At 42.3% G+C, this 71685-nt stretch overlaps 2 protein-coding genes across 3 annotated transcripts; both read left to right on the top strand.

Annotated features, from left to right (window-relative positions):
- The first annotated feature begins 3282 nt into the window (after positions 1 to 3282).
- Positions 3283 to 7688, top strand: CKS2 (CDC28 protein kinase regulatory subunit 2). The gene is made up of 3 exons (XM_077816373.1): positions 3283 to 3416; positions 5380 to 5507; positions 7343 to 7688. Exons 1-3 carry the CDS (start codon positions 3358 to 3360, stop codon positions 7393 to 7395), a joined length of 240 nt encoding a protein of 79 aa, XP_077672499.1. The 5' UTR covers positions 3283 to 3357; the 3' UTR covers positions 7396 to 7688.
- A 4588-nt stretch (positions 7689 to 12276) lies between these two features.
- On the top strand, positions 12277 to 66997 carry SECISBP2 (SECIS binding protein 2). 2 transcript variants are annotated; one of them, XM_077817427.1, is made up of 18 exons: positions 12277 to 12398; positions 15397 to 15533; positions 17960 to 18221; positions 22794 to 22920; positions 23368 to 23603; positions 25895 to 25976; positions 28787 to 28950; positions 29735 to 29884; positions 34666 to 34770; positions 36192 to 36323; positions 38417 to 38549; positions 45923 to 46092; positions 47745 to 47883; positions 56785 to 56944; positions 59902 to 60122; positions 62249 to 62403; positions 63377 to 63581; positions 65266 to 66997. In XM_077817427.1, exons 1-18 carry the CDS (start codon positions 12363 to 12365, stop codon positions 65373 to 65375), a joined length of 2724 nt encoding a protein of 907 aa, XP_077673553.1. In that variant the 5' UTR covers positions 12277 to 12362; the 3' UTR covers positions 65376 to 66997. The 2 variants fall into 2 exon arrangements, with proteins under 2 accessions (XP_077673553.1, XP_077673552.1); XM_077817426.1 differs by having other exon boundaries at positions 28784 to 28950.
- Positions 66998 to 71685: the final 4688 nt, after the last annotated feature.

Genomic DNA, 71685 nt, shown 5'->3' with positions numbered 1-71685 from the left:
TGATTAGTCTGGAAAATAGAGAGTCTCGGTTCAGTTTATCTACCACTTCTTGGGGTTTGTACTTATAGAGATGCTGAGCTAACACTTGCTTAGCAGCCCCAATATCTTCCTTGTTCCCTTGGATCATATACTCTCTTGGTCGATAAACTGATCTTTTATAAGACTCTGTTTTTTCTTGGATTCTATTACCTTTATTACCCTTAATTTGGTTGGTACCATTGTTAAACGCAGAAACGTGTTTTTTGGTTGGTATAGTATGGGCATTGGACATTTGCTGGAGCTCATAGATTTCTTTAACCTGAGATTCCAGCTCCTGGTTTCCTACATGTTGTACATTTATAGGACTCAAGGCTAGCCTAATCCCTGGTCTGAGTCCCTGCAAATAAATACCTCTTAACTCTGCTGTATCATATGTTGTAACACCATTTATTGTTCTGCCCATTCCCGCAAGCCAAAATAATAACTTTTTTCTCAAAAAATACCTTTCAGGTTTTTCCCCATCTTGCTGTTGATCTGCATATGCCAAGCCCGTTACATTCTCTTGGGGGTTGAACATTCTAAAGACACCCCTATATACTTCAGTTTGGTTGTTATGCATATTCATAATGACATCAACTGGGACATTTGCAAAATCTTCCATTGACATACATTGCCTTAGCAATGCAATGAAATCATCGTGGGTTACAGTTGGAATAACAGAGATTCTAGGTAAGTACTCTAATGTAGTTTCCCGCATACACTTCCCTAGTTGCTTTCCCAGGGTTTGGGTTTGTTCTCGTGTTAACACCCTGTTCTCTTCCTTTACTATAGGAGCCTGATTTAATCCTGGATATCGAGTCACCAACATGATGATTGGAGCCATAGGTGTTACGGGCGAACCATCATAAGTAGCATGGCTAAAATAATCTGGGGCAGTGGTGAGACTAGGATACATACTACTGTGATAGTCCTGGTTAACCATTTTGTTGTTATTATATGTACACTGGGGTTGATTCTTTTCCTCCACCTCCATTGTACTTTCATTGTCTGATGAGTCCGCATCCGTGCAATCCTCCTTGGTTTCAAAAGCCGCTAGAGGATTGCACTTCTGTGCCCCCCAAAATCCTTTGTCTAATCTGAGTTCCTTTTGAAGGTTAAAAATCTTAAACTGGCATACAATGTGATTTTGTTTTGAGGTGAGCTTCTCCCAAACCTCTATCAATGACTGTCTCACCACAGCCTGAACCTCTTTCAGTTCTACCTCCCCCTTTTCGGCTGCCCTCTCTGCTGCAGTAGTCCTTTAAAATGTTTCTCCAATTTGCATTTCTAACATGGAGACTTGGAGGGTTAAGGAAGTGGTTTGGGCCTTTTCGGCATTTAAGTCCAAAAGGCATTGTTGGGCTTGTATATCACATTCCCGTTTCCCTTTCTAAGCAGAGAACTTTTTCCTTTAATTGCTCAACTTGATTTTGTAATTCTCGGCCGGTTAAAGCCAGATCGTAAATTAAGGCGCTTCATTTTTCCTTTTTCTTAGGTTGTGGTTTGCCAATGTTATCTCTTTCCCATAATATGCTGAACATGGACAAGGCCTCCACCCCAGAAATAACTCCCAGTTTCCAGGGGTTACTTCCTTTACCAAATAGTTCCACACCATGATCCAGATTAAATTTATTTTCCTCTGACTGCCATCTGTGAAGACTGAATACGTGGTTCATGACAGCTCCTAGGGAGTCCTACCACACTCCGCTATAAAAGGTTGCAGAAAAATGTTTTTGGATGGAAAACCTTAATGCCAAAATTATGCGGGATCTCTACGCTGGTGGTTGACTCACCGAGAGCCACCGTTAGCCGTGAGGATATCTCCTTCACCGGCCCCAGCTTCGAGACTATCCCTCGCCTATCACAGCACGGTATTCCCATTCAGGAAAAGACAACACAAGTGCCTAATTAATCAGCCCCTGGACATTGCTGGGCAGCCAGTGCACTGTGTGCTGGGGTAGTTGAGCACTTACTAACCCCTATTGCCTACTTAAGGAAAGAAGGGGAGGGTTAAAACTAATGGGTTCTTCCCACAGACCAGCAGTATTTATGTGCCAGTTTCCTCCTACTGCTTCGGAGTTCGCACCACGACAGTGGATTTCAGAGTATGGGCTCCAACCTGAGCAAGGACATCTACACTGCTATTTTTGCAGTGTAGGCGTACCCCAGGTCTCCACCACTATTGTAATCTGAGGTAAGAACAGACAGCAGAGTAGTCTACAGTGCAATGTTAAGTGCAAATTTAGGAAAACTTGAGTTAGCAAAGGGGATTTATTAACGTAAGGCTTGAGCAGCTACATTTATTTGTAACCCCAGGTTAGGAATTGTTGAACCCTGATTCCCACCTGCAGATCCAGCCTATCCACTGCATTAAACAGGTCCAAGTCCAGCCACCCATATCCCAGACTTCCTAGTGCTCTCCCAAAATGTGTCACTCTGGCCTTTTGTTCATGGTGCAGTGTGGAGAAATTTGACTGTCCAGCAGACAAAGCCAGGCTGCCCATGGGATACTTCTAGGGTACTCCCAGAGAGAGCACAAGTCCAATGAGGCTATGTCTACACTGTAAAACGATAGGGCTTGAACCCTGATTCCTGGCTTGACTCAGGCTTCAACCCTCGACTCCCATAGGGTCCTAGGTGCCAGCTCCAGGTTAGTGTGATTGGGGAGCAGGGGAAGGAGTTAGGCTTGAGCCTGTCTGAAGCCTGTGCCTACACTACAACATAAGCACACCCAGACCGCCTCTCACTGCTAGCTGCAGCAGGTAAGTAGCGCTGTGGGGGGGCGCTGCGGGGGACACGCCTCAGCAGAGGGTAGGAGACGAGCAGGATCGGCCCCTATGTCGGGAGGAGCGGGGCAGCTCAGCAGCCTGTCAGCTTCATCCGCACATGAAGCTAAAGGAAGTCTACAAACTGCTGGAACCCGCCCCGTTCCGTAACCGCTGGCAACCGCAACCCATCCCGCCCCTAACCGTCCCACTGCAGCTCACGAGGCAAGCGCATGTCTGGAGAAGACCAAACGGCCTGAGCGAGCGCACGCGCTGACTCCAACTCCCTCCCAACCTCTGCGCGCGCAGCGTACTTTAACCGTCCCACTCATATACCATGCCCTTCGCTCTCATGGCCTCTAAATGGTTGGTCGGGAGAAAGTGAAGGGTACGGGTGATGTAATTGTCTGACGTATGTGATAGCGCGCTCTGTGATTGGCTGGCACTGCCCGCCAATAAACGTTGAATTGTTGGATTCAAATTGAGTGGAAAGCTGAAGGGGTCAGTTAATCAGCGGGCGCTGCCTCAGGTTGAGGAACGCGAGCTGGGTGCTGCTGGTGTAGCTGCCTCCGCCATGGCCCACAAGCAGATCTACTACTCCGACAAATACTTTGACGAGCACTACGAGTATCGGTGCGTGGGTTGCTTCGCGCTGTCCTCCACCCCCTTCCGTGCCGCGGGGCGTGAGCTGGCTGGCCGGCCGCGCGTAGGGGCGTCCGGGGAGCAGGCGCGCGGCGCAGCGCTCTCTGGGGTGGGGGGTGTAAATGCTTTGCCCCGCTGCTCCCTTCTGGGGGTGTGGGAGGGATCACTGGCTCTTCTGGGGCTGCTAGGGGGCTCAGGTCAGAATATGGCGCTCTAATATCGGGACCCGACTCAGGCTCTCTCCGCCCGTCTCGAGCGCAGCCGCCGCCAAGTCCGCCCCGGGAAATGAGGGGAGGGCTGCTCCTTCCGCAGGGGTTGGGGGAACAATGGGCCCTGCGCGAGGAGAGGGGAGCCTGGGGCGGTCGGGCTGTGCGCGCTGAAGGGGCTCGTGAGCCAGTGACTAAGTCGCGGGCGCTGCTCGGAGCGCTCGGCGCCGTCTCCCAGGGAAGCCAGGTTTCCTGGAGTTGATCTCGGGAGAGTTGCTGTGAGCTCACTGTCCCCGAAATTCACTGGGGACACTCTAGCGGCCATTGTTGAGCACTGGCGGGCTCGCAGGTCCCCTTACCCGCTCGGAGCAGACATTGGTGGGACTGGGTTTTACTACCTGTAAACAATCCTGATCTCTGGAATGGGGTGACAACAATGGCAACTGCCTGTTGGCCACATCAGGGGAGGCGCCTTTGGCTCCCTCCAGAACCTGACTCTGCTTTCGCTAGTTCAGAGTGAGGCAATTCCTGCTCTAGTCACTTTATAGACGCTCAGTGAGACCACGTGGCCTGGGCAGATGTGCACTTAGCCTTTTGGGGTGTAGCTGTTCTGCAATGCAAGGGAGTCTTGGGAGGTTAACTTGAAATGTATTAACACACACTACCCTGAACAAATCTTAGTAGTAAAGATGCCATGCTTTCTGTGGGAAGTTTTGCTCCGGGTATATTGCTGACTCCTTATGCAGGTTAATGACATTGAGTGCAAGGCTATGGGATAGATGACCTCTTGCTTACCCCACTTGAGTGTTTTGTTCATTCAAGCCTGAAACAATGCTGTGTGACCAGTTTGCATAATAGGGAAGCAGAATACACTGGTCTGAGAGGGAAGAGGTAAACAGACTCCGCAGTGCCCTATGAAATACGCTACAGTACCTCTGTTTTGTGACTTTATTAAATGTTACTCTCCTGAAGATAGGTTTGTGATCTGCATGTACAGTTTGGTATTCAAGGGCAGAGGTGAGATTATGTTGGTCAGCAGTTGACTTGGCTGTGATAAGTGGTTTTAAGAAACATTCTTATACCACCAGTCCTGATTCACTTATCTGATCAAGTAGATAGGAGTTTCCTTTGTCTCTTAAACAGTGTGGCAATAACCAAATGCCAGGAGCACTCTTTGCTTTGACTAGGCAGGCATTCTCTCCTGGCTCAAATATATTTCAGATGAAGTAGGGAATGGAGTGCATGATTATACCTTCCCTTACACGGCTGAAGGGTTAACATCTACAGTACTGGCTCTTGGATTTCAAGATTTAGCATACCACCTCTTTTTTTAAGCTTAAAAGTGTTTTAATATGAATACTTAAATCTGCATGAATTAAAACTATTGAATCTTTAAATAGCCCGTATATTGCCATTGGTACATCAACATGTAGAACAGTTGGTCTCTCTCCCAGGAAACTTGAGAACAGATGGTGGGCATCCTTCTAGCAGCTAACAGAAATAGATCGGGAGGGGCACAATATCTTAGGAAAAGTGCACTGGGCTTCCACTGGTGGTCAGGATATTGCCAAGTTGCCTGATATCCTCCATCTGGAGGATATAGTTTTTCTGGTGTCTGGCAGACTGTCCTGCTTAAGACACTTCTCTAGGAAAGGCAGTAAGGGTTATAGCCTATAAATACAGGTGTTCTCAAAAAGAAAACTGATCTGTACTGTAGGATAACTTTAGTACTATTATATCTTCAACAGACATGTGATGTTACCCAGAGAGCTTTCAAAGCAAGTACCAAAAACCCATCTAATGTCTGAAGAGGAATGGAGAAGACTTGGTGTCCAGCAAAGTCTTGGCTGGGTCCATTACATGATCCATGAGCCAGGTAAATAGAATGACTGTTCTATTGCTATAATGGCACTTTTAACTGACTATGCAGGTACTTGTTGGGATTAAAAGGACACCCTGAATCTTCTCCTATTAGCAATACCCAACGTTACAGGAATCAAAAGATTGTCATAACTCTGTAGTTGCTTGGGAAAACTAACAGCAGTGGAGAAGCATTGGGGTCATTTTTGTGGGGGGAGAATGGGAAGGGGTGGAGGGTGTGGCTTCAAATTTCCCTAACACTTACTTTTTAGATCCAGGGCAGGATTTCTCTGGGTCTAACTAGTGGGCATCTCATGTCTAGTTTGTAGCTGTCAAACTTTTCAAGCCCTGAACTAGAAAACTAACAAGTTGGTATCTGTGCTAGATTAAAGCTTAGACACTAAGGGCTACTCTACACTGGCAACGCTCAAGTACTGCCGTGGCAGCGCTTTAATGTGCCTTGTGTGGTTGTGGCATGCTCTTTTTTTTAAAAAAAAAAAAAAAAAAAAAAAACACCTCAACGAGGAGCCGTAGGTCCCAGCACTGGGGCATTGTTTACACTGGCACTTTACAGCGCTGCAACTTGCTGTGCTCAGGGGGGTGTTTTTCACACCCTTGAGCAAGAAAGTTGCAGCGCTGTTAATTGCCAGTGTAGACAAGCCCTTAGATATAGGTAATTGTATAACTTGGTCTTCGTGAACCAAAATAAAACTGTCGTCCAAGTGGCTATATTATAGCTGATTTGCTAGAAACAACAAAAGTTAAAGATTAGAAGATCTTAACTGTAATATTATAATCTTTGTATCAAAGTACAAGTGACTCAATTTCAGACCCTACTTTGGTACTTATCATGAGTGTTTAAAACTAGTACAAACCTGACTGACAGTTATGTTAACTGTCAGTGGACAAACTGCAGGTGATCTCAGTGGTCTTCCAAGTTCGCTGTTTGGAAGAACCAGCAAGCAAATTCAACCAAAGGTAGATTCAAATTTTCTGCAAGCATGGCCTTTGCTTCCAATGACTTACTGTATTTTACTCTCCTGCTAAAGGATGTGCATGCACCACTTGGCCTGAAGGTCTTGTTAATTGATTCAACTTCCTTGTTTAAACTAGACCTGCCTAGAAATCGGTCTAGTTAAATCAATGTACCCACTTGTGGAGACACTCTTGAGCCAGTTTAAAACCGACAAGCCAGCTCTCTACTAGAAAAGGTTGGCTGTATAGCCAACCTGTAGTGTTGATAATGGAGCATAAAGGTGCTCTTGCTAGTATAAGCCAATATAAACTGCATCTACATAGGAAGGTTTGGTATGGAAATGTTGCGAAAAATCAAACTCTACTGACTTTACGGTACTAGCAATAGTCTTCTGTTAAACTGGTACAAATTCCTTACCGAAACATGATCATATGCTTATGCATTACAGTTACACATAGATATAATTTCACACTAAAATGTACTGATCAGTCATTTCCAAGTATTTGAAACTTGAGCATTCATGGAAATACTTAACTATTATAGTAATTCCCATCTTAATTTTGAGTGGCCTCTCTTGGCACCAAGGGTAAAAAGCACCTAATTGGCTTAAAAGCACCTTAATTCTTAAAAGCACCTAATTGGCTTAAGATCCTAAGTCACTCAGGTGCTTCTAAAAGTTTTACCCCATATAGAAGGGCAAGCTTGAAGGCACTAATAGGAATGGTCATTTTTCTTACGCTCAGTGGGGAGACTTAACGTTTTGTCTATTAAATGTAGTAATTGAGTACTAAGCTGCTGTACACAAATGTGCAGGACTGGCAATGATAAATATTGCAGGATAACATTGAAATTTGCGTTCAATCTTATTTCCACAGAACCACACATCCTTCTCTTTAGAAGACCTCTTCCGAAAGACCAACAAAAATGAACTTTTTTTTTTCTGGAAATCTTCTATTAAATCTTCTGGAACTTTATGTATATGAGTGTATATATGTTGGTAGTATTCAGTGAATACTTGAAAAAAATGTACAAAACATACATCCGTATCTGTGCATGAGCTGTATTATTCACAGCAACAGAGCTCAGTCAAATGCAATTCCAAGTAGGCTGCTATGGTGTCTAAAGATTAATAAAAACATATCCCTTTACTGTAATATAAATGCCTATTTGACTTTTTATTAAATTACTTTTGTTTAATAAAGTGTTCATGTTGCATGTCTATGTCCTGACTATAGACTTTCACTTATTACATGTATTTTTTTCTTTAGAAACTTGAGTAACTCAGTATTGAAACAATGTACAGCATTGTAATTACATATGTTTGACTAGTTCAAAGCCCATGGCTGCCTGACTCTTCACAAGGGGTCTAAAGAAATAAACACTCTCTCTTAATTCTAGATATTTACTTTTGTGAAGTCTTTCCGATCCGCTAACACATAAGATTTCTTAGAATCAACTACGTAGAATTTAGGAGTTAAAGCTAAACTAGTGGAGGAGGAGGTACCTGTCCAAAACTGATCATGAAATCACTGCATAGGTGGAAAAAAACCACAACCGTGGCTTCACAGGGACATAGTTCTCTATGACATAATGCCTGTCTCTGGGAAGACACAGTTGCTGGCTGACTACTCTGAATCAAGAATCTCTTCACAAAACAGGCTAATATAGGCTCTGCTGCCCCACAACAGAATGTGCCCCATCACTTTGCTGCGCTTAGGCTATTTGAGCCACCTCTCAAATCACTTTAGTATGATGAAGCTAGTCAGAAGATCACACTAAAACCAGCTGGAGAATGCAGTTGGCTGTCCTGGCTTTAAGATTATAAATATGCCTTGTGCTGCGTGAGTTTGCATTCAGTGAATAGCAAAAATTCCAGGCTATTCAGGTATTAGCTGTATCTGTCTGTCTTCTGACCACTCATTCCCTTCTGAAGAACTTCCTGCTATAATTTTATATCTAGGCCATCTCAAACCCAAGCCTGGCAATACACTTTCACAGCGTGTAGTGTAAATCCAAATCAAAGTTGCTACGGTAAGCTTACCCCGGCTATCTTAGCGGGGTGTATCAGCTCAGGCATCTGTATTTGTGGATTTCTCGGCAACGTGCAGGTATTTGACTCTCTACTATGCCATTATACATGAGTCAAAAGTAAACGACTGCTAACTGGGCCTTCTCCCTAAAGGTCTCTTGACGTTAGTGCTTCCCTTTAGAAAGGCATAATTTGTCAAAAAGCTAAGTATATGAGCAAGCCATGCTGTTTACTGGAGGTGTAAGAGGGGAAAATATATTAGCTGACAATAGTCTAGCTCATGAATCATGGTTAATACTTAATCACAGTGCAATAAGCTGTAGCCTGAGAATACATCCTTGAAAGGTGAATAGGATAGAGTAAGGGCTGTTCCACTGCAGTCAGTATATTCAGAACTGTATGTAGATTAAAAGCATTAGATTGTAGAATGGTATAGGTTGATAAGGCCATCAGGGCTAGAATCGTCTTATTGTTAGTACTTTGTAGAGCTGAATCTCAAAAATCATTAATGTAACTTCCTAATTATGTTGTAGCTGTGTTTAGTCCCAGGACAAAAGAGACAAGGTGGGTGAGGTAATATTTTGGGATCAACTTCTGTTGGCAAGAGAGACAAGTTTTTGAGCTTACACTGAGCTCTTCGCTTCTAAATTAGTCACCTTAATTGTCTTAAAGTTCTATCCTTGCACTGGTTAATAGACATACCAAGTGCCTGTGGCTATATCAGATTTAACTTGGGGCTGGCTGTCTTTAGTAAATTACATGTTGGTATTTTATGTTCATGTTATACAAGCACATTGCTTTCTGATATGCTAAGCATGATGAAAGTTTAAACAATGAGATCCTTCTAAGAGTGAAAATGTCATCCTTGTTTTTTATTTTTCATATAAGTTAACTGATTTAGCTCAATGTAAATCAGACATTGGAAATATATTTGACATGTTACAAACATTGAGAATGGGCTCTCTACTAGTGCAGTTCTTCTATATCATTACTTCAGATTATTAAAAGATTTTGTGGAAGAAATAGAAATTTTGTTTATGATCATAAACACACAGTTGCACACAACTGTCATAAAAATGGAACAGCCTCGGTAAAAAATGTGCTTGTGCATGCTTCTCACAATGGTGATGATAAACTCTCCTTGTTTCCTTGATGGAGTCATGTATCTGACCCACATGGCTTGCAGTGGAGGGCTGCAAAGACAACACATTCAGAGAACAGCAGCTATGAGTAAGTAATTTTTCCAAAACATATCTTTAGATGAGTGACGACTAACTTTTAAAGGAAATAAAGAGACAAATTGGATGAGGTAAAATCTTTTATTGGACCACTTCTGTTGGTGAGAGAGAGAGAAGCTTTCAAGCCACACCAAGCTCTACTTCAGATCTGGGAGAGGTACCTGAAGAAAAGCTCCATGTAGCTTGAAATCTCACCAACAGAAGTTGATCCAATAAAAGATTTTATTTCATCAACCTTGTCTCTAATATTCTGGAATCAAAATAGCTCTAACTACATGCCATAAAGGACATTTGCATGAAAAGTTTATGGGATGCCCTCACAATGTTTTGTTGCTGGTGCAAAATCATACACTTGTATCAATTTTTGAGTCTTTGCATTGTTATTGCTGAAATACAGGACAAAGAGGGTCCTGTATTGACTTGATGTGGAACTTTAGGCACTGCAATGTTTATCACCACTCAGTCATCAAGTTTTTTTAAGAGAGAAGACACCACACATATCAACTGGCAAGTACTTTGTTCAAGACTGCTCAGAAATATCATATGCGAAGGGGAGTACTGGGCACAAACTTCCATTCAAGAAATTGAATTTTGCATTGCTGATGTACTCATAGCACCACATTGATCCCTCTAAGACTTGCTTTCTTGATGGCCAAAGCTCTGTGGTTGGGAGTGGTGGTGTAAAGTACCCCCCCCCACACACACACACACTTTTTAAAATTATTATTTTAAATAGGAAGGAGGGAAGAAATTGAGAGGCCTTCAGTTGCCCCTACTCTAAGAAGTTCTCATTCTCTTTCTCACTATGTGTAAGAGCAGCCTTAGATGTTGTGTGCATGTGCCTATTAGCTGGCTCTAGATGCCTTGTTTTATTATTACTGCGCTGCTGTAGTACTGGGGAAACAAACAAGCAAATATAAATAGAAATGGTGAAAATGGAAAGAAATGTGCCTGATTAATTTGTGCAGTGATTGATGGGAATAAAGTGTTCTCAGATGGTTGTAACAATCTTGGGGTTAAATAACAAACGAGTGAATGAAAAAGGCATACAACTTTAATAAAATTGGAGAGTATCTGTGGTGAACTGAGGCATACAACTATGCCGTGTTACCAACCCTTGCCTCCAGGGCACATCACCAAATGCCTAGGTTCATAATGTTAGGGGGCTTATTCCTTTGCCCACTTACTTCCCTGGTCCCTCTCGCATGAACAGAGAGCAACAATACCCAAAGTCCAAAAGTGCAAACAATTTGATGTTTATTGGGGTGAACTTCCAGCAAGCATGATCCCAGTTTCCTTCCTTAGTATCCACCTTCCCAGCTCTGACACCACAGAGCCTTACCTGTCCCTGTTCCCATTCCCCGCCCCTTAGCAAAACATGATTCCAATTTTCCCATTCCCATTTCTGCCCCTTAGCAAAACATGATTCCAATTCCCTGTTCCCATTTCCCCCCTTTACTTCCTGATTGACTGCAGACTATATAGTAAAACTTGAGTTCTGCTTAGCTATACCTTAACCAATCATTTTCCTGAAATTTAACTAACCAATCCTAACATATTGTAACATGATTATTTAACCAATTATATCCCACTACCTTAATTAGTTTACACCCAGCAAAATTAATTATACAGCAGACAAACAATCACAGAACCAGAGAGAGATTATACAGACAAACAATAGGGAAATGGGGACTACAATGATAGAACAACACAGAAATGAAGATTTCACAACTACATCTATAAAGACATAAGGGTTTCCCAGCTGTGTCTATTGATAAGTGAGTTCTTGCCTGACAGGATGCTATCAAACTAAGTTTCCTTTTACATCTTCTAGGTGCTTCCCTTTCTCTGGAGGTGATAGGCATTATCGGGACAGGATTGTACCTAACAGCCCAATAGCACCTTATTTCAACTTGACTAGTTTGGAATGTGAGGATGTGACCGTTTGCTTCTCAGCTTATGGCTGCCTCTGCTGCTTAGCTAAAGGCCTTAGCCTAAGAACAGGGCCTCAGACTGTCACCGTAAGAGAAGGCCCTTACACTGACAGTCAGTGATTTTGATTCTTTCTTTTATACCTCTATAACTAGCGAAGTGATAACAATACACTTAAATTCTTACAGTATAGGCGTTTACAGACAGGCCTGAATATCTATATCCTAACACATAATACTATCCCACATAAGGGAGCATTTCTAAATTATAATAGTCTACAAAATACCACTATTGTGTTTACTTGGCCATGAACTGCAAGAGCCAGATAAGAAGGAAAACCCTGGAAAACTGACAAAAATACCATAATTCCAAATGGATTATTTTCACAAAATAACACAAGCAGCTCTCCGTGAGGCACACGCACAGGAGCGCGCCACCCAGAGGCTTCAGGGAGTACCACCCAGTCTTGCGCACCGCCTCCAAACTCTCGGGTGGCAGGTTGGGCAGTGCGGTCACGTGACCAGACCAACAGGCTCCTCGTCAGTCCCTCGCTGCTGCCGTTGATTGGAAGGTGACGTAGAACCAGCTGCGCCGCGGCCCTTCTGACGCCCCTGGCGGGCGTCATCGGTCAGTCAGACTCGGGAGCTGGTTAAGGGGCGAAGCGGCGCGTGGTGCTGTTGCCCTTCCCGACCAGCCATGGCCACGGAGCGGGAGCCGGGCACGGCCAGCGAGGTAAGGGCGGGAAGGCGGCTCTGCGCCGCGCAGCCCCCCCAGCCGTTACATAAGCGGGGGCCTGGTTGCACCGCTGGCCCCGAGGCGCCCTATGCCGTTCCCGAGTTCCTGACAGCGGCGTCGGGGGAGCCCCGAGAGAGTCACTTACCATCCCCGCGGAGCAGCCGCCCGGACCTGCCCCCGGGGGTCCGTGTCCTGCACGGGGAGCCGGGTGGAAACCTCCCCCGGCGCTGGACTGCCCTGCGGACTCGTGCGCTCTGCAGCTCTGCCCTGGGGGGGAAGCAGCGGCGGCCTCAGCCTTGGCCCTGCGTGGGACGGGTTAAGGGGCTCCGAACTGGCCTTTGAGTCCAGTGACTTTCTTTTTAAAGGGACCATCAACTTGAAATGATACTTCTGGTCTGAAAATACTTTACCTGCTGTTGCTGCAAGTACTCCGCCGGTATTACTGCAGCTGAAAGGGAGCCGGGTCAGGGAGATACCTTGTCTTTAATTTTTTCTTGTGCTTTTAACAGTTGTTTAGCCTTGATCTTACAATCAGATCCGTGCAGGTGAGCTCTGTGTGTGTGCAGAGCCATGTCCAGGTGTAGGGATTTGCTTATATATGGCTCTGATTGCAGTGGGAGAGGCAGGTCCTTTGCCTGTGATAAGTTTCACACTTTCCTTGTGAAGTCTTAGAACTTGTCTATATGGGAAAGTTATACTGGTGTAAGCTAAAGTGTGCATATAGATCTACTGGTATAACCTCCTGTGTGAACAATCTTATTCTGGTGTAAAGAAATGGCTCTTTTCTGCGTAGCTGGTGTTGCTTGGGAATGGGTTTAATTGATTCTGCAAACACTCAAGCATGTATGACAGGTTTCAGAGTAGCAGCTGTGTTGAAATTTTACTCCCGATTAGTCCCAGTAGTGTTTGTCCCTGATTCTGCAGCTGGATCCATGCAACTGTTGACCTCTATGGCTCTCTGCATAGGCGTTGGGGTCTGCCTCCTCAGATCCAGTTGCAGGATTGAGATGTCAATCCTGCAAAAACTTAAATAAGTGCATAAGCCTTTACAGAATCAAGACTCTGTTGTTTGTGTGAGGCTTTCACGCAACATCAAGGAAGAAAGAAACTTTTATGAAAAGGAATATATGTTTATGAAACCACAAATAGTAGGAGAGTCAGGAGCTTATGTAGTAACTGAAACATCTTATTAATTTTTAAAGATGGTGTTTGTTCTAATTATCCCAAAGATTAAAAACCTTTTGTGAGTATTTTGTGCAGCATAGGAGACTAAATTGTACGTGCTGATCTATATGTGAAATATACTTTTCTCCCAAAGCTCTGAAATAGTTATTTTTGTCAGATACTTCTGGAGGAGAGAAGCAAGTAATTCAAAGAAGTATATACAATATTAGAGCATACTTAAAGGAAACTGCTTTAGAATGCTTCAAGTTCTTTGACTAAAATCAGTCTTTTTACCATTACAGCGTTATGAGCAGGAAATGTATTTGAATAAGCATTCAGTGAATATATTGCACCAGTACCTTAAGAACCAAAATCTCATGTTAAGAGACTAAACACACTGTAGGTGTGGTGAAGTGTGTGAGAGAGAGAGAGAATAAGAGAATATGTATGAAAGGAACCCATTACTTTTAAGAGTCAGCTATGCTATGGGATAGTCTTCTATTACATTCATTCTGTGAATAATGCCCCCTAGGTTGTGTGTCAAATATAAAATGTACATATATAATCAATATGGCACTAGATTCATAGAGATCTCCCAGTCAGACTGAGATGTTCTTAAAATTAATGATCAACCCAAATTAAAAGTATTTTTATGGTTGGTATTATTTATGCCTTATTCATTTGTCTGGTAACTAAGCTTTAACTCCAAAAATAACTTGGATTTGTTTTTATACTCGTGTGTACATATTTCATGTCCTGTTTCTCACCAATGCAATCTATATTTTGTATTTAAATGGCCAGGATACATTTGACAACAGTTGAAGTGGACACACTTCCTGACAAACCCATGAAGCCAAGAATCCATATTATCTGTTGGGTTGTAAAAGCCTTAATCCTCAAATTTCCAGGTGCACACTTAACCACAAGAGGGTGCTCATGTGCATTCTAAACACTGAAATTACTGTCAGTGAAATATTTATATAAACAAATCTCCATGTGCCCTTGCATGGATACAGCAGTTCATGAAGTTGACTGTTTTACTGCTTTAACAATGAGAACTAATAAAGCAAGTTATGCCACTGTCTTAGTTATGAAGACCTATATAATCAGCTTTAAAATGACTTACTGCATGTATTAGAATGAATAGAATTATGAAATAGTACTTTGTCCAAGCACAAACTATGAAGTGCAAGCAACAAGTAACATCAATAAATACATTCTGGTTTTAACTTTGGAGCCTCCTTTACATTCAGAAGGCCTCTTGAAGGCAGTAGTAGTCCAGCATGTGGAACACCTCCAAAATTGGGCATGTCAATATGAATATATTAGTGCTGTGACAATCTCATTAAAAAGATATAGAATTTAATGTTTGATCCATATTTTTTAAAAAGTATGCTTATAGTCAGTCACAATTACTGTACCTTTGGAGACAGCTTTTACAATGATGCTAATAATCTGCTGAGATGATTAGTCACTTAATCAGTATAATCTGAAAATGGAATATTCTTATTTTTGCATCTCACATGTTAAGCAGGATCCTAGCATTTTTGTAATGTAGCTTTCTTTTGTGTATTTTCTGTTAAATGTAGGCATTATGTGGAAATCACTTTCCAAAGCAATCAAATCTTTGCTGTTTGTTGTTTTCCCCTTCACTTTCCTTCTGAGAATTTTGTTGTTTCACAGCTATTAGTATTATTATTAGAACAAGTGAACAAACTAGCTCTTTCTTGTGCAGTTTTGCTCTCCCAGAGAAAAGGTTGGTTCCCCTCCACCCCACTTACTTTTGGTTCATCTCAAAATGCATGTATCCAAAAAACATTTTGTTTCTCAGGGCTTCAAGTTCTCAGCAGATGTCAAACCGTTTGTCCCAAAATATGCGACAGTCACTGTGGCATGGTCAGAACCCTCAGAAGCATGCGTCTTTCCTACTACATACTACCCATGTGTTCAGGAACAGTCTGTGGATAAGTATGTATTTTTCTGAATCTCATATGGGTAATTTTAACCTTCTAGTGCCTTGACTTTGACTACTTTTTCAAAATTGCAGTAGGAGCCTCTAATGCTTTAATTCTTCTAACTGTAGTAGTGCTTGCCCAGTGGTTTAGACTTCTACGTTGCTCTCTGAGTGATAGATTTGGTACCTAGGTTGTTGATCCCAAAGACCTGGTATTGTGGAGTCACTAGAGAAGGACAAGGAAGAGTCGTGTTGCTCTGCAGTGCCTAATCTAGGTGATTCAGATGTGGTGTTTGGCTCTGGAAGGAATCACATTCAGTCCTGGGGTAGAAGAATGATAGCTATTGTTTCTCCCATCCATATAATAGTCTATGTATAGAAGGGGAAGGGAGGACCCTTGAGAATGGGGAAGGGGGAGCCTCTCCAAATGCCTTCATTCTAGATATAAGGAATCTTCACGGTCCTTCCTTGGTGCTCTCCCCCCCCCACCCAAAAAAAACCAAACAAACAAAAAAACAACTTATTTTAAAAGGTAAATCTAGTAAGAATAAGATACACTTGCAAAAAACCCCCAAACAAATCTATTTTCAATGTAGCAGTTTTCAGGATTTCCAAAAGTAGATTTTACTAAATGGATTGTTAATGCTGTATATTAGGATAAGAAAAAAACAACAATTAGAAGGGTTGGGTTTGATATTCAGTAAGTGTCCTAACTTTTTTATTAGTTTCTCAGAATGGTAAGCATTGGTTTCATTTTAGGCATAATTGCAGTGTCCTGCAACTCATTTATTGCCTTAAAAAAACCCCCAAAGATTGTGTTCTCTTTTTTTTTTATGCCTTAACTGACTTTTCCCACGGGCGATCTCAGAATTGTGACAACATTTTCTTTGTATGCAGCCTGTATTTTGGATTGTTCTGATCCATTTAATGATGAGCTGAATTGAAGTCTAATTTATGACAGAATATAATTAAAGACATAGTGAGAAGCACCAATATTGTGATTAAGGTTGCATTGTTGGGGACTTAAGTCAGAAAATGAAGGTTAATGGTTGATACACTATTGTGCATATTTCTCCATATAAATTAGGATAGGCTGAAGTCAAAACAACTCTTACTACCAGAGAAAGAGCATTTCTTCTTTTGTATTGCATATCTGAAGTATCTGCTTATTACAGAATTGAACAGATATATGAAAATAGGAAAACATCAAGCTTATAAACTCTGGCCACACTAAACTGTTTTTTAAAATTGGATATGCATAAGCTAACATTTGTTTGCTCAAATTGAGACTGTCACCGCTAGCTGTTCACTTTACATCTGTAAATGTAATTTCTGTGGGAAATGTCTTCATTTTCAGAGGCCCGCTTAGAATTTGGCATGATCTGGGTGGTGGAGCCCTTACTGATATCAATTTAGAAAATGTTTCCTTTTCCTCTTTTTTTTTTTTTTTAAACTTTCAGATACGTTGAATTTGCGGAAGTTGTATTTAAGGCTTCCTTTAGCCACTAAGCACAACCCAAATATCTACCATCTAAGCCAGTAGTTCCCAAACTTGTTCCGCCACTTGGGCAGGGAAAGCCCCTGCCGGGCCGAGCCAGTTTGTTTACCTGCCGCGTCCACAGGTTCGGCCGATCGCAGCTCCCAGTGGCCGCGGTTTGCTGCTCCAGGCCCATGGGAGCTGCTGGAAGTGGCGCGGGCTGAGAGACAAACTGGCTGCCGCTTCCAGCAGCTCCCATTGCCCTGGAGCAGCAAACCGCGGCCACTGGGAGCCGTGATTGGCCGAACCTGCGGATGCGGCAGGTAAACAAACCAGCTCGGCCCAGCAGGGGCTTTCCTTGCACAAGTGGCGGAACAAGTTTGGGAACCACTGATCTAAGCACCTTTTACTATAGTGTTTTATTGGGATAAATTCTGTCCTACAGCGTACTATATTTATACTCCTGTTTTTAAACTGTATTTTAAAACAAGTTTCAGTACTTCATATTCCTTTTATTGTAGCGAAGTGCATTCACACACATCTCTTAGTTGTATTACACTTTCAGTCCTCTCTGTCTTTTAGTTTAAACTCACTCTTTACCACAAGGAAGTCTGGCAAAATAATAAAGAACTTTCCATCGACTGTTAAAGCTGAAATAGGGAAGTATAACTTTAAGTAAAGCAGAATAGTTTTGAAACTCAGTAACAAATAATTTATAGGTAGAATCATTGTGGTTTTTGAATTTTAAATAACCATTATGAAAGTTTAACTGTAAAAAGGAGAGAAACATTAATATTTTAATCATGTTTGAGGAAAAACTTGAATTTTATAGTTAAAACACTTATCTAGAAAGCAGTGAGTAAATACTTAATTGAAATTATGGACAATGCTTTTCTTGCAAAATATTATGCCTGCCTTGATATTGAACAAAATCTTCAACTAAGGAATGGTGTATTTATTTAGGCCACAGATGTGTGCAGAAGATGTGTCCTGGAATGGCGCTTCATCTCTTTCTCAATATATATCTGGTAGCGTTATGGGATATACTCCACTTGGTGAATACTCCAGCTCGCTGTCTTCATCCGATGCTGCACCAAATATGTACTCACTAGCCAGTGCACGGTGTAATTATAACAACTCTCAACACTACAGTCATTCCAGGATAGTTAATGAATGTGCCGAACAAATTTGTCCAGTTAGACAAGAGACTAGAAAGACTTCTAAGGTAGGTGAATAACTTCTTCTGTGAGCTTTAAAATGAATAATCACTATTTGTTCACTATTGCTACTACAGCAGCATTTAGAGAGGTTTCAGAGTAACAGCCGTGTTAGTCTGTATTCACAAAAAGAAAAGGAGTACTTGTGGCACCTTAGAGACTAACCAATTTATTTGAGCATGAGCTTTCGTGAGCTACAGCTCACTTCATTGGATGCATACCGTGGAAACTGCAGCAGACATTATATACACACAGAGATCATGAAACAATACCTCCTCCCACCCCACTGTCCTGCTGGTAATAGCTTATCTAAAGTGATCATCAAGTTGGGCCATTTCCAGCACAAATCCAGGTTTTCTCACCCTCCACCCCCCCACACACAAACTCACTCTCCTGCTGGTAATAGCCCATCCAAAGTGACAACTCTCTTCACAATGTGCATGATAATCAAGGTGGGCCATTTCCTGCACAAATCCAGGTTCTCTCAACCTCCCCTTTTTTTTTCCGGACACACACAAACTCACTCTCCTGCTGGCAATAGCTCATCCAAACTGACCACTCTCCAAGTTTAAATCCAAGTTTAACCAGAACGTCTGGGGGGGGAGGGTTAGGAAAAAACAAGGGGAAATAGGCTATGCAGTTTCCACGGTATGCATCCGATGAAGTGAGATGTAGCTCACGAAAGCTCATGTTCAAATAAATTGGTTAGTCTCTAAGGTGCCACAAGTACTCCTTTAGCATTTAGAGAGATGTTATTAGCAGTAATATAGACTAGATTTAGATTTTTGTAGCAGCAAGATTTTTTTTTTACAGAATCGAAGACCAGTAGAAGTATTTCTATGAAACTCTTACAATTCAAGTATGCACAATATTTTAAAATTCCACATCTTTTATTTGTCAAAATAATACAATATAATCAAGCCAGTTTCAATTAGTTTGTTAATTTATTTCAAAATACCTGTCGTCAAGTACATCTAACAATACAGACCCCAAAAAGGATTCAGGAAATGTTTTCTGACAAATAGATTCCTTACTAGGCATACTGATACAGAACTGTGAGTAATAGTTCATTTAAACTGTGATACAGAAATGTATTTCCTGCACCCCTCAGAAGTAGTACAAAAGCTTGGGGGAGTCAGGGTAACGGAGGAGCTGAGTTGCTGGGAAAGAGGCAGGAAGTGAACCTGGAGCCTCGTTGGGTGGGAGAAGTATGGAACAGGTTTTTTTTTTTTTTTTTGGTGGGTTTTGGGAGGGCGGGGGATTGTTAGGGAGCCTCCCCCATGCAGACCCTGGCTGACCCCTAGCCTCTCCCATTCAGTCAGGTACATCTGCCCTGTCCCAGTACCTCCATTTAGCCAGGCATATCTGCATATGGCCCCTCACCCCCACTCACATTCAGCTCCTAGTTCAATGTTGTTACCCCACTAGCTTCCGTGTCTCAACCCCAGTCTGTTCCCACCACTGGCCTTTCTGAATCCCAGTCTGAGTGAGCCTCCCAGCAGCCCTGTGTGCCCTGCTCTGTTCACCCTCCCCCATGCCTCATGCCTGATTACCTGGCTCTGTGGGCAGGGTGCTGTGAGGAAGGCAGCCTCTGGCCTATGAGCCAGTTGCTCTCTCTTCTGGCACCACATCAGACCCTGGTGGGTGAAAGGTTTAATTATAGTGCAACCCCTTTCATGGCTTCCCTTAGCCTCCTTGTCAGAATCAGTTCTTCTGCGGGAGGAAAAATCTGTGGTGGACATTAATTCTGCACTTGCGCGGTGATGCAGAATTCCCCAAGGAGTAATATATATTTGAACAAATAAACACGTCTCTGAACTGAGTTGTCAGTTCTCCCAGTATTTTTGTGAGTTGCCACTTCTTTTGTGGCATTAAAATTGTCCTCTTACCATATCGCCAGAAATTCTTGGTGGGTATCTCAAGGTTTCTGACTGAGGTTAAAGAGATACTGCAGTTCTTGCTGCATCCATCAAAGGCCACAGGTAGGAGACTAAATAGCGGGGTTTGGATTTCCGTTCCAGCTGCTACCAGCATAGGCTGCTGCTCTCTTTTTTTGACCTGCAAAACGAATCTCTATTTCCTTACTTGTGCTCACTTTAACTAGAGCTAAGCAAATAATTGATTTTTCTGGTTTGGAGGCCAAACCAAAAAATCTGAAATGTTTTTCAACTGAGATTGAAATTTTTCTCACCCAAAAACTTGAAAAAATTTAGTTTCAGAAAATACCACCACACCGTGTTTCCAAAAAGAAACTTGCTTCCCAGCACTGGCAGTTGCTAAGTGAAATTAGCATTCTTTTCAATTTCAGCTACTGCAGCGGAGCAATAGCAGTGGTGACAATGATAAGAATGTCATTTTCTCTCAGCAGCTGCTGGTGCTCCCTGGCTCCCAAACAGCCCCACCATGCATATTGCCTAGGGCTTCCAGATTCCCAGCCCTGCTTGGACAGTCCGCATGGCACCACTGCCATAGACCCTGGGATGCTGACCCCGGGCATCTAGGCTTCTGGGTCTGAGGCAGCGAAGCTGGAAGCCCTAAGATCCCTGGCTTGAGTTGGAGTTCTCAGGCCTGCAGACTCGCTGCTGCAGAGCCAGGAGCCGAGTCCCAGGTCAAGATTCGGCTCCCATGGTAGGGTGGGCATTTGACCAGTCCAAAAATAACTCATCAAATATTTAAAGCAGTAATTTATTGGAACAGTAACGAAAAGAGTAAGACTTTATGGTCTCCAGTAGGCCTAGACTTAGCCTTAGAGTCTTATCCCTAATTGCAAAAAACAAGTTACTTAAATGAGTTGTTTTAACTCGGAAAAATGCAAAACACAATGAAATCAAGTTCTAAAAAATGAAAGAATGGCACCAGATGCTAGGCCGCTGCCTACATCAAGGCATCCCTGGAATATTACCATGGTTAATAAAAGCAGGTCAACTGACCAGCTTGCTAAGCCTGTCCCATAGTTTCCAGGCTCTCTGATGCAGAGCTAAGAGCCTAGAAGTCATGCAAACCCTGGCTCAGCTGGGTCTTCCAGGGCTGCCCTGGAGCTGCAGACTCTGGAAGCTCAAGCCACGACTCCAGGGGGTTGCGGACAGTTTTCTGCAGAGCTGCTGTGGACCCTGAAATGCTGACTCTAGATTCGGGGAAATGATTCAGACCAGAAAATCGACATTTTTCTGACCAACTCTCACTGTAACAAGCATGGGACATGTAATCTGTGAGACAAGTGGAGAAACAGGTGAGCAAGGATAGGAAAGTGGGGGACCAAGAGGTGTAAAGGTGATCCAAAGAGTGTGTATGGTTCCCTTTCCCTGCAGGAAGTCAACCCTGCTGCACACTCTTAAGAATTGGCAAGGGAAATATGGAAGGGAGAAGAAGGTGGACTGCAGCAGTATCAAGAGTCTGGGGGACAGAGATTGGCAGGAGTCAGAGGTAGTGCTTTGGTAGAAGGAGAGCTGAGCAGAGCCACTCTCCATGGATGGTGAAAAAGGTGTTGAACAGGGGACTATGTCCTTGAGTGGAGCAGGACAGGGCAATGGCCAGCTGAAGTAGAGCGAGGTACCCATTGGAGGGAAGGGCCTACAGAAGGGAAGGCATAGAGGAGGGAGCTGAGATTAGTGTTTGGAGAAGGATGCCCCCATCAATGAAAGAAAAATGGAGGCAGTCTTCCAGTCTATGGAGATTTTTTATTTGTGTATTTTAAGATGAATTTCCTGAAATCCTGAGAAAGGAAGGCAAGTCCCCAAAAAAGTTTACACATGTTTTAAAAAACCAAAGAAAAACTGCCACAAAACAGCATGATGTTAAGCCATTCTCTTGATGATTTTGGTCTGTTGTGATTTTTGAACTTGTTAGGTTAGCAATTTTGCAGGCAGCATGCAACTCAGACTGCCTGTCCTGAAATTGCATCCACATAGCTTTCAGAGTAACAGCCGTGTTAGTCTGTATTCGCAAAAAGAAAAGGAGTACTTGTGGCACCTTAGAGACTAACCAATTTATTTGAGCATGAGCTTCCACAGTATGCATCCGATGAAGTGAGCTGTAGCTCACGAAAGCTCATGCTCAAATAAATTGGTTAGTCTCTAAGGTGCCACAAGTACTCCTTTTCTTTTTGCATCCACATAGCTGGCCTCTTGCGCCAGTGCTGAGCCCTGCTGACTCCAGTAAAACCCTGTCTTTGTGCGGTAGCCCACCCATATAGATACACTTGCAGGATCAGAGCCTAAGTATGCATTAGCATGAAGTGTAATGAGAACCTCAAGGTCCAATTGATTACAAATAAGTGGACTAATGTAGTTTTGTTGTCCAAACTGTGAGACATGCAAAAACTAAATAGCAGAAATAACAAAATGTAAATCAGATTTAATAATCTAAGAAGTTCCTCTGATTTTTATTGGTCCTCAAACTGTGTTGGTTATTTTAGTACTAATTTAAAGTCCAAACTCTTAGGGTTATTCTAGTTAAGTATAACTTAAGTTATGGTAATGGAAATATAGTGATCTGACCAAGTGTAACTAAAAAATCTTCTGGAAAGGTTTTCATTTATTCAATTGTTTCTTATTCAATTGCCAATTCATTGTTTCTTACAGAGGAGATCAAAAGGCGATGAGCAGAAATTGGACAATAAAAGGCTTGATGGAAGTGAGTCATCAGACAGAACAGCAAATAGAAGTTCACTTCGTACTTCTGTGTACGGCAGAGATGCTTTGAAACCAGGTACAGGTGCTAATATGTGGCTTAGTTAAAATATATGCAGTAGAAATTATAATTGTTAATTATTTAGTAGTTTCTAGTTTAGTGTGACTATATGTTTCTGAATCTTGAGGTGCCAAGTCAAGGGGTATGGGGAGAATACTTCTTCGAGTGACTCCCTTTTTGAGAGAGGACCATGAATAACCTTATTTGCTGACTCCACAACATAAGGTAGATTGATATGAAGAACTTCCTAGGCAAGCAACTTCTCCTAGGTTCACTGTTAAATTATTCTTTCTGCATCTTTATTATAATGATTAGTGTACCAATATCTTCAAAATGAGATATCGTTGACCTAAAGCTATTCTATTACAATCAGTGTGCTTGGATATCATGACATTTGAGGTGACATAAAAATCTGGGTATAATTTAGTGATAGTTCGTTTCTTTGACTTTACATGTTTTAATTAGACAGGTCTCATAAAGCCATGAACTGGAAATCAAAACAGATTCCAAAAACCGAGTCTCTTCCAAAACCTGCTTTTGAAGTTACCCTTTCGGATTTCCCTAAGTTGCAGAGTCTGGGAAACAATGATGTAGTGGACCTACAAAAACATAAATGGGGACCGTTATGCTCAACTGAAGGCAATACTGCACTCCTGAGACAACCAGTGAGAACACAGACTTCTGCTTTGGTGACCACAGAGGTTAGTTGATGTTTGTACTTTGGAGCCTTGTAAAGTATTTCATAAAATGACTTGTTTAGTGATTCATTAAACCACTTGTGTCATCAGTAGGGTGATTAAGTAACAAACAGCTTGTAGGGGGAAAAGATAGGGCGGGGCAGGCTGCAGACTGTCACTGTAATAAAGTAGGAGACAATTGCTTGAGAGTAGACTAGGAATTTAAACTATTACTCCTGGGGGAATTCTGCACCTAAAAATTCTGTGCACAATATTTTAAAATTCTGCATGTTTTATTTGTCAAAATAACACAATATAATCACTCCAGTTTCAATTATTTTGGTAACTTATTTCAAAATAGTTGCCAACAAGTATGTTAACACCCACAAAACAAAAGAGATCCCCCGGAGTAGAGTTACAGAAACCCCTACAACTACCCAGCTCCAGTTGAGGGGTACTGGAAGGGGCTGTGTGGGGCCCCCAGGGTTTTTGTGAAATCTGCAGTGAAAGTGTTCTTAACATGAACAACATGTGCTGGGTCATCATCCAAGACTGTTATAGCATGAAATATATGGCAGAATGTGGGTAAAACGGAGTAGGGGACGTATAATTAATAATTATAATAAAATCATGAGTGGTATAGAGAAAATAAATAAGGAAGTGTTATTTACTCGTCCTCATAATGCAAGAACAAGGGGCCGCCAAATGAAATTAATAGGTAACAGTTTAAAAACAAACACAAAGTATTTTTTCACGCAATGCACTGTCAACCTCTGGAACTCCTTGCCAGAGGGTGTTTTGAAGGCCAGTACTATAACAGGGTTCAAAAGGGAACTAGATAAATCCATGGAAGATAGGTCCATCGATGGCTATTAGTCAGGATGGGCAGGAATGGTGTCCCTAGCCTCTGTTTACCAGAAGCTGGGACTGGGTTACAAGGCATGGATCACTTGATGATAACTTGTCTGTTCATTCCGTTTGTGGCACCTGCCATTGGCCACTGTTAGAGGACAGGATACTGGGCTTGATGGACCTTTGGTCTGACCCAGTATGGCCATTCTTACGTTCTTATGTAATTCTCCCCCAAGGAGTTCGGTCACAAATTTAATTAATGCATTATTTTTTTAACGAGCGTTATCAGTATGGAAGCACGTCCTCTAGAATGGTGTCCGAAGCATGAAGGGGCATATGAATATTTAGCATATCTGCACGTAAATACCTTGCAATGCCACTACAAAAGTGCCATGCAAATGCCTGTTCTCACTTTCTGGTGACGTTGTAAATAAGAAGCGGGCAGCATTCTCTCCACTGTAAACAAACTTGTTTGTCTTAATGATTGGCTGAACAAGAAGTAGGACTGAGTTGACTTGTAAAACTTCAGTGCCTACATTGTTTTGTTTTTGACTGCAGTTATGTAACAGAAAAAAATCTACATTTGTAAGTTACACTTTCATGACAAAGATTGCACTACAGTACTTGTATGAGATGAATTGAAAAATACTATTTCTTTTGTTTATCATTTTTACACTGAAAATATTTTTAATAAAAAATAATATACACTTTGATTTCAGTTACAACACAGAATACAATATATGAAAATGTAAAAAAAAATCCAAAATATTTATTTAATAAATTTAAATTGGTATTCTGTTTAACAGTGCAATTAAAAGTGTGATTAATCATGATTAATTTTTGAATCGCAACTGATTTTTTTAGTTAAGCTCATGAGTTAACAGCCATTAATTGACAGTCCTACTTATTAGCAACTGATGGATAACAGCAACCCCTCAGGTGCCAGCAAAAAGTTGCTAATAAGTTGAATCTATCATAGTAAGATGCTTCAGTAGCCCATCCCCTCCTTGTTCCCTCCAGCTACTTTCTTACTGGGGGGGGGGGAATAAGGCAACAACCACCACCTCTGTGCAAGGCATTGCCTGTCGATTAATGACTAACTGGCATCAGCTTCAGCCAGTCATTAATTACCAGGAAATGCTCTGCATCTCATTTTTATTGCTAAAGTAAAGTAAGTCTGTGTTCTGATTTGCATTTCGTTCACATAATTGCTGGAGCCTGAGAGCAGGAGTGTCATGGAACCTTTTATGCCAGATCTCCACTGGCAGGAGGTATTCTCAGGGTGCCATTTCTACCCCCTTTTAAAGATGCTTTTTACTAATTGAATGGTATAAAAGGGTCTTGGTATAGTTGCAGAATATAATCGGGCCCAGTGATTCTGTTCCAGATGAGTCTAAAAAGTTATGTACATTTGGGAGTCTTGTGTATTTAAGAATACAAAACAATATGTTGTTGCTTTGTAGAATGAAGCTTCCGTGGAAAAGAAAGCTGTATCAAAAATTTATACAGAAGCAGGTTCAGTTTCCTCTTCACTTGATACTAGAGGTAAGTGCTGGAGAAACCCCAAAATATCTGCCACTTATTGGGTTTGAATTGACTCTGCATCTCAATATAAAAGTTACAGTAGTGCTGAATGCTTCTTGAGAATAAAATAAATGTGCACATTTAAAAATAAAAACCTACAATGTGAAAACTAACCAGTGAGAGATAATGAAGCAAACTTGAAACCAATTTCTCCTTCACTGAAGTGTCTGTGTGGCTTGAGGGGACACTTAACTTGAGTAATTGTTTTAATTGCTATGTAAATATCTTGACTTATCACAAACTACTTCCAAAATATATGTAAATAATGGATTTCTAATGCAGCGAGAGTTCTTAGTTTGTAGCAGATCTCTAGGTTTAAAGTTAAAAATTCACTTTTTAAAAGCAAAAATGGCAAAAGGAAAATTGTTCTTAGCAAACCACTTTGCATTGAAAATGCATTCATTTTTCTTTTAGGGCTTAGGTCTCCTCAGATTTTATGTATAAGCTTATCTTGTAGGGTGAAGAATATTTTATGGTAATGTATCAGTTTTTATGTTTCAAAACTATATCCATTTGTATTGCAGCATAAATATCTGCTCTCTCAATTAACCGCAAGTGGTTAACTGGTGTATATAGAATTCACAAGCTAATTGTCCCATTTTTGTCTGTGATGTCATGGACGTTTAAAGAGTAGTGCTGATGTACTTATTCCTGTGCTGCTGCTTTTTTTTTTTTTTAATTAAGAGAAATTATCAGGTATTGAAGTATTTGAAGTCTAGTGATCTTCGACTTCTGATGTTAAGAGTACTCCAAGTTTAGAGCTTTGCTTTCTATTAAAAAAAAGATCAGTAGCAAATTACAAGTACCCTTAACAACATTTAGTAAACCTTGATAAGCAAACTTGTTTTGAGTGGTTGACTACCTGGTTGTTAGTAGCTGTCTTCTTTCACTGGCTGGCTGAGTCCTTGCCATTACAAGTATATTTCCTGCTGTTTTGCAGATAAAATGGATCCAATTCAGACTTCACTGTCTGTTTCTGTGGCTGCAGGGCAGTGTCTTGAGAGGAGAAATGCAAGGTCTTCGCTGCTTGAATTTGGGACAGTTTCTCTCTCTTCCCTTCTTCCCCCCCCCCCGATGGCAGAAGTGTTGTGAATACTTTTTTGTCATGAGCTGTGCTCTGGACTCGTGTTCCTTGCTGGCTGAAGGCCAGGATGAAAAATCTGGCTCAATTTATTGGCAGAGGTCATCAGTGCCTACTTTAGGGAGACTAGAATGCTAGCTTCTGGTAAAGAAATAGCCAACTATCAGCAGTATCATCCAGTATTGTGGCAAGACAGTTCTGAATGTATGGCTGCCTCAGATCTCCTTGATGCAATCTCAGTACAGACTTGAGCACAGGAACTGGTAGCACTACTAGATGAACTCCTCATGTCTATGCTGATATTAAATCTATCTCTGCCTTTGATCCATTGATTGTGAGGTGTTGATGCCTTGTCTCTGAACCCCAGCAGGAGTAGATGGGTAATTTTGTTCTTAGGGTCCATGTTGTCTCTCCTCTATTGAATAGGTAAGTGTTGCCTATTATGGAAGGCAGTTGAAGGGTTTGAGTTGCTCTCGCCCAGCCCAGCCAGTGCTGTCAAGATATCTGGTCAAATGTCTTGGTATAGTAGGGTAGACAAGGGAGGTAAGATGGTAATGTTTATTGGACCAATTTCTGTTGGTGAGAGAGAGAAGCTTTCGAACCACACAGAGCTGTGTGGCTTGAAAGCTTGGACTTGTCTACGCTTACATTTTATAGCGCTCTAACTTGCTGGCTCAGGGGTATGCAAAATCACCCCCCTGAGTGCAGCAAGTGTGAGCGCTTTCAAGCGCTAGTGTAGAGAGGCTTCAAGCACTGGCAGCCGCACTCCCAGCTCTCAGAGCTAATCTCCTTATGGAGGTGGATTACCAGGAGCGCTTGCAGTTGCGTGCGACCACACTCTCACTTCAAAGTGCTGCTGCGGGAGCCTTCCCGCAACAGCGCTTCGAAGTTTCCAGCGTAGCCATGCCCCTTGTCTCTCTCACCAACAGAAGTTGGTCCAATAAAGGATATTGCCTCACCCACCTTATCTCTCTAATATCCTGGGACTGACACAACTACATCAGTACTGTATACAACATTGATATGGTTGGGACATGGATAAGAGCTAGCTGGCTGAAGTTCAGCCCAGATAAGACTGAGGTAGTATTGGTAGTTTGAGTGAGTGGGAGAAGGGAGCTGCTGGCAGGAGGTTCTTAGTGTGAGGATTCCTACTTCTCTTTGACTCTCAGGGCACTCTTGAACCTTATTTCTTTATCAGGGCTATTGTGGGGTAAGGGGTGATGAGGTGGTATTTAAAACAGAGTTATGTTGGGGTGTTCGGTTTCTCATTTTGGCTTTATGGTGGCTGTTTATAGATTTTTTTTTTTTTTTTTTTTTTTAATCGAACACTTGAGCCTAGAATAGTTCAGAGGGGGGGTCCTCTTGCATTTAACTGCAGTTTTCCCAAAACTTAATTTTCAGTTCTCTTTTGCAAATAAAAATTAATGTCAAAGCCCACGATCTGCATAACAACAAAGTAGTATGCATGCCCAGTGGAGGAAAAATGTAGTAAGGAAACACTTTGCTCTCTAGCTGCCAAGTAACTAATTTGAACAGCAGTCAAAGAAACTAAATTAAAAACATTCAGAATACCTTGTCACTAACTGTAGACATGGTAGTATTTGATTAATTCCTAAACCTTTTAAATATTAAGCATCTTGTGAAATAATTTACCTTTAAATAGCTCTGAATAATTTTTTCTTTCCAGCAGCCCTTCCTCCGACATCTGCACCTTACTCCACGCAGTCACATTTATCACAGGCCACCATACTATCGCAGGCTCCAAAGAGAGTTGTTTCCTCACCAGCCTCTGAACTTATTTCCAATAACCATTCTTGCAGCAAAGAAAAACCAGATGTTCAGGCAAATAGTAAGGTATTCAGAGAATTGTCTGTTACACTCCATTAATCTAACAGTGGTTCTCAAACTGTGGGTCAGGAACCCAAAGTGGGTTGTAACCCTGTTTTAATGAGGTTGCCAGGGCTGGCATTAGACTTTCCGGGGGCCGGGGCTGAAGCCTGAGCTCCAATGACTGGGGCTAAAGCCCTTTAGGCTTTGACTTTGGCCACCCCCACCTGGGACAGTGAGGCTCAGGCTTTGACTTTGGTACCCCTGCCCAGAACGGCGGAGCTCAGGTGGGCTCAGGCTTCAGTCTGTCGTCTTGGTTCAGCGAAGTTTGAGAACCCCAACATCATCCATTGACACATTAATGGCTTTTTTTTATAGTATCTGTAAACCAAATGCCTCTTTGCTAAGGTAGTTTAGGTGTAATTTTACACTGTTTGTTAGAAGTGTTGTCCATAATTTTAAATTACACTTCTTCCACATCTTGCTGTCTTCAAAAGTTAAAGTTGAAACATGTCCTCTTTTAGGAGAAATGTTTTCTGCCCAAATCACTTTATCCAAGGTATGCTGTGATAATTGTGCAGTACGTTTACAGCAATATGTTTTCTGCTGTGCTCTAACTGCTGCTGGGTCTTAAATGATGATCAAACTCTGCCCATATGCTATCACAATGTAGATTGGTTAGGGCATACTTTGTTGTACATGTTTGATCAGTTGCATAAGTTTGGTGTTTTTTTTTAAAATATTTTTACTTGTATTCTGATACTAGTCGTCTGTAAATTGTTGATTTACTCCACTCGTGGTCTTTCAATAGACAAAAACAAGAAATGATGCTCGTGAAACCGAGCCTGAAGAAGGATCAGAAAAGAAGAAGAAAAAAAAGAAAAAGAAACCTAAATCAAATCCTGAAGTGGAAAAACCTCAAAATGACAGCTTTATAGTACAGGAACCACCGAGGATTGAGGTACAGTCGAAAGTTTTGGTAATGTGTGCACATTAAGGGGTTGGTATATGATTTCTAATTTGTAGAAACCTGGATTCAGGTCTGTGGTGTAGACTGATTCTGTATGTATATTTAAGAAGGTAATTTTCTCCCTAGTCCCAAAGTACAGTTGTGACCAGAATCCCAAGGGATCCAGCTGAGGTCACTCAATTAAGGTGAACTGCAAAGAATGGGGCAGACAATCCCCAAAGCTGGTGGATATTCCAATACTTATATTTACCAAGCCAGCACAAAACAGCTTCCATAATAACTTCACTGGTTACCCAGAAACCAACAACACAGTTTCCTTAAAGTAACCCAGCCTCAGGCCTCCACCGAGGCACCCATGTTAGATATGATGAGGATTAACAAATCTTATTTATCATACAAAAAAAGGTCCTACCAGTCCCAAAGGATCGGACATATTACTTCCCAAGTCAATGAATCTTCCAGATCTTACTTAAATACACGATAAGAATTACAGCCAATTCTTATTAACTAAACTAAAATCTTTTTAAAAAAAAGAAAAGGGAGAGAGGATTGGTTAAAAGATCAGTATACATACAGACATGAGTCAATCTTGAGATTCAGATTCATAGCAGAGATGGTGAGCTTGTAGATGCAAAGACTTCTTTCAGAAGTAGTCCATAGGTTATAGTCTTCAGGGTGGTCCAGTCAGAACTGGGATCTCAGCCCTTGTGGCTTAGGGTTCCCCTGCATGAAACCTCAAGCAGATCTGAGATAAACAGGATCAGGACCCAAGGGTATTTTGATACAGTTTTCTAGCAGCCACTTGACCATACAGTCCTGGGTAAACAATAGGCTTTTGATGTAACCTTCTGTTTCCTAAGCACCACCAGTAATTAGTTACACAAATTAACATAGACTGCCTAATGGATAAAGTGCTGTATCACAAACTTCAAAGAGACATATAGACATTATTTCACCCAAGATTCATCTAAATGTTAATACTCCCTTTTGATATCTGAATTAATAGTTCTAGTCACAGATGGCTAAACAGATCGTTCCTATGTAAAGTTTGAGTGCACACAGACAATTAGTATCACTTCTAACGTCTAACAATATAGGTTTGCATTTCAAAGTTCTAGCCAATCTAACATCGAATGGTCCTAATTACCATTTCTAATATGACAGGTTTCAGAGTAACAGCCGTGTTAGTCTGTATTCGCAGAAAGAAAAGGAGTACTTGTGGCACCTTAGAGACTAACGAATTTATTTGAGCATGAGCTTTCGTGAGCTACAGCTCACTGATGAAGTGAGCTGTAGCTCACGAAAGCTCATGCTCAAATAAATTCGTTAGTCTCTAAGGTGCCACAAGTACTCCTTTCATTTCTAATATGTCTCTATAGGTTGGCTCTGGGTTGGTTAGCCTGCAAGCTATTTAACCCTTTCTGGCTGCATTACACTTTGTATAAGATTCGTTGCAATTATATAACAGTGGTAGCAATGATGATTTGCATAGTTATATTTTAAGTAGACAATGTCACAACAGTATATTACAAAACCCTAACTGAGAAGTTAGGCAAATCAGACTCTGTATGTGACAATGGAGATCAGAGGGGAAAACAGGGTGTGGTAACATGACACTTGCACATGTTAAGTCCCACTGAATTCCACACCAGTTCTAGTAGATTCCTCTGCAGGATTTGCAGCCATAATGTGCATCATGACTACAAGCAACTAAAACCTTCAACTTGGGATTTCTTTTTCGTAGCAAAGGAAGCAATTAAAATCTGCTTCTTATTGCTTTGCTACACTGTACAGCTAACAATGTGTCATGTGCAGAGCCTTCCTTACCCATATGCAAAGTACACAGCTGCGTAGGGTACCAGGAAATTTGGGGCTCAAAATTTCCTGGTGCCCTGGGTAGCTGCATGCTGCTCCGGCTCTTCCCCAAGCCCCCGCCCCTGCTCTGCCCCAGCCCCGCCCGCACTCCCCTGAGGACTCTAGAAGCAGTCGGGCCTGCACTCACCGGTAAGTAGAGCTACCTGGCCCCAGCCTGCTCTGCTCCCGTGGCTCCCAGCTGCACCACCGGTGAGTGCTGAGGGACGGTTCCCCCCTCCCCCCAAGGCTGGGAGCCAGGGGAGCAGAGCAGGCTGGGGTTGGGTCACTCCACTTCCTGCAGGAAGTGGCCAGCCCTGCTGCTCCCCCCTGCGTAGGCCTGGGATCGGGGCTCCCCCGCGGAGGCCTGGGGCCCCACACAGCCCCCCCGTGAGGTGGCTGCATAGGGCACCAAAATAGCTAGGGACAGCCCTAGTCATGTGCTTCAGATTAAGTATTATGTTGGAGTGGGGGAAGATCCAGTTGATTTGTCCAATATAATTATTCAGGAGAAAATCAGGTATTCTGCTAGGTAAAGATTACACATGTACATTTTTGTGTATTACATGTTTAAAAAAAAAAAAAAACAGAGCCTTTTAATGGTAAGTAGTAACTCTGAACATTTTTCCCTAAAATTACGGAATTGTTCCTGTGTTTGTGCATTGGACAGCACTTTGTATGTTAATTTTTGTTTCTCTAGTAAATGAAGCAGTTTCCATTTGTTTGTGTGGCTCTTTTCTCCTACAGCAGTGGGGAGAGAGGCTTTTTCAAAAATGTGTGGTAAAACGTTGAACTGACTGGGACTTGGAGGGCAGGACATGTGTAGGACCTCAGATTACCCTATTTTTTTGACATTGTCTAGATTTTAAATTGGTTTCCCTTTTAAGATTTTCATATTAACCTTAACTCTTCCACCTTACCCACATATAACCCAATTTGGTCTTCAGATTCATGTAACTCCTGCTGAAATTGATCAATATGAAGGCATAAGTACTCCTATCTTTATATAAATGGTATATGTTTACAACAGACCTATTTCAAAATGTGTGTAATTTGGGCAATTTAAGGTTACTGTGAGAGTATTAATGTAAATTTGTTTTTCCTGCCTCCAGAAAAGAATAGTTCTAATCAGCATTATTTTTACTCTAAATTCCTATTGTAATTTAGCTATTGCACAAATAAAACTGAGAAGTAGTTTTCATAGATAACATTCAGTTTTACTTAGTGTAAGTTGCATTTTAAAGTACATTTTGATTGAAAACTGTTTTTTTAATATATTCAAAAATTCCATTAAGCATAGTGTTATGGTGCTAATTGGCTGAGCAAAGAAGTCTTTCACTTGGCTCGGAGATGTCAGTCTGTTCATTACAGATATTTGAACACCACATCCTGTCAGTTTCAAAACTTGATGTTCTAAGCATCAGTGGGCAAAACTCCAATTGATCTGGGTAAAAATTGAAAAAATCTGAAGGGGGAAATAGGGGATTCATGGAGCTCCTTGAATCTTGTAGCAGCTTCAGCTACCTCTGTAATGGTCTTTAGATTGAAGAACTAGTTGATGGCAGCCATTAACACTTTCCAGTGTATCTATATCACCCATCTCAGATCTGCCTATCCTCCAAGTACAGTTTAAAATTGTTGACATCCTGAATTACTTACCTCCCAGTCAGAGGAAAAAAAGAAAAGAAATGAGAATGTGGGGAGAGGGAATAGGGAGGAATGAGTAGGCAGGCCATTTGTCCTGCTTTTTGAAGGTTTGTTCCTATCTGATACAAAATTAGACGTGGCTTCCAGTGGAAGTGGAGACATGCCATTCCCAGAAGTACTGAAATGTCGTATTCTGGGAATATGTGAGTGGCCTTTTTAGGAATGAGGGCACATACAGAGGGGACCGCAGGGGTGGGGTGGGTGGGGAAAGCATGGAAAATGGTATGGGAAAGGGAACATGGGGGAGAGAGATGCCTACCATGTGGCAGAGTGGGGAAATGAGCAGGGACAAAACTCCTGGCATGGGAGGAGGAGGACAAATGGAACACAGAGCTCCTGGCATGTGGCAGCAGGAAATGGGGAGGGCACATAGAGCCCATGGCATGGAGAGAATGGAGGGCCATGCTATCTTTGGCCTGAGGTGGAGGGTGGGGTGGCTGCAAGGAGTCCCTGAAATTGTGGGAGATTGGAGCATGGCATACAAGGAGCTTGTGCGGAGAATGAAGGAAGTCAAGGAGCCTGTAATGTGCTTTTTTTTAATGCCCTCGGCCTACAGAAGCAACAAGAGCGTGGCCTTCTAGTTCGTTTAATATTGTATACTGCATACATGCATTCTCTGTGCTGTTGTTTCGCTGTAAACGTACATGGTCAGTTGTATCAAAACGTGCATATACTGATTTCTTTGAGTTCACAATTCCATAGTCCAAAACTTGTGGCACTCTGCTATTTTGTCCCCCTTCTCTCTCACCTACGCTTTTTAAGTCAGAACTACATAACTGGAGGCTAGAGTTGGAAATGGGGGCTTTGTAGTTCAGAATGCTTGTAAATCATCTAAAGAGTGGTTCCTAAAAGGAGCCATTTTGTTACTTTTAACTGTCCATACTAGTCGGCTGCAGTACTGACTGCACTCAGAGTACAAGAAAAGATTCAAGGTCTGGCATCTGTTAATGCAAGCTTTTTTTTTTTTAAATAATCCCTTCATCTCTGAACTGTTTGCTGCCATATGCAAAATCTGTGCCTTCTGCAGCTTTTAAGCATTAAGATGTTGTTAATAGTTGAAGGAGACGCACTCAGATCTGTGAACCTCTATACACCAAAACAGATGATGTATGTTTCTTTATGTGGAAGAGAGGGAGAGAATGTATATTTGATTTGTAGCTGGGAATTTGGAGCTGATTGTCTTCTTTAAAAATGATGGCTTGTATTTTATTTAGGATGCTGAAGAGTTTCCTGACCTGGCAGCTGCCGCTGACCGAAAAAACAGGGTGGGGACTCAGAAATCATCCTATACTCCTCCTGTTAGCAGAAGGCAGCCTGAAGTAAGAAATCTTGTTAGATGACTCCCATACACTTGCTTTGTATCTCCAAAAACCAAACAGAGAAAAATGGAAACTTTAAAATGTTGAATTTCCATAGTAGTTGTGCTTCTATTGGTGAAGAGGCTTGCTCTTAGAACGAGTAAGGGAAAATGGACACAGGTGTCTACTGCAGTGTTGTAGCCATGTTGGTCCCAGGACATTAGAGAACAAGGTGGGTGTGATAATATCTTTTATAGGACCAACTTCTGTTGGTGTGAGACAATTTTCCAAGTTTACATAGAGCTCTTTTTCAGGTCCTATGTAAGCTCGAAAGCTTGTCTCTCACCAACAGAAGTTGGTTCTATAAAAGATATTACCTCACCCACCTAGACTCTCAGATGTCTGTTGCTGAGTATCTTCAACTTCTGGCTCTGCAGCCTGATCAGTGTTAAATCTACTCAATTATATATCTAGGGCACCTAGAACACTACATTTCAGTGCCAGTCTGCAGCAAGGGTAAGAACTGTGCAGCTTTTTGGCAAAAGTAATCTACCTGCATATGCATTCCTTTCACTATTTTCCGCTTCAAAATTATTCTATAGTGAAGGAGTAAATCTAAGGCTTGACCTGTACTATCAACTTATGTCAGCATAACTACATCGCTCAGGGGTGTGGAAAAGTGACATAGCTATACCAACCTAACCCCCAGTATAGACAGCGCTGTGTTGATAGGAGGGCAGCTGTCATGTCAGCATAGGTAGTGTCTTAGCTAAATGCTACAGTAGCACTGTGAGTGGGTAGACAAGCCCTAAGCCATTTCTGTGTTACACTGGAGTAGTGTTTATAAATCTTTGGGCTGTGATCTGCAGGGGGATAACAAAAGACAATCGGAGGGTGGGGTGTGTTCACAAAGTATTAAAAACTTTTATTCTAAAGCAAAAAATATAAAATTTCCAGAATAACTTGGAGGCAGCCCAAACCTTCAAAGTTTGTGAGATGAAGCATGGTCTCAAAACACACCCACCCACCATATAGGCTTGTCATATTTTTTTTATTGTTGTAATAAATGTAGAGGGGTCGCAAAAATATTTTTCACCACCAACCAGAAAAGAATGAGACATTGCATTAGAAGAATCTAGGTACTATCATAGTAGGCAAACTAGAAATACTGAAGAAAGATAGAGGGCTTGGATGTAGTTGACTAATCTAGCAGCCAGTGAATGCTCACTGTTTCCTCACAGTGAGAGGAAACTCATTGCTTACTATTTCAGGTCTGGGTCACAGCTCCTGTTACTTTAGGTAGACTTGACTACCACATGCTCCCTTTATTCCCCTGCAGATATTCATATTGCTTACATTTTGGTGTTTTAAGTCTATATGACTGGAGTCTAAACATTTTCTGTTCCTTCTTGGCACTTTCTTTCTGTCTTTAAATTTCAAAGGTACATCTAACCAAAGAGTCCTGTGACCGCCATTATCAAAATGATATGTCGCACTTGGGAGCTGTTGTAACAGCAGGGAAAAAAACAGGGAAACAGGCTTCATCTGCTATGTTGGAAAGAAAAAAACCTCAGGTAAACCAGTTCCCATAGAAAGTAAGTGATCATAGGCTGAAAATGCAATAAGGACCAAAAGATTCAAGCTTAAATGCAGGTGTATCTTTTTTGTATCTACAGTAAGTGACCTGATTCTTTAGTTGGAAGCACTTGGCTCCTGTGAAAATCGAGCCACTTTAGGTTATCAGATGTGAAGAAATTTGGCCAGTGTGTCTTCACTTGTTTTTGCAGTACATATGTTTTAAGTATTGGAGGTTGTCCCCTTAGCCCAGGGGTTCTCAAACTGGGGGTCGGGACCCCTTGGGGTCATGAGGTGGGGGGTTGCGAGCTGTCAGCATCCACACCAAACCCCCCTTTGCCTCCAGCATTTAGAATGGTGTTAATATATTTAAGTGTTTTTCATTTATAAGGAGGGGGAGGGTCGCACTCAGAGGCTTGCTATGTGAAAGGGGTAACCAGTACAAAAGTTTGAGAACCACTGCCTTAGCCCATCTGACTTGATCATGACGTGCCCTATCCTAAACCAGTGTCTTAAGAATTCAGGAACAGTTTGTGCTGGAGTCTGAAGGATATTACACACCCAGAGATTATATTCTCCCTTCTACATCCAACCATAGGCTCATCATTTTTAAGCTGTGGAAGGAAAGCAGCTTCTCTCTAGGGCTGCAGTGCTGCCCCAAGCTACCTTTTAAGACATAAGCTGCCTTATTCCAAAAAATTCTTGCTGGATCAAGCTTGACTTGGATTTATTAGCATTCTACTGGGTCTATATTGTTCTCTCTAAACTTTGAGAAATGCTTTTACTGTTTTAGTGAGCTCTTCAAAATTATTTCTATCTTGATATCAAACAGGTGGTAGGGCAAGCTAGTAGTCAGCCATGCGGAGCTAGGTTGTAGCATAGCTCTGGTAATGGAAGTAAAGCAGAATGCCCTAGTCTCCTGCTTCCTGGCTTGGCTTGTTATTGGGTTGGTACATTACTAAAATGATGATGGCTGGGACTATGAAGGAAGAAAGAGTTACAACAATTTAGGAAGGCAACCTTGGTTTGGATATATTGCTTACTCTGGCATGGTTTGTGTACAGAAATCAAGAAGACCATGATCCTGCAGAGATCGTCTTGTGTCTTATTTAGGTAGCTATAAAATAACATTTTGTTAGTACTTTCTGCAACCTTAGGCCTGGCCTACACTTAAAAATTAGATTGACTTAGTCATGTTACTCAGGACTATGAAAAATTTTGCACCTGGAGTACTGTGGTAAGGTTGACCTCACCCTTGGTGTAGACACAGCTAGGTTGATAAAAAAAATTCTTCTGCTGACCTCACTACCACCTCTTGGAGTAGTGGATTAACTACATCAATGGAAAAACCACTTCTGGTGATTTAGGAAGTGTCTATGTTACAGTGGCACAGCTATAGTAAAGACATACCCTAAGTTTCATGTTTCTGCCTCTGTTAGGTTATTTATTTACAGTAATAAAAGCAAGTACATGGAGCTTCTATAAATTTGGATCTAAAATTAATTTTGTCTCTGGACAGAAGAGGCTACTGAGAAGTATAGTGCCAGCCATGGAGGAGGCTACTTGCCCACCTTCTTGAATAGAGAGACAGGAATATAAGGCTATTTGTCAGATGACTGCACATAAAGTGGGAATCACTAGAGAATTCTTTTCAAAGAAAGGCCTGGGGAAGGGTGAAGTGTCTGCACCAGGCCCAGGTGTTGAAAAACAGCTGCCTAAAACAAAAATGCATCAACTATTTATCCTATATATTTCTGAAGTAAAATTAGTAACTCCAGTAAGCCTTTTTAGTAAAAGGTACCCTACATACTTCCCAAAGCAGAAGCCTGTTCAGTCGTGAAATGTCTGCTGAAGCTAGTGTAAAGAGGTCTTTGATGTTCCATTACAGTAGGTATCAAAAAACATACATCATTAATCCAAAACAATCACTGTTCCAAAACATTAAGATTTGATGTGTTTTTTCCACTTGTTTTAATCTTTGAACACAAATATTCCTGAATGAATGTGTCCATAGTATATTGTACATCACAAGAAATGCAGCCTCTTAAGATCTGAAATGGGACAACCGCTGTTTTATTCCTGTCTTTCTTAGGAAGCTTCTAAGAGCAGTGGAAAGAAGAGTCAGATTCCAGTGAAGTTGGATTTGGGAGGCATGCTGGCTGTATTGGAGCAGAAGCAACATGCAGAGAAATCGAAACAGTCCTCAAAACCTATGGTGCTTTCAGGTATAAGCTATGATTAATTTCCTTTTTTCATGTCAACTGTGTTGATTTCAAATATGGGAAATTTAAAAATAGCCTCACTTTTAATGTGGTAATTGGAGGAATATACTTCACATTTATGATGGACAAGAAAATCAAAGTGAAGCAAAGATCTATATGAAAAGTTAAGATAGATAACATGGGGTGGAGGTAGGGAAGAACTACAATTTAGCTGGATAATATCTATTCAGATGGGTCGGAAAGATGACTGAAAATTAACCTGAAAAGTTGGCAAGAGGGGGACATATTTGGTCTCTTTTCTGCTTTATGATGTATGGGGATGGCCGAAGTCTGTTTTAGCTTTTGTTTTTAAAATTAAAACTGTCGGGTCTTGTTTGCTCTTCCTTTGCTTGAGGTCTTCCTTATTGACAATTGGGGAACTGATAAGATTATGACATTGCAAGTGGCAAGACTGGAACCTGAGCGAATGAAAGTGAAGAGAATTTCAGTCAGTTTCATTTTTTTTAACACTGATTTAACTGAAACTCCTGACTAACACTTGGGAGAAAAGCTCTCTGGTAAAGATTCAAACCTTTCCATCTCAGCCCTTTCAGCTGAGGGCTGAGAACTCCCACAGCAATTCCCTGGTTCATGGAAGAGTTATCTAGGCAAAAACAAAAGACAAGACTTAGTGTCTGTTAGTTGTAAGGTAAAAAATGAGCAAAAACCTGGCTATGGTGAGGGAAAGAAATGCTTTCAAGCTTTATTTGTAATCCTAAAGAAACAAAAATGGCACAACACATTGCATTGTAGATCACCTGTAAGGAAAACTTACATTTAACTACATTAGTTCAAGTAGAAAGGAAAAACTTAGTAATCCATATCACTCGGCAATGATTAAGAATTTCTCTCCTTATTTTGGTACTGTGGAAACAATATACTGACAATATACAAAAGTTACCGAGCCCTTGTAACTCAGGGCTCAGTAACATTTGTACATAGTTACAAATAATTTAGTAACAATAAATTATTATATGGTAAAATTAATTTCATAACTTTTTTTAATACCATGCCATTCTTGAGATTTCAAAGGAATAACTGGATATCAATTATCGGTGTTTTTTGTCTTTGTTCACTGTGAGAACTTGGAATACTTTGCGTATAATCTCTCTTCTAGCATTAAAGGCAGCCAAAATATAATATTGGAGAGATTCTAGCAACTACAATTGTTAATCCTAAATCACAGAATAGTTTTTAAAAGTACTTACATGAGGATAATTTTAGGTGGGGACAGGGCGAGTGGTGTAGCAGGAAGTAAAGCATCATGAATCATAGCGTCTGCCCCTGTAGTAGTAATTACATTAGATTACTTGTGTCTGGCATTGTCTCGTAAGAGGGATGAGAATGTCTTGGTTGTACCGAGGAGGGATAAGACAGCTATTGCATTATTAAGAACTTTTTGAGACTCAAGTGTTCACAATAAATCACTTGAAACTGAGCCAAAATTTGAGTCTGGCTTATAGGTTGTGAAATACCTTTATGCTAACAGCTGATATAGCTGCAAAAAAGTAAAGAGAATAGGAAAAGCCACAGCAATCTAATAGTGTGACAAAGATAGCATTTTTTCACATTATTGCCTTTCTACCTTGTGCTTCATTTTCAGAGTATGGTGAAAGTGAGAGTGGCTCAGTCATAGTAATTTAAACAACTTTAAATTTTATAAAGGATGTTTATATATATATATATAATAGACATCTGTCATTTTAAAGAACTGGAAGGAGATCACATCTTAACTATGTTAAATTACTGACTTGTTTGACAGCTTCAGAGATTATTAAATGTCTGTTAATTGGTCCTAGAAACAACAAATAGTAATCTCTTAGGATCTGCCTTACATCATAGTTTAAATTCTAAATCATCAGCTGATTGGTTCTTGAGTACTTAAATTGAGCAATATCCTTATTTTGTTTTATTATAACTGTTAACCGTTAGAGGGCAAGACAAACACACTTGGATTTATTAATGTCTGAAGGTAAAATGTTTGACTCTAAGGGCTAATTTTCGAAATGCTATAACCATATACAAATGACTTCAGTATTTACATTTTTTGCCTTCAGGAATGCTAGCAAGGGCTCAGTAAATGTACAACACTGAGTAATTTCTTAGGGCATGGCTACACTTGCAGATGTAGAGCGCTGTGAGTTAAACCCGCCTCCTTAGAGCGCAGTAGGGAAAGCGCTGCAGTCTATCCACACTGATAGCTGCAAGCGCACTGGCATGGCCACATTTGCGGCACTTGCAGTGGCATTGGGAGCGCTGCATTATGGGCAGCTATCCCACAGAGCACCTCTTCCCATTCTGGTACTGTGGCTTGTGGGAAGGGGGTGGGGAGTGTGGGGCATTCTGGGTCCTGTCCCAAAACCCCGTGATGCATTGTTTCGCTTCCCAGCATTCCCTTTGCTTCTGTCCACATTTGGTGCCATCTTTCAACGTTTTTTGTACTGCGTGCTTTGTCTTCCCTTTCGGTCTGCGGGAATGGAGCCCGAACTGCTGAGGAGTATGCTGACGAGTCTCGCCAGCGTGTCCTGTTTAGCAGTCGAGTTATTCCTTATGATCTAAAGTGACAGTGAGGGCTCCAATGCTATTGACTCAAGTAACGCATATGACACGAGTTTGCTTGTGGCATTCACGGACATACCACCATGGAACGCTGCTTTTAGGCTCGGGAAACAAGCACTGAGTGATGGGATCACATTGTCATGCAAGTCTGGGATGATGAGCAGTGGCTGCAGAACTTTCAGAAGAGAAAACCCACTTTCATAGGGCTGTGTGAGGAGCTCGCCCCCACCCTGTGGTGCAAAGACATGAGATTGAGAGTTGCCCTGATGGTGGAGAAGCGGGTGGCTATTGCAATCTGGAAGCTTGCAACTCCAGACAGCTACTGATCAGTTGCTAACCAGTTTGGAGTGGGGAAGTCGACCGTTGGAATCGTGTTGATACAAGTTTGCAGGGCCATTAATTGCATCCTGCTCAGAAGAACTGTGTCTCTGGGTAATGTGCATGACATTTTGGCTGGCTTTGCACAAATGCGTTTCCCTAACTGCAGAGGGGTGATAGATGGCACGCATATTCCAATTCTGGCACCAGCCCATCTAGCCTCCGAGTACGTTAATCGGAAGAGGTATTTTCTCAATGGTTCTCCAGGCGCTTGTGGATCACTGTGGGTGTTTCATTGACATTAACGCAGGCTTGCCCAGAAAGGTGCATGAAGCACGCATCTTTCGGAACACTGGCCTGTTCAGGAAGCTGCAAGCTGGGACTTTTTTCCCAGACCAGAAGATCACCGTAGGGGAAGTCGAAATGCTCATTGTGATCCTTGGAGACCCCGCTTACCCTTTAATGCCATGGCTCATGAAACCCTACGCAGGGAGCCTTGACAGCAGCAAGGAGCGGTTCAACAACAGGCTGAGCCAGTGCAGAATGACTGTGGAATGTGCCTTTGGCCATTGCAAGGGCCGCTGGTGCTCTCTGGGAAGCTGGACCTGGCCGATGACCGCATCCCCACGGTTATAGCCGCATGCTGTACCCTCCATAACATTTGTGAAGAGAAGGGTGAAAGATTCACTCAGGCATGGAACTCGGAGGTTCAACACCTGGAGGCTAAATTTGAACAGTCAGAGAACAGGGCTATTTGAGGGACCCAGCACATGGCTGCAAGGATTTGAGATGCCTTGAGGGAGCAATTTGAGGCTGAAAGCCACCAGTAATGTCTGGTGCCCTGCACGGGAGTGAATTGCAGTGGTTCCAGTGTTGTTAGGAATCTGTGCTACGCTGACTTGCAGTTCCTGTTTCTTTCCTGGGCTAAGATATCTTTTACTTTATGCAATAATAAAGAATGTTTTCAAAGCCAAAAAATCCATTTATTGAAAAGAAACATAACTGCTTGGGAAACAGAAAGGGCAAGGGGGTGGGGTGGGGAACAGTACAATCACAGATTTGTGTATGTCTTGTTATCATGCTTGACCTTCTTGTCTGGAGTGCTGTGCAATGCGTGCTGCACTTCAGGATGGCTATACTGTATGGTGATGGGGGTTGAGTGCAGTGGGTAAGGGTCGTAGTTTTCAGGGCTGGGTGGTGAAGCTACAGGTGTTGGAGGCAGCTGGTGGCGGTAAGAACCCAGATGTTGGGGAAAGTGGGTTGGGGGTGACATGGGGGCACAAGGGAAAGAGTTTTGGGGCAAGGGCTGCAGGGGCGGGTGGGCGCGGTAGTGCTCCGCCTGCATGGCTACAAGCACCTGGATAGAGTCCACTTGGTGCTCCATTATGCTTATCAGCCGATCCGTGCTTTGCTGCCAGAGCACCACACTTTTGTGCCGGCTTTCCTCATTCTGCTGGCGGATCCTCCTTTCACTCTCCCGCCACTCCTACACTTTTCGATTTTCATTACTTGAATGCTGCATTACTTCATGCAACATGTCTTCCTTGCTTATACATGGCCTCTTTCTGATTCTTTGGAGTCTTTCGGCCGGTGATAACACGGACTGCTGAGATCTCAATGTTGCATCTGTAAAGGCAAAATGCAACACTTAACAGAGACAGCATTGTTTACACCAGACAGAGCAATGATTTCCCCTGTATTTAAGGGCAAGCACAATCTACACAATAGCATAATTTGCCCTTCCCAAAGCGAGCGCACATAACCCACAGGAGCCCCAAAATGGCGAGTAAGTACAGGGTCAAGCGTGACTGATTGTTTCACGACTGTACTATCCTCTGGATTTCTGTGCCTTGGGGAGAGCCAACAGCGGCAGGGGGCCCCTATGCTGTACACTGTCCCCACATTTTCCACAGGAGTTCATCCTGGAAGATATCTCGCTGCTGAGGGTGACCTGGGTAGCAAGGGAGGGTCTTCTGCTGCAAAGTGGATTCCGTCCTGGCCCATATGCAGCTTGCCTGTGTGCAGCAATGGTCCTCCCGCCTCTCACGGCACAGTGGCATGGACAAGTTAGCCTGACTGGGACAAGGAACACAGTGGCTCTCCCAAGAAACCTGCGTAAGCACATTGCCCAAGTTCTGGATGAGACTTTTGAAGAGATCACTGAGGCCGATTACCATGACGTGAGAGAGCACATCAACACCCTATTCCGCATCTAGGCATGCCTGCAGCCCTAACCCTCCTCACCCCAGGAGCCTGCATCAAATAACTTCCTTCCCAAAATAAAAGCCACTTACCGGGAACCTCCTCTGGTGTTTGGCCTTCCCCAAGCACCGGCTGCCACGACTGGCTACCTTCCTCCTGGCTTGAGAACAGCTCCTGGCTGCATGCATCTAGGGATTCCGGGGTGTCTTCCTCCGCATGGGCACCCTCGCTCGCGCTTTGCTGCTCCTCCTTCTCCTCCCGCCTTGTTGAACTGGGCTCTGAAGTGTCCATGGTGGTCCTCGGAATGGAGGTGAGGTCGCCCCCAACTATCGCATCCAGCTCTTTATAGAAACAGCAGGTTGCGGGGGCACCACCGGAATAGTTGTTTGCCTCATGGGCTTTGCGGTAGGCATTCCGCAGCTCCTTCACTTTAATCCTGCACTGCAGTGCGTCCCAGTCATGGCCCCTTTCCATCATGTCCCTTGATATCTGCCCGAAGGTATTGTAATTCCTACAGCTGGAGCGCAGCTGGGACTGGACAGCTTCTTCCCACCAAACACTGAGGTCCAGCACCTCGCCATTGTTCCATACTGGGGCTCGCCTGGCACATGGAGGCATGGTCACCTGGATAGATTCACTGAGAGCACTCCACACCTGGCTGAGCAAACAGGAAGGGGATTTTCAGAATTCCCAGAGAATTTAAAGGGCAGGTCTGACGGTTGGTCACCTGAGGGCAGGGCAGTAGAGTTCAAAAGTGATGACCGGAGTGGCTAGAACAGGTATTGTGGGACACTTCTGGAGACCGATCAGAGCTCACTATAGGACCAGGGCATCCATACAAACGTTATTCCACTCACCGAGGTGGATTACCAGCAGCGCTGTAGCCGTGGAGTCAGAGCGCTCTACGTGCCTTGCCATTGTGGATGGGTCGTGAGCTAGGGTGCCTGGGGTTCCTTTATTGCGCTGTAACTCACAAGTATAGCCTAGCTCTTAATTATTTTTCTCCAGGCTGTGAATACGCAGGTATATGCATAGTTTGACAGATGTATTGGAGCCTCAGGATTTTATGCATATTACTGGACATGAAGCAGCACATAACCTTTAGCTCTACCTACACACACCTTTATATTGCAGAACTTCCTTGGCTGTGTTCTCAACTCAGTTCTCGTTTACTAAGTCTAGCCTGAAAAGAGAAGCTGTCTTGTATCAGCTTTAAGTAATCTGAGTGCACAGTAGCTAATCAGCTCTGAGTAACTTGCTTGATATTAGAAAGATACTATGCAAATTCCCTTGAAAGCTCTAAGTAGAGGTGGCTGGGAGATACAAAAAGTGACTTGCAATATTTTCAGGAACAAGTGTGGCAATTTCACTCTGCTGTTACTTCTGATGTCTTATTCATTGAAGTACTAAGGTAAAATGATTTCTGTGCAGATCCTGAAAGTTTCATAGACTTAATGCATCTACAAATTCTTATTGGAAGCATGTTAGAGGAAAGATGGTCTAATGGTTAGTGTGCTAGCTTGGGACTTGGGAGATCCAGGTGCAGTCTGTGCTGTATCACAGACTTCCTGTGTGACCTTGGGCAAATCACTTACTGTCTCTGTGCCTCAGTTCTCCATCTGTAATGGGGATAATACTTCCCTACCTCATGGGAGCATTGTGAGGATAAATACATTAAGGATTGAAGTGCTGAGATGATGATGGGAGCCATATAAGTACCTTAGATATCTCGTTGTTCTCCAGAAGAAATAGTGTGGTGTTGGCTTGCAAGCAGTTCACAAATAAGAGGGTTGGAGGAGGTTAGACACATTTAACTTATTCACAACAAATAATTCTAGAAGCTCTAGCACATCCTTGAAGCTACCATAGAATCTGTTTGTGGAGGGGACGAAATCCCAAATGACAAGTCTAGTAGAACTTTAGGTTTCCTAAAATATCCCAAATTGGATTGGTATGATATTGAATATAGCCTGCATTGCAATATTTAGCTTAATTTCTTCTCCATGTTTTTGAGATTGAGAGATCAGAGCTAATTAATAGAGATGAGTGGGGTAATATTTTTTGGCAAGGAGCCGAGATAAACTGAGGCTCTTCTTCCGCCCGCCCCCTCCCCCCCCAGCTCAATATTGCTTAAAAAATGTCTCTTTATATGGTAGGGGACCTGTTGCATATGACAACCAAACACTAAATTTGCCTTAGATTTTGTTCAGATGTTAACATTGAGTTACAGCTGTCTGATTAAAACTTTCTTATCTCAGTTGGCGGTGCCATACCATTGCTTTCAAAGGAAACTACAACAGTAACAAAAAATCAACAATTAAATCAAGGGAAGACACCACATAATCCATTGGACTCCAGCGCTCCTTTGGTAAAGAAAGGAAAGCAGAGAGAAGTCCCCAAAGCAAAGAAACCAACATCTCTTAAAAAGGTGCTCCAATTTATTACCTTTTATTAAATAGCTCTACTATCTTTTTAAGCAATCACCATCATCTGTTAAATGTATTAATCTGGATTTTAGCCTTCCTACAAATTCAGTTTTAGATATCTTTGATTTTAAAAAAAAAAAAAAATCTTTGTATATGATGAAGCTAAATATATTATTCAGTGTTCCAAATCAGCATTTTCTAGTCCTAACTCAAGCCACTTTATAGCACAAGGACTGTCTATATGAAAAAGTGCTCAACTCTTTGGGATGGGGAAACGTATTAAGTACCAAGTTTTTTAGTTTAGCCAGACTGTGCTCAGTGCAGGTTTGGGCAGGATGGTCTGATCCCTAGTATAAATTAGAGCAGCCCGAAAGCTTCTCTAATTTCTGCCTGGTTGCCCATGGAGCTTTTATGGAAACTGAAAATATAAGGACATCCAGGCCCCTTCGCATACCTCTTTGGCATCCCTTTTATGGTGTGGGCAGTGGCGTAGCATTAGTTCAGTTTCACCTGGGATTCCTTAGTACAAGGAGATCCTCATGGAGCCAGTTAGGATGGCTTAATAACTACTCTGTACTGCTGAAGTGCACCTGAAAATTGTACAATATAAAAACTATAGCTAACAAGCAGCAGCAACGACATCACCCTTTGTTTATCAGTTTTCAGACTGTAAACTTAAGGGATGTGGACCATGTTTTGTGGACTTTCTGGGGGGTTGGGGTCTGTACAGTGTTTAGTACATTTAGGAGCCATTGTAATAGGAGTATCTGATTTTGCTTTTTCTTGTTTTTCCCCTCTTAAACTGGGCCCTGTGGTGTGAGTGGTCACAAAGCTTGGACCAGTCAACTGAGCCAGTAGCCCCATACATGTTACCTGCTGCAATAGCAAGCTACGCTGGGGGCTGTTGCAAATGCAGGGAAGGATGACTGATTTCAAGAAGCGGTCCACTGCTCTAGCTATAGCAGTACACTTGGAATGAGTCATCACACTGGATCCAGTGTTACACAGCTTTCCTCATCCCCAATACTCCCCTTTATCACCCTGTACCACCACTCTCCTTTCCTTTTTGTCGTCTCTGTACCCCTCAGATTTGTCTCTTTTCCCTCCCTCCCCCATGCCTCACCCCCACAGTTGAGGAACACTAATGTACTACAAACTGACTGGATTTTACATAGTAGGATGGGAGGGAATAAAGCGTCAATCCAGCAAAGTACCTTAAATGTGTATGCAATTGGACTACTCCCATATTTTACGTTCATACTTAAGTGCTTTTATCTGCCCTTTGTTTTGGGCCAACTTTTTGCTCTGACTCATCCCTAATCTTCAGCTTTTCTCTGAGTCCTTGTAGTTGGCCACTAGAAGTCTCTCTTCCAGTTATGATGGTATCCATTAGAAAGCATCAATGTTAATGTAGGTGCAGAAAATTCATCTTTTCCCCTTTGATACAGAGGCAGGCTAGGGCATATGTGGCTTTTGGCTTGAGTCTTTACACTTACTCTGACATCAGGCTGCTTAAACCTGGTGTGAGGGGATACACCTACAATGAAGCTCAAATGTTAGTGACATGGAGGAGTTGGTGTTTGTGTATTTGGTCTTGGTGTTAAAACTTGATTGTATTGGTGCCTGCCTGACACTGAACTGTTTAATGTTTAAGATTATTTTGAAAGAGAGAGAACAGCGAAAACAGCACCTGTTAGAACAGACAACAATTCCGAAAGATGATGGAGATACTGTTCATCAGTGTGAAGAATCCAAAACTGAAGATCAGACACTCACTCAGGATACCAAAACAGGTATTTCCTGATGCTGAATATCTTATTTTTTTATTGGTATGGGGGAGGCTCTTTAATTTTTTTTAAAGAGCTAACTAACTGGATACCACACCAGCAGTGTCACATTGCTGAGTAGACAATACAATGCGTAGGTGGCTGTGTGGGTGTAATTGCGCTTGCTGCTTTAAAAAACTTTTACACAAGACTTGTGAAATGAAGATTAGTATAGAGCTCAGGCCTCCACTAGGGGTTTTCTAAAAGTTTTTTTTGCAGAGAACAATTCCAGCCCAGCTAGAAGAGCATGTCCGAACTGATGTCTGTGCTGCTGGATAATTGCAAGTCTAGTTGTTGTTGCCTCCTTTCTACACACATTGGATTTACTGTATTTGTAATGGTGTCACAGCCCTGGTAAAGCTCCTCCTGCTGGACGCTCACCATGCTCCTGTGATTGGGTCCTACCACACTTGGCCTGTGTACTCTTAAGCTTCCCATTGTGTCTTTTCTTGACCCCTCTGGCACACTTATAGGCACTGGCTCTGTCACCACTTCATTGAAATGGGGCCCTGCCTTCCCGGGGGCCTAAGCCCAATAGCATTGACACCCCCACCCAGACTCCCTAGAAGCTTAAACATAACCTTTTCCAGAGCTCCAACCTTGTGGGCACTCTGGATTTATACTTCACTTCTTCAGGGATTATAGACTTTGTATGGGTTCCAGTCATTTTACTTTAGCTAGCACAAGAAACATGCAGATGTACAAAAAACAATAAAATATCTATACACACTTCCCTGCTCAGTTTCCGCGCCACTCTGGCGTAAGCCCAGAGAATGCTTCAGAGGCCTCTACAGTGTCAGGGATCCACTTCCTCCAGCCCATGACTTCTCTGAATCATGGAGTCTGTTTTGCTCCTGCAGCCAGCTTTCTGCTCCTGGTCTCTTCTCCCCCTTACTCTAACCCCTGCATACAGTGTTCTTCTGCTGTCTTGGACAAGCTTACTCTAAAATGGCTGGTGAGTGACCCTTTTTCATAAACTTCAGTCCCTTGTGTCAAGTAACCCCACTCTGCCCTTCCCTCCTCTCCCCATCCCCCCACCCCTCATCTGCCTTGTCAAGTAAAGAAAGTCCCCAGGAAGTCCCCTCTCGCTCACATACCACCATCCCTGGAATTCAGACTTGAAAAACAGGTTTGCTATGGGTGGTAGCTGTTTGTCCAGGGGCGCTCCATATGAATGGATGATCAGCAAAGTTTAACAACCCTCCATTGTTATCCTTGTGTCAGGTGCAAGAATTTCTTCTGTCAGTTCCTGTGGGTTTTAGCTCAATACGGAGGCAAACAAGCCCCATGTTGAAAATGAAGTTGGAAGTTTGATACAGGCATGCAGAGTCTCCAATATCAAACAGAATTTGTAAATTGTACAAAGATTGCCCAAATTGTCAAACCGTAGTAGCCTCCCAGGGAAGTGTTACCTAGCGTGCATCTATGTCTTTAGAGAATCTCTGTCTCTCTTAGGTCATCTGATCTGTTGTTATACCAATAAAATAAAAAACAGCAGGATCTTATAAAGGGGATAAGGCAAAATGCCATGTTTATTGTGAATACAGAAAGAATCAGAGTAAGAAATCAGTTATAGCTGTAACATCTCATTCACTCTCATACACATACACACACAAGTTCTGCAAAGTTGTTATAGTTACCAGCCTAGGAGTTGTTCGTGCCAAGTCACTGGCCAGGTGGCCTGGACACGAGGGCAGAGCAGGGCCTTGTCAGATGCGTGTCAGATGCTCCTGGAAGTTGGTTTGCAGAATCAGACCCAAAGTCAAGGAGTACTTGTGGCACCTTGGAGACTAACCAATTTATTTGAGCATAAGCTTTCGTGAGCTACAGCTCACTTCATCAGATGCATACTGTGGAAAATACAGAAGATGTTTGTTTTTATACACACAAATCATGAAAAAATAGGTGTTTATCACTACGAAAGGTTTTCTCTCCCCCCACCCCACTCTCCTGCTGGTAATAGCTTATGTAAAGTGATCACTCTCTTACAATGTGTATGATAATCAAGATGGGTCATTTCCAGCACAAATCCAGGTTTTCTCCCCCCCGCCCACCCAAATCAGCAGCACTGCTATGGGTACCCGCATGGCCCCACAGTATGCCAACATTTTTATGGCTGACTTAGAACAACGCTTCCTCAGCTCTCGTCCCCTAACGCCCCAATCTACTTGCGCTATATTGATGACATCTTCATCATCTGGACCCATGGAAAAGAAGCCCTTGAGGAATTCCACCATGATTTCAACAATTTCCATCCCACCATCAACCTCAGCCTGGTCCAGTCCACACAAGAGATCCACTTCCTGGACACTACAGTGCTAATAAACGATGGTCACATAAACACCACCCTATACCAGAAACCTACTGACCGCTATTCCTACCTACATGCCTCCGGCTTTCACCCTGACCACGCCACACAATCCATTGTCTACAGTCAAGCTCTGCAATACAACCGCATTTGCTCCAACCCCTCAGACAGAGACAAACACCTACAAGAGCTCTATCAAGCATTCTTACAACTACAAAACCCACCCGCGGAAGTGAAGAAACAGATTGATAGAGCCAGAAGAGTTCCCAGAAGTCACCTACTAAGGACAGGCCTAACAAAGAAAATAACAGAACGCCACTAGCTGTCACCTTCAGCCCGCAACTAAAACCCCTCCAACGCATTATCAAGGATCTACAACCTATCCTGAAGGATGACCCAATGCTTTCACAAATCTTGGCAGACAGGCCAGTCCTTGCCTACAGACAGCCCCCCAACCTGAAGCGAATACTCACCAGCAACCACATACCACACAACAGAACCACTAACACAGGAACCTATCCTTGCAACAAAGCCCGTTGCCAACTGTGTCCACATATGTATTCAGGAGACACCATCATAGGGCCACATCACATCAGCCACACTATCAGAGGCTCGTTCACCTGCACATCTACCAATGTGATATCCATCATGTGCCAGCAATGCCCCTCTGCCATGTACAATGGTCAAACTGGACAGTCTTTACATAAAAGAATAAATGGACACAAATCAGATGTCAAGAATTATAACATTCATAAACTAGTCGGAGAACACTTCAATCTCTCTGGTCACGCGATTACAGACATGAAAGTTGCGATACTACAACAGAAAAACTTCAAATCCAGACTCCAGCGAGAGACTGCTGAATTGGAATTCATTTGCAAATTGGATACAATTAACTTAAGCTTGAATAGAGACTGGGAATGGCTAAGTCATTATGCAAGGTAACCTATTTCCCCTTGTTTTCCTACCCCATTCCCCTCCCCCTGCTCCTCAGAGGTTCTTGTTAAACCCTGGATTTGTGCTGGAAATGGCCCACCTTGATTATCATACACATTGTAAGGAGAGTGATCACTTTACATAAGCTATTACTAGCAGAAGAGTGGGGTGGGGGGAGAGAAAACCTTTCGTAGTGATAAACACCCATTTTTTCATGATTTGTGTGTATAAAAACAAACATCTTCTGTATTTTCCACAGTATGCATCCGATGAAGTGAGCTGTAGCTCACGTAAGCTTATGCTCAAATAAATTGGTTAGTCTCTAAGGTGCCATAAGTACTCCTTTTCCTTTTGCGAATACAGACTAACACAGCTGCTACTCTGAGGCCCAAAGTCCTCAGTCTTCAGGGTCTGTTTTTATAGGGATTTATCCTCATACAAATTTATAGGGTTTGCTTCATCGTGCTGTTCTCATGTTCGAGGTGATAGTCAATCATGCTGATGGCACAGCAATGACTAAATGATGTTGTTATCTTGTTCTTCAGTTCTTCGGCCCTCCTGTCCTTGGGGCACAGGGTTATCGGGCTATCTTGTCCACTGCTTTCTTCAGCCAAATGATCTAATTTTAAGGCTGGTACCTCAACCTTTAATCTTTCATTTCTCATTTAATCATACGTACATACAGTTACACTCACACTCCAACGTATATCCTGTCACATCTGCATTTTATCATCTACCCATCCTTTAACATAACCATTCTAAAATCAGTGGGACATGGCAGACTTTAAGTTTATTCATCCCACTTGTTACATCTAAAAGGAAACAAACAAGATAAGCATGCAAGGGTGGGGGGTTCACAAATCTTATTCTGGAGTTTAGGAAAACAAAGTTGTACCATCCATAAAGAACAGCTGTTATCTTGTTACTTTTAGAACAATCTGTGTCTCTGGATGTGCTTCTGCATTTAACATTGATTTTGTAAAACTGACAGGCAATTTCAATTAACACAGACTCAGCAGGGTGGCTGAGAAACATATTTCTTTCTAATGGTGAGGCCAAATTCTGGGGTCTGCTGTGGAGTCACTCTTTCTTACATTTCCCATATCAGAAATATACCAGTTATTATTCTAGTCCAACATTGTTCTTCTGCCAATATAGACGACTAACTCTTTTTTGTCTAGTCTGAGGTATTCAACAGGGATTCCACTTCCACCATTTCCAAAAGGAAACTGCTCCACACAGGCTAATAAATCATATTGTTACTGAGGGTTTTAAAATATCAGCTGCATTTCCCTTTCTTAACTGTATTCCATTATTCCCAATTAAATCTGTACAGAATAATGCGGTATATGTTATGAATATACATACTTGAATATACTTCAATTTTTAAAGAATTTCTCTGAAAATCCTGAATACATGTAAAGAGAATTAAACTTCCCCTGCATTTGTAATTGTGTTTATCCATTATAATGAAGATTGAGACTATTGAACTGTTTAACAGCCAGTTTTCCAAGTGTTCCAAAATCCACATGCTTGCTTGAATTGTTTTGGAAATTGCTGTGCCCAATGGAGGCCTGAGATAGGGTTAGTTTTCCAGTTTAGAGGTTGTTTGAGCAACTGTTTCCAAAAGTACAGCCCCCCTAAAATCATATGACATCAAAATCGTATGGTGCTTACAACTTTTTTTGCATGCACCTGGGGCTCACACTATGGCTCTGATATCCATCCCAAGCAGGTGATCTCAGTGTTTGGCACCACTGTTTCTTTGGGAAATCAGTGTTTTAAGTTATACAGACTAAAAGTTGATCTACAGTGTTGCCCACACCAAGTTGACAAGCCATAGAAGGGCATTTGCGTATGTGTAGCAGGAAGCACTCTGTTGAAGCCAAAGGCTTTCCAAGCAGCCTGATATAGTAAGTGGGTGGCTCATGGTGATGATGTGGCCACTGAACCTGAGTAGTACCCATGTGTTGTAAGTTTGAGTCCTGCCTTTGTCAGTCTCTTGATAATGTGGTGTGCACATTAGTTGCTGACTGTCTACTCTTGGCCAGGGTCCTTTTAGGAATTTTACCCTGAGAGCAAAAGTTATAGTTTAACAGCTATATTTCAAACTATTCTAAAATCCATGTGCATACTTATATTTTTCTTTAGAAGTATTGTCATAGAAAATAGTATTAACAAGAAGGAAGATGGAAGACTCTGGTAAACAATAAGCTTGGGGCAATGTAATCATGCCACATGCTCATCACCCATTCCAAGAACAATAGAGTTAAGGCTAGATCTACTCTTAAAAAGTTAAGTTAACCTAGATATATTGTTCAGGGGTGTGAAAATCCACATCCCTGAACAATGTAGTTAAGCTGCCCTAACCCTGCTCTAGACGGTGCTTTGACAGAAGAATTCTTCCATTGTCTTAGCTACTGTATATCAGGTAAGGTCTACGCTACAAATGCTGCATCGATGCAGCTGCAGCGCTTTGATGAACACACTCTAAGCCGACGTCAGGTTAGTTACTCCACCTCCATGAGAGGTGGTAGCTATTTCAGTGGGAAAAGCTCTCCTGCTGACATAGGGCTGTCTGCGCAGGGGGTTATGGTCGGTATCACTATTGCTCAGGAGTGGATTTTTCACACCTTTAAGTGACTGTTATACTGAAGTAAGTGTGTCATATAGACCTGACTTCAGGGAGCTGAATTAACTACAGTGATTGGAGAACCCCTCCTATTGCTGTAATGAGTGGCTATATTTAAGTGCTGCAACAGTGTAAGTGTAGCCGTAGTGTTACCCAGAGGTTTCTGAACCCAAAACTATGGTAACTAATCTTCATTTCCCAGGTGGTTTCAGGAAATAAATCAATGGGGGACATAACTCTTCCTTCTGATAAATGATTGGTGCACACAAGAGGGCTTTCACTCAAAGATCTTTTTTTTTTTTTTTTTTTTTTTGCGCCTGAAGTGCACATCTGAAATAGTCTAGAGCAACCCAGACATAGTTATCCAAAACCTGAGATGGTGTTGAATGGTCAGTGGCAGGTTTCTGGTGGCCAGCCTTCCTCCTAGTCCCTGGGGACTTAGATGTCAGCCTCCTAGCTTGTAGAAATCCTCTCCAAACTTCTCCAAATTACACACACTAACCTTTTAATAGGTTTGTTCAGAACAAAGGACATAACTCGTAGTAACCCCTAGTGGACTACCAATTTTCCTAGCATCAGCAAAAAACCTCAGAATTCTACTTGTCATCAAAGCAACTCCTAGTCATAACAGCACGAAACTCATGGTCATAGATACCCAGGTCCAAGGTCCGTAATCCACACTTCTCCCACTCTCATGAATCTGTCACTTACTCTGTCCTTATTAGCAAAGCTACCACTGCAGCTATTTCGCATGCTTATGCAAACCTCAAGTTATTCCTGACTTTGTGGTGTTCTCGCTTGCAGTTAATGGTGGCTAAGTGCACAAAATGGCTGTGGTTATGTCAAGTCCAGTTCTCTCGTAACAATAGCCTGAGTGCTCAAAGAAAAGAGAGTAGCTGCAACTCTCATCAGTGTCAGAATGATCAAAGTGGTTGCTGAGCGTTACGAAGTGAACCCATAATAGAAAGCTGTATTCTAATTGTTGGTGTAAAGTTTACGTTTTCAAATGTAAAACCATGATCCTGGCATCAGTCAAGAGTATTTTTTATTTATCATGAAAACTTAACACAACAAATTTCAGCTGATAATAATCAATCCCATCTCTGCCAACCAAGGGATCATGCCTATCAATTTTATTTCTTAGTGATGTGTAATTATCTAGAAAAAAGAAAAGGAGTACTTGTGGCACCTTAGAGACTAACCAATTTATTTGAGCATAAGCTTTCGTGAGCTACAGATGCATCCAATGAAGTGAGCTGTAGCTCACGAAAGCTCATGCTCAAATAAATCGGTTAGTCTCTAAGGTGCCACAAGTCCTCCTTTTCTTTTTGCGGATACAGACTAACACGGCTGCTACTCTGAAACCTATCTAGAAAAAGGGATCGAAGGAAATGTCAGACATTAGAAAAATTTTAGTCACGTTGTCCTCTTTAAAACAATCGCAGCAAACTTCAAATTGTATTTTCCCCTGTAAATTGCTATAGAAAGTTTGTGCACTGCTCAGTTTATTTATTTATTTATTTTTTAAAATGATGCTCTAACCCAAATGTGTGTAGAACTTTTTCACACCTATTAAAATGGAAATTCTGTGTAACCTTAACTGTGGTGGCACTGCCATCCATATATTACCGTGCCACATTAGGGTCAGGGATAGAGATAGTGGTGCAAGTTGGAATTACTTTATCAAGGGATTCTCAGGTACAGCCGCCCCATGAAGAGCTCAAACACTTCTGAGCATAGTGAGATTATCTTGAAAATTGATGTACTTCAACAGGGGCTGGGGTAGATTTTGGGATAGTGTGGGAGGATAACACCCATTAAGATGAATAGGTTAATTCACACTTCTCAGAGTTAAGGTTGATTGACAGTGTCTCATGCCCTTTCAGAATGTCTAATACAGCTAAACTTCTTAAAACCTGGAAATACAAAATTAAAGTACATACCAGCCCTGCACTGCCCTTCAACCTTAGCTGGTCTCTTTGAGTGACGCCCTGTGCAACATCTGACAGGTGCCGTAGCAGTCTATCTTTGCTGATATGGAGCACTGGAGGGATACAGCATGAGTACAATAGGAGAAATCGAGAATGGCGAAGTTGCATTTAGGTTGGCATAATGAACAGCAGTTGGCTATACCTGGTGTATATTCAACCACGTCATCTGCTCTTTCCAAGCAGCCAGTGTTACCAGGTGTCACCACCCCCTTGAACCTTGTCCTGTAGATTCCCCCTGGAATATTACTTGCACTTACCTCTGCTCTGTATGCTAGCAGACTGCTACAAATCCCCATGGCAAGGGTAGACTGTTGTACTCCTTTACTTGCACAACTGACATAACTTAGCCCAGAAAGCAGATGGACCTCTCCTCGTTACAGTGGCAACCTGCTGCAAGTAATCTCTGCACTGTACATTCAGCTGTCCCTGACGCAGTAAAGGGCAGTTGGGAGTGCATACAGGTGAATGAGAATACAATTCTGTGGGCAACACCACACCATGTAAAGTGGCATACTTAGTCATTCCTCATATCTGTTTATTGTAGGGCAGCTGTGACTTATATTATATTGTATCTTGCGGGTCCAATGGGCAGACTTAAAGTGTTGGCACAGGGCTGGTGTGTACCATAACTCTATTTCCTTTCCTGGTTTTCAAGGAACTGCCAGTCAACCATAACTCTGCATTAACAATGTTTTTAGGATGTGAATTCTTATCTAATGCTGCGTCTTAGCCAAACCTATCTAAAATTGAAAGATCTGAATCTACAGGGAATAGATTCTAAAGCACTCTGGTCATATTTTAATAGTACTTGCTGAGTTATTCACTTCAGTAATAGAAATGATCCAAATAACCCTGAAACTAGTAAAAGCAGGGCTTGTAGGAACTACCTATCCTATTTCTGTGTAGGAGAGTCCTTGAGTTATATTCTCACTTATAGATCAGTTCAATTTTTCATCTGCCTTTTATAACACAAATACAACAGTTTATTTCTTTATGCTTAGATATAGCAGATGATGATCCCATAACCTCAGTTTCCGTGGCTCAGGGCGGTTCAGAAGTATTCCTGGAATGTAAAGACCTCAAGGATTCTACAGAAAGTTCCTCCAATCTAACACAACTAAACTCCAGCCTTCCAAAAATTCATAGCAGGAGATTTAGAGAGTAAGTATTTGTTAGTATTGACACTTCCTTTATACTATGGTACCACAGGCAGGACCTTGCTTGAATAAGGTAAGTTACATCAGTAACATTCTGTGAAATGCTAACTGAATTTTAAACTCACAACTCTGATTTCTTATTTTCAGCTATCCTGCAGGTTGGCACCTAATAAGTGACATGCCAGTAAGCAGCAAGTGCAGTACTAATATGTCATCAGTCAGGCTAGGAAGGCAAATCCAAGATCAGCAGAGGAGAGGAGGATAATAGGTTTAGTGACGGCAAAAGGAAGGAGCAGCAGATACTCTTAGAAACATAAACACCTTGCTTATAATGTGGAATAAATCACATAGTTATACAGTAAAACCTGTGTTATCTGGGCCTGTACAAACCAGAAAGCTCTCTAAACTGGCATTTCTAACCGTCATGGAAAGCCCGGTTTATAGTCCTGTTGGCGCGTGGCCGGCAGGCTCCCTACCTGGCTCCCTACCCAGTTCCCTGGAAGGGGTGATGTGTCCCTGCTGCTCCTAGGCGGAGGAACAGCCATGAGGGATTTGGAGTACAGGAGGGGATGCGGGGCTGGGGTTTAGGTGTGGGAGGGGGCATGGGGCGTGAGCTCAGGAATGGAGTTTGAGTGTAGGAGGGGGTGCAGGGCAGGGAGTTGAGGCACAGGATGAATTTTGGGGTGCTGGATCCAGAGGATGCTCACCTTGGGCAGCTCCCCACAAGTGGGGACCTGTCCCAGCTGCTCCTAGGCAGAGGCACGGCAGATAGTTCTTGGCCAATGGGAGCTGTGGAGCCAGCACTCGGGGCAGGGCTGGGGCAGCGCGCAGAGCCGCCTGCTGCACCTCCACCTAGGAGCAGCCTGGATAGGTCACTGTTTGTGGGGAGCCGCCCGAGATGAGCCCCCCCAGATCGGGCACCCCGAAACCTGTCCCCAGCCATGTGCGCTCTCCCGCACCCAAACTCCCTCCCAGAGCCTGCACCCCCTTCTGCACCCAAACTCCCTTCCTCTTAGTTAACTGGCATTTTTCACTTACCAGCAGCCCCCCATACTCCAACATGCCAGATAAAAAAGCTTTTACTGTACTGAGAGAGAGAATTAGGGCTCTTTCACCTTTCCGAAAACACTCTTATTATGGTTAGAATATTTTTGTTTTCTGCTGCCAGACAAAATGATAGAGAGGTACGAAGCAGAATGTGATTAGCAGGATGACGTGTTTGTGTTGCATGGAAAAATCAAGGGGACAAGTTAGTTGCCCTCTTGTACAAACACTTTAAATGTTGTTATGATAGCAGCTGTGTGTACGTGTTTCCTTTTAACAAGAAACTTTTTGGTTATTGTGTTTTTGAACAGCAGGTCAAAGATCCACTATAGGAAAAATGAAACTCTGCCATTGACGTAACTGTTTAATAAGTGTTGCTTTCATCTTCATTCTTCAGAAAGGCACCACAGCCTTTTTATGCGTCACGATTTAGTTAATGTAAAAAAAGTCACTTTTTGTATTCCCTCTATCCTAGGTAACAGTAAAAGCAAACTTTTAATTGCTTTTTTTAAAGTGAACAAATTTCTTGGGTCCACAGCAACCGAACATTATTGCACTGAAATGGCAGATAGGTCTGGATATGCTCAGGGCTACTCAACCAAAGAGATCTTCTATTGCTTGGCATTCAGGGTGAAGGATTCTTTTATACAGCTAGATTACATTGTTTTGGATTTTAATGGGTTTGTCCATTAAACTGTACTGAGGTAAATCTGAAATAATAAATGAAGTTCTTCTACCAAAAAAATCCCACTGAAATATAAGACTAACCAATATGAAACCTAGTTTCACTTGTAAGATGAGTAATGGTTAGAAATAGGAGGCCAGATCTCACCCTTCATGGTAATACCTGGAGGAAAGGGCAAGAAACTCTTTGGCTTCCCTTGTGGATTATCCCTGCATTCTTCTGGTGTAAGGAGAGTTAGTGGGCTCCAGTATACCTCCAGAGCAAGAAAACAAGGGTCTGACTTGCAAAGTGCTGGTATCTGTTGGGATACAGGACCGTCCATACAAAGGCCCTATGAATCTGTAGCCACTTACTTTCTGGTAGCCTGGCTTCGTGGTGCCAGGGATTCCCTTCAATACAGCTGTCCCCAAAACCCTTTTTTAGAGTGGTTACCAGTGTTGAGGAAGTCTGTGGGAAACTTCAGTGTAGCTGTCTAAGGCTACGTCTACACTAGCACTTTTGTGAATAAAATTTATGTTGCTCAGGGGTGTGGAAAACAGCCCCCCACACATCCTGACTGACATAGACAGAAGCTCCAGTGTGGACAGCACTATGTCAGTGAGAGATGCTCTCCAGCCAACGTAGAGCTGACGGGAGAGCTCTCCTTGTTGCCATAGAGAGCTACATGAGAGACCTCACAGTGGTGCAGCTGCATCAGTGCTGCTGTAAGGTCTCTAGTGTAAACAGCCTAACTTTCCACACTGATTTCCACTGGGTGCTAAGAGGAATGAGGTTCATCTACTCTTCCTGTGGATCCCCCTCCATGGGCAGATCACAAGGGGATCTGGCCCAGAGATAAGTAAAATGATAGTTGATTTTCTCCCTTGCCTTTGGCTCTTGCTCCAACTTTGACATTTCAATCTTGTTATAGGTGACAGTGCTATAAAAATCAACTAGTACTTCTACAATATGGTTGCTATCTCTTGATTCTTATGAGTGAAAATAGGCTGTGACATTGGGAGAACTTTTTCGTTAACAAAACTTGTCCTTTTTCTTGATATGCATGTCTTGGTATAACTTGATACAGGAGCTGGAGTGTCAAGAAACAAACCTCCCTATACCTTTTTAATACACTGAAAAACCTGGAAAACTTTTTTTATTGTCCTGTACATAGAGCTTGTATTTGAGAGAGTGCAGTTATGTTTGCGATTGCAGAATATTTAACACTTAAACAACTGATTCTTTTTTTCCAGTTACTGTAGCCAGGTACTTAGTAAAGAAGTTGATAGTTGTGTGACAGATCTTCTAAAAGAACTGGTTCGTTTCCAAGATCGCTTGTATCAGAAAGATCCAGTGAAGGCCAAGACAAAACGCAGACTTGTTATGGGACTCAGAGAAGTTTTGAAACACCTGAAGTTGAAAAAATTGAAATGTGTCGTCATCTCTCCAAACTGTGAAAAGATTCAGTCAAAGGGTAAATGTTTTACAAAAAATCAAGTTTTATTTTCAGAAGATAAATGTAGAACAGACTTGTTATATTGATGGTAGTACCCTTTGAGGGCCACATCTTACACTTGGAGAAAACTGGCATGGAAGACCAATGATTTATTGGTGCCTTCCTTGAAAAGTAAATCAGATTAAGGAATGTGAAAGCAAATGACTGGTTGGAGGACGTATCGACTGGTTGGAGGACGTATCAACTTGTCATTGACGTATTATTGCAATGTTATAAGTACATCTCTATCCCAATATAACGCGGTCCTCGGGAGCCAAAAAATCTTACAGCGTTATCTGTGAAACCATGTTATATCGAACTTGCTATGGAGGGCCGAGTAGGGAAGGCTGTGCCTCCCCAAACAGCCTGGCCCCACCCCCATCCGACCCCCACCTACCTCCTGCCCCTTGACTGACCCCTCAGAACCCCCAACACATCCAACTCCCCCTGCTCCTTGTCCCCGGCCGCCCCCCGAGACCCTCTGCCACTTATTCCACCCCCCGCCCCCTTAACATGCCGCTCAGAGCAGCGTGTCCAAGCCAGACATGCTGCTACCATAGGCGCCGACTCCGTGGGTGCTCCAGGGCTGGAGTACCCACAGAGAAAAATTGGTGGGTGCAGAGCACCCACCGGCAGCTCCCAGCTCTCCTCCCTTCCGCCTCCTCCCCTGAGCACACTGCTGCTGCTCTGCTTCTCCCCTCTCCCTCTCAGGCTTGCTGTGAATCAGCTGTTTGGTGCGGCAAGCTTGGGAGGGAGAGGGGAGAAGCGGAGCGCTCTGGGGAGGAGGCAGAAGTGAGCTGGGGCAGGGAGCAGTTCCTCTGTGGGCTCTCCCCCCCCCCCCCACCATTACTTGCTGCTGCCCTCCCTGTGCCCCGCCCGCTGCCTCCCCTCTTCCCTCCCAGGCTTGTAGATTCATAAATACTAAGGTCAGAAGGGACCATTATGATCATCTAGTCCGACCTCCTGCACAACGCAGGCCACAAAATCTCACCCACCCACTCCTGCAAAAAACTTCTCACCTATGTCTGAGCTATTGAAGTCCTCAAATCGTGGTTTAAAGACTTCAAGGAGCAGAGAATCCTCCAGCAAGTGACCTGTGCCCCATGCTACAGAGGCAGGCGAAAAACCTCCAGGGCCTCTTCCAATCTGCCCTGGAGTAAAATTCCTTCCCGATCCCAAATATGGTGATCTAAACCCTGAGCATATGGGCAAGATTCACCAGCCAGATACTACAGAAAATTCTTTCCTGGGTAACTCAGATCCCATCTCATCACAGCCATTAGGCCTATTTACCATGAATATTTAAAGATCAATTAATTACCAAAATCATATTATCCCATCATACCATCTCCTCCATGAACTTATCGAGTTTAATCTTAAAGCCAGGTAGATCTTTTGCCCCCGCTGCTTCCCTTGGAAGGCTATGCCAAAACTTCACTCCTCTGATGGTTAGAAACCTTCAACTAATTTCAAGTCTAAACTTCCCAATGACCAGTTTATATCCATTTGTTCTTGTGTCCACATTGATACTGAGCTTAAATGATTTCTCTCCGTCTAGTATTTATCTTGCGCAAGCCTGGGGGGAAGGAAGGGAAATGCTTTACCGTGTTATATCGGATCGCCTTATATCGGGGTAGAGGTGTAACTACTGTTCAGATTACTGTCTTTGATCTGTGATCTTGAAGTGATTTTGCTTTTAAAAGTTTTCTTTTTTTGACAACCATACTTTACCAACACTGCATTGTTTCATACTGTTTATAGTGGTGCTGGTGTGTCATCCAATCTTTGTTCTTCAAATGTAGTAAAATCTGGAATTTAGTAGCAGTGTTATCTGAGGATTCTTGTTGATTCAAAGGGAGAATTGTCAGATTAACCTTTTAGAAGAGTAGATCGTACAGTACACTATCGAGCTTCAAGTAATGTTTCTGTGCACTGCACATTCATAAGTATATTTTAACACCTACATTCTGGCATTTCTAAACGCTGCATCTTAAACCCGTAGCTTTTACTAAGGGACTTCTGGCAGTAATGCCTTTTAGTTATAACTGGATTGAATAAATGATACTTTTTGAATAGTCTCATTCTCAGTTCGCTGTCTGTTCCAGGTGGGTTGGATGAGACTCTACATACCATTATTGGCTGTGCCTGTGAACAGAATATCCCATTTGTCTTTGCTCTCAATCGCAAAGCTCTAGGACGCTGTGTGAACAAAGCAGTGCCTGTCAGCGTGGTCGGAATTTTCAGTTATGATGGTGCTCAGGTGAGTTGAACAAAGACACTGGTTCATAGCTTTAATTATTATTACTCTGTGTGTGTGTGTGTGTGTGTATATATATGTGTGTGTGTGTGTGTGTGTATATATATATATATATATATATATATATATAATGAGTACAATAAAGACCTGAGTCTTAGGCAGCTAGACAGTCTCTGTCTCACTCCATTTTCTGTATTAATAGTCGACAGGTCAGTTGCTTTATAATGTTATACAGAATTAACATTTATTTCCACACCACCTTTCTCCTTTTTGCTTTGTTCACAGATGTATTTTTGGCCAGCTCTCCACCTCTTCTCTACCCAAATCTGCTGTTCAAAAAGCTTTTCTTGAGGATAACTGGTATTTTAAATACCTGATGAGATGTCTGGAGGGAGGAGCCTAGTGGCAGCCCTTTTTTAAAAAACAAAAACAAAAAAAACCTTGTTGCAAATTGGGAGAACTACTAGGGACAGAGAGGGGGATACTGAGTGTTTTTAAGAGACATTTGAAAATGTAAAATCTTCCTCTTCTAGCTGGTAGAATATTAGTTTGAATAACTTTGCAGGAAGGGGGACTAAATTTTCAAACTGGTACATAATAAAAATAGTATTTATAACCCATTAAGTTCAAAGCAATCTATAAAAATGCTATAGCAATACATGTCAGATGTGTGGCTAAAACCACACATTGCTTAAAAATGTACCTTTGAGTTCCTCACCGTATCAGAAAGTCTCTTGATGTATTTCCCTGTTTATCATTAACCAAAACAAGATAAAACAGTTACTAAACAAAATCCAGGTACATGGTTTATTCTGTTTTGCCTGCTCATGTGCTTATTTAATATTCGGAGTAGAAGGCGTGCAAAAACTGTACCCTACATCTTTACACACTTCAACAGAGAAATATGTTTTAAGCCATGATAGTGTTTCATGTTCTCTTATCACTGGTTTCTCTCTTACTTTTTTTCCCATGTTAGGACCACTTTCACAAAATGGTAGAACTGACAATGGAAGCCAGGCATGCATACAAAGATATGGTGGCAGCTTTAGAGGAAGAGGCCGCTGAAGGGGGAGGAAGTGAAAAGCACAGCACAATCTTAACCACTCAATATGAAGAGAAGAGCTTGTCCAAGACTGGTAAAACGCCCCATGTGGAATCTGATGAGGATGTACCAAATTACAGTAAGTGTTCAGTGGTTTATTCTTTGTGTTCAATCAGTTTTCCTTCCTTTGTACTAAAATTATCTGATCAGAATCTTCGTGAGGCAGTGCAGACTAAGGCTGTCTGGTTAGGAAGGGCAAACATATCTCTTTGGCCCATGACCTTACCAGACTTCATGAATTGAAGTCCAACCTGGTCGCTGTTTGGATGGGAGACATCTAAGGAAAACCTAGTTTTTCATGAAGTTATATGGTTGACATATCTGGGTATGTCTGCACAGCAAAAGCTTTGCATGGGCTAGCCTACCTACGCTGGATTTAATCCAGCTAGCGCAGGTAGTAATAGCAGTGAAGTCAGCAGAGAGCAGACTAGCAAGCCAAGTGTAGTCAGGCTCGGTGCTGGGCTTGTGCTATCTGCGCTGTTTACTAAGTTACCCATGCTAGCTGGGTTTAAGTTAGCTCAGGTAACCTAACCTGTGCACAGCTTTTGCTGTGTAGGTGGACATATCCTTTGTAAATGGCACTCCCACGCTACAAGAAGGATGTGGATAAATTGGAGAGAGTCCAGCGAAGGGCAACAAAAATGATTAGGGGTCTAGAACACATGACTTATGAGGAGAGGCTGAGGGAGCTGGGATTGTTTAGCCTGCAGAAGAGAAGAATGAGGGGGGATTTGATAGCTGCTTTCAACTACCTGAAAGGGGGTTCCAAAGAGGATGGCTCTAGACTGTTCTCAATGGTAGCAGATGACAGAACGAGGAGTAATGGTCTCAAGTTGCAGTGGGGGAGGTTTAGATTGGATATTAGGAAAAACTTTTTCACTAAGAGGGTGGTGAAACACTGGAATGCGTTGCCTAGGGAGGTGGTAGAATTTCCTTCCTTAGAGGTTTTTAAGGTCAGGCTTGACAAAGCCCTGGCTGGGATGATTTAACTGGGAATTGGTCCTGCTTCGAGCAGGGGGTTGGACTAGATGATCTTCAGGGGTCCCTTCCAACCCTGATATTCTATGATTCTTCCTTTAAGTAATTTCTGAAATAGTCCACTTGGTGGTAGATGGCATATGCTGCTCTTTCATATAAGACTTGTAACAGAGCTCCTGACTGTTAGTTTGTGGCTAAAATTCCACTGGTACTTCTTGTAAGATTAGTTGGCCCAAGCAGGCTGGCTAAATTCTGATTAGTTTGACAATTTGCTACTACAGCTTCAAATATTCTTCTTTCTGTCCTAAAATATTTCTATGCTGTATGAAGGCCTTCAACCCTGTAGGTAACTGCATTTGCAGTACTGAAGGAATGATCCCTTTTTGTGTATATCTCTGTGTGCATATTAGGATCTGTAAATAAAATGTGCTCCTGATAGAGCATTAGAAAGTTATTAGTCAGATCATTACTTTGAAACAGCAGTAGGCAAATGAGTCTGTATCCGTTCCTAAAATGCAGCAAGTAACATAGGGTTTAGATAATCTGAAAATTCTCCAAGGGGACTATCTTCCAGCAGGTGCTTGCAAAGTATGTTGGCTTAAGAGTCCCTTACATGCTGATTTCTCCCTCAGTTCTTACATTGTCCTTCATACCGGGAGATTGAGCATTTCAGTGCTTAAGTAGGGTTGTCTGTGAATACTAAACTGGGGGGAAGAGAATCTGTGGGATACTCTAGGAGAAATTTAAAGTGACTTTCATACTAATATTCTGTTCTTTGTTTATAGTCAAAATCTGGAAGAGAAAGCTTGAGGAGGAGTATAACCCTTATACCTTGGAATTAGAAAAGATTGCAACTACTGAAATGCTGACCTTGAATTTAGAAGAGCCTCAGTAAAGCTGGATCATATTTTATTGGGCCTTATTACTTTTTACATAGATATGTAAATATTGAATTATCTAAAATCAGTGGTCCATCTAAGCTGTGAGGTGTAGCAAATAAAGTAATCTAGGAAACGTTTAAAGTTGGCTAAGACGACTATTCTGATCTCACTTGAAATGCATTGGAATGCATGAAACATTGGCTGATTCTTACAGGTTTCTGTATACTTGACTGGCTACTAAAGCTGCTGCTGCTTCATTCTTTGTATTAGAGAATTAAATTGAAGGGAGGAGAAACTCGTTTTAACCCAGGACCACTTAGGAATGGGCTTGTTTTAATACATGCCATGTTTTTAAGGGTTGGTAAGGCTGATTACTGCTGGTGTCTGGTGCCACAAGTTAGGGCTAGCCAGAAAACAAAATTTCAACATTTGTTTGAGACACAGAAATTCTGAAAATCTTCATTTTGGGAGAATATTTCACGTTGCTGGTTATCTGCCTAGAAGAGTCTTGTTAATTTCACTTTCTCCCTGCAGGCAGAAAGTGAGATTGATAAGAACCTTCCAGGTGGGAGCAGTCACTTTAGTTTTTCCAATAGAAAATTTGAAATTTTCTTAGAAAAACTGGAAATTTTCTGAAGGGAAAATAGCCTCCTCTCTCTCCCTCCCTCCCCCCCCCCCCCCCCCCAAAAAAACAAAAATCAAAATTATCAACCAGCTCTAGCGTCAAGTCAACTAAAATCTCCCTTCCTTCACTTGGGGCATGCAGCAGCTGGGAGGGGGATGGGGTAATGAGTCAAGAAATTCCTGAGAGATGGGGAAGCTGGTAAAGTTAAAATGGACCACAAAGGAGATTCCTACCCTAAAGAGCTCTTAAGATCTGATGCAGATAGAGCCCTTCTGCTGGCAGAGCTTAGGAATGCTTCAGGGAAAGAGGTGGGCCAGCCTGTTCTGCCCCCTCTCTCCTCTTACAGAATTTCTTCTCTGCCTTAGGAGTACCACAGCTTGGAAGAAGCAGGCCTATAGCAGTGGTACTCAATTCTGCAGGGAAGGGCAACTGCTTTCTTCAGAATGCACCTGCTGCCTGCATTTTCTTTAGCTGTTGTCCGGCTGCCTCAGCCAAGCCCCAAGGGCAGCCATTTGTGTTGCATAAGGGAGAATTATACAGCAATGTGCTTGGCTGCATAAACACAGTATGTGAGCTCTTAGCCCTTCCCTTCAGAAGAATTCGTCAGTCTTGTTGCTACTCTGTTTTTTTAATGTACAATTGTGTATTTTGATTCAGATAATGAAGACTTAATTTGAGGAAAAAGAACTAATATGTTAGAGCCAAGACTGACTGTATATAATTGTGTATCAAATGTAGAGAAGTTTTCTGAAGACAAGCTTAATTTACTTTTGATATTGAGACTTTTTTTAAACTGGACAGGTACCTGGTGGTGGTAGAGCACTTCTGTGGAAGGTTTCTTTTATAAATAGCAATGCTTTATATATTTTTAAAATGAAGATGGCACACTTAATGGAGAGGGCCAAATAGTGTAGCAGAGTATTCAGATTTGTATAAGGGTGAAAACGAAAATTAGGATTTCTGATTTCAATGTGTGCAAAATAAAATGGGTGTAAATCCCAGATGCATCTAGTACCTCTGTGTCGTCCACTATGCACTGCATCTAACTTCTCAGAGCAGCTTTCATTTCAGCTTCTCTAGCACAATCCTCCTGAAAAGCAAGTGCCAGGAGGAATCACAGGTAAGCCAAAAGCGACAGAGGTAATATCAAGTCAACCTTGAAATGATTTTTAAAGTATAAAACTGATGTCATTTTATCGTATGTAAGACACAGTATATTATTTATATTGATTTCAGAAAATATGGTTGGGGTTGTCGTCTTTCTGACTTGCATAGCATCCTGTGGTTAGAGCGTAGCTAATGCTTGAGATTGATGTGTGAACCACAGTCTTATGCTCTGGGGAATAGTCAGTAAAGGAGACAAAGCAGCTCTGCTTTGACACTGAGCTGATCACTGGATAGGAGATTGTTCTACTTTTCCATAATTGCAGCTGACCTTAACTTGACTTTGGGAGTGGGGAAAAAGTTCAGTGCTGAAAGATGATTTGGGCTGGCAGTAGACATTCCTGGCCCAGTAGGAGGTTGCTGTGTACTCACAGCAATGCAAACTGTTGTGTATGAAGGTAGTTATGGTTGCACTCTATTAGACTGTTTATTGCTGCAAATACCACTACAGGAGAGGTTTTGGTTTGTTTTGGCAGGGGGCGGGTGTTGGGCAGGTTCACTGCATCATGGAAAGCTCTCCAGCAGCTGAAGAGGCAGCTAGGTTTTTGCTTTACAGAAGGCAGAAGTGCAGATGATAGAGAATCTGTATGCTCTAGGGTTGCTACTCTGCACAGGTCATTTTGCACTCCATAGAAGTGCATAAACATGACTGTTAGCCAAGACTTAATGCTAGCATCCTTAGCAGTTTTCATTGTAACAAATTTAGGGAGTTACTCACCCATGTCCTCTCTAAGAAACCCACTGTGTGTATGGTGAGAGCTGTTGAAGGCAGAATTAGTGTGGAAGATGATTAAGCAGTGAATAGATATTTGTCCTTCAAAACAGCTTTTGAGGGGTTGAAGTGTTCAACCTCATTATCACTCAACTGTCCCCTTTAAGACAGTAGTTCTGTGGGCAACATTGTAAGAGAATCTCTGCTGGATCCCTTCCCCCCCCCCCCCTTTCTAATCCTGTTGCTTAGTTTCCAAAGTGTGTTTACTTCGCATTGCCACAATGTGCTCTACTTCCCACAGTTTGAGATCTAGCTTAAGTTAAAGCCAGCCTCGCTGCCAACCAACCCCCTCTGCTGGGCCAGCAGTCAGTTATAACTTCTACACATTTCATTTTTCAGTATATAAAATCACCTGATAGTAGTTTCCTCCCCATAGCGTCCACTTTTTTGGGTGGTTGGGAGGGGGGCAGAAAGGCCTGTGGTGTGCTGAATTACAGCCTAGCCAATTGTAAAGGCTTTCTTTCTCCTTGAGACTTTGGGTCACTGGTGGGGGCAGTTCTTGCTGAGGTAGCACATATCTTTGCGCTCGCCCTCTTTCGCTTTTTTTAACAGGTAAAGCAGCAGTATTTTAAAAAACTGATTATCTTCCGTGCTACCGCAACAGACCTTAATAGCAAAAGGAAGTCAGGTCACTTGTAGTTTCGGGTAGGAAGAGGAATTGGCCTATTTGCTCAAATTATGCACAGGCAGGTGAAGTGTAAAGTAACCTAAACTGAGGGTAATGTTCTGAGAACAACTTACAATAATGTATGTCAAAGAAGCTATCAGTACTTCATAGTAGGCAGGTAACTTCATTTCTCTAAAGGCTGGGTGTATTTCAACTGTTTCTCTTCGTTAGCCATTGCACCCCAGCATAGCAGTAGTCTTAGCAAAGCCTCTGATCACCACTCCTTTAGGACTTCAATAGTGTAAAAAGGAAGGGTCTGATTTTGCCTTTGTTTTGCTTATTAGTGCATCCAACCTTTTGCTCCAGGAATGTCACTTAGTGTGTCAAACTTTTTGAAGTGGGAGGACTTAGGATGAAGAAGCCAGCTGCATTTCCTCAATGACAGTTGTGAAAAAGAAGACCAAAGATCCACAGCTCTGTTAGAATGATACTTCAGCATTGGTCAGTCACTGGCAGGAGGGGAGTGTCCAGTCCCTGAAGTTCCCTTCAGTTTTTCCTGGCACATTAACCAGGCCCCCCTGATTTGAGAATTCCAGCCTGTTAAGTCTAAACATTTGAAATGCAATGTGTCCGAGGGCAGCATTTGATTTTAGGGGTGATTGTCCCCTCATTTCTGCTTCCCCTTTTGATGCATTTGCAGGTGCTGGTTCTCCTACAGGCTTGCTGGGAGCTGGGGGGGGAGTAGGAAGAAAAGTGCTAGACTGAGAAAAGCCAGAGGCAAAAAGGAAGGCCTGTCTCTCCAGCTGCCCCCTCCCTCCTCCTTACCAGTTGTCTTGTGTGGGGCTCTGCCAGCTCTGTGGGTAGAGGGCATTTTTTCCTCACAGCTCAGGCCCGGTGAAGTTGGCTCATCTCTTGCCTATGGAAGAAGAGGCAGGTGGGATTGGAAAAGAACAGGCTCTGGGGCAAGCAGTCCCATCTCCATGAGGGGAGCAAAGCCAGAAGGGCATTTGGAAGACCATGTTTGAGCTCCTACAGCCTGTACCAGCAGCCATGCCTCTGACTGCAGAGCTCAGCTACCTCATGGATGGAGGGCACAGGACACAGCACAGCTGCTACCAATTCCAGAAAGTGGTAAGGGGCCTTCAGACCCAGTTTCCTCCTGCTGCTGCCACCTCTAACACCCTTCTGCCCAAGGCAGTCAGGGGCTCAGCAATTCTAGCTGGTAAATTTTTACCTGAAATATTAACCTCTCTTACTCAACAGGCCCTTCACAGGCACCCAAGCCTAGGCTGGCATCTCACAATGAAAACTCAGCCCAAAAAATTAAATATGAACTATCAAAGTGCCCCTGCATGCTTTCACAAGCAGTGCTAACATGAGTGGACAGTATTTCACATATGGTCCTTCTCAACCTAAAAATCACGTGGCCTCTCCCGAGGTAGGGAAAGGGGGGATTTAAATCTGTTTCAGGGAAACATATGGGACTTTGATCCTTGGGATTAGCTACTGTGACAAATCTGTGCATTGACAGCTGGAAACTGAACTTAAAGTATGGACTTTGCACCAGCCAGTAGAATAACTACCATGTTAAATAAAACCCCGAAAGGTTTTATTGTAGGTATATTAAATGTCCAAAGAAAAAAGCCAAGTGGCTGGAGTGCGATGTGTTTAGCATGTTATGCATCTTCCTTTTTTTGATGATTCCCAACATGAAATGCTTCCTTAGGGCAACCAACTTATTCCAGTTTCATGATGTCATAGAACATGACCTTCGAACCTCATTCTGCTCCTCACTGTACTATCCAGATTGGACATGGGGAGCTTTCTCAAACAAGACCTAGTATTGTACTTCTAATTCAGAAGGTAGGTGTAAATTCTTTAAGTAAATTAGAAATGCTGTTCTTCGATTAGGCATTCAAGTTCAGTCCTTATGAGTACGGACAGTCTCAGGGCAGAATACTCATATCTTCTGTACTGAGACTGCCTTCATCAAATTCTACATATTATGCATCCAGTCTTCTGCCAAAAAAAAGGAAATGGCATTGGCTAAGTCTTCTCCAAGGGCCGATGTCCATGTCCTGCTTCCCATCCTAGAGGCGAACTGCTACGAAAATCCCATTGTAATGGATCTGTGGACCCTAGAGTCAAGTGGATCACTGAGATGAAAATTAACATTCAGGGACTTAAATTTTACTTAATGAGGACAAGCCCACCATGCTTTGCTTGAAGAAATTGTTATTTTTCCTCAAAGTATATTTAACAATTTGAAGTATCCTGGCTGTGGAAGTGCTTAACAAGAGGGAACTTCAGGCATGGGGTAATTCCCCTGCTGCCAGGTCTGGTCCCCAAGCTCCAGGCAGGCTGAAGTACCATTGTAAAAGATCTGTAGAGCTTGCTGCTTAAAGAAAGGAATTATTTAGGTAAGCGGGGAAAAGTTTTATTTCATATAAATTCAGGGTTATGGAGAGAATACAATACTTTTTGAATGACCATTCCCAGCACAATCAAGCCAAAGCTTTCATATAAAAAGTGAGGGATTTATGTGCAATGCTAATAGTGGAAATGTTGAGGACAAGAGAAGAACAAGTAAATGTCTCAAACTTTTTATTGATCCTTTGCAGAAAGATAAAACTTATTTTAAAACAGCACTGTGAAACAAGTAGGTTCCCAAAATTTGATTGGCTACCTCACTGTTAAGTCTGCAAATGTTTACTAGGAATAATAAAAACAATCCTAGTATCACATGAGCCCTTTATCAATTGCTGAATATTTGTTTAGAGATGTTTAGCATAAATCAGACTTGATCTTCCACAGTACCAAATATTATGCATATTTTGTAGCTCATTGTGTGCTGTGATTTACAGTATGCCAACTATTTAAGTCCTGTAAGTAAATATTTACTCTACCTTAAGTTGTCAAATTTTGTTTATACAAGTTTTCCTGTAACAATCAACAGAAATTTAACTTCAAAACAACCTTTGTACATTAATACTTTTCATGAATTAGTTTTCAATTTAAAGTCTCTCTATGTCCATGATGAATCACACAGTAGTTTCTTTTTGAAATACTAAGGCAGCAAAGCTACAAATTTATACAAACAAGGAAAGTGAATTTGCCCCCACCAAAAAGGAATGTTCTTTAAAATGCCAGAACAGA

The sequence above is a fragment of the Eretmochelys imbricata genome, chromosome 5, assembly GCF_965152235.1.
Source record: "Eretmochelys imbricata isolate rEreImb1 chromosome 5, rEreImb1.hap1, whole genome shotgun sequence".
Classification (NCBI taxonomy): domain Eukaryota; kingdom Metazoa; phylum Chordata; order Testudines; family Cheloniidae; genus Eretmochelys; species Eretmochelys imbricata.
Note: the sequence above shows the minus strand (reverse complement) of the source record. Positions and strands in the feature narration are given on the sequence as shown.

What these genes read in the sequence shown, in the direction of transcription:
- CKS2 (XM_077816373.1), top strand. Translation starts at nt 3,358, where the DNA reads ATGGCCCACAAGCAGATCTACTACTCCGACAAATACTTTGACGAGCAC. An exon ending in GACGAGCACTACGAGTATCG is followed by an intron (nt 3,417 to 5,379) that starts GTGCGTGGGTTG and finishes TATCTTCAACAG; the next exon opens with ACATGTGATGTTACCCAGAG. An exon ending in TTACATGATCCATGAGCCAG is followed by an intron (nt 5,508 to 7,342) that starts GTAAATAGAATG and finishes TTATTTCCACAG; the next exon opens with AACCACACATCCTTCTCTTT.
- SECISBP2 (XM_077817426.1), top strand. Translation starts at nt 12,363, where the DNA reads ATGGCCACGGAGCGGGAGCCGGGCACGGCCAGCGAG. An exon ending in CAGGAACAGTCTGTGGATAA is followed by an intron (nt 15,534 to 17,959) that starts GTATGTATTTTT and finishes GTATTTATTTAG; the next exon opens with GCCACAGATGTGTGCAGAAG. An exon ending in TGGAAAGAAAAAAACCTCAG is followed by an intron (nt 36,324 to 38,416) that starts GTAAACCAGTTC and finishes TGTCTTTCTTAG; the next exon opens with GAAGCTTCTAAGAGCAGTGG.